Raw genomic sequence first — 72,089 nt, forward strand, 5'->3', positions numbered from 1 at the left:
GGGTTCAGTGAAAACAGCTCCTGACAGAGACAGGAAACAAAGAAAGATAGTCATGGTCTGGAAAGAAATTGAAAAAGTGATGTCAAGAAATGTAATCTGCAAAGCTTCCAGTTTACAAAGTCTAAAATGGTTTGTCCACAATCTGGAAAAAGAGGGGCTTTCTGATTCCCTAGCTTAACTGGTAACTTAAATGATCTGCATAAACACTATACAAACACAGTATATAAACACTATTCTTAAAAACAGAAAACTCTTGAAATTTAATATGGAAACATTGTTTGTCTGGAAACGGGAAACAAGAAGACTTTTATTGAAAAATGTTTTTGATTACCTATCCATGCACCCTGACCTCCTTGCTGTTTGGACTTGGTAAGTGTTTGTCTCACCTCAGTTCTTTAATCATGTCATATTCACCCTAAAGGGTGCCCCATCAAACTCGTTTTACATCATGTGCTGCTTAAATCCCAATTTCAGCTCAAGCGGGCCAGACCAGTTAAGCTAAAGTCCAATAAACAATTTTTTTTAAAAACGCACCTGAAAATCTGATTTTACAGAAGGTTTACTAGAATTTGTTTACTTGAATTTCCTGCAGTGCACTTTCAAAAATATGTTTCAGTTTTTTCACATTATGAAGACGCGCTGCTGTAGTAATTTAAAGAAACTCATTAGCACGCTCCATTGGGCTTTCACTGTAAGAAATAAAGAAATAAAGAAATTAATCCTCTAATTAAAAAGGTTTTTTATGTCTTTTACTGTTAAATTTAAAAAAAAACTTAATTGTTATTTAATGGAATATCAACACTAAGAAATCAGTTTACTTTCTGGTGTATGACCATGTTTTGTGTCTTAATAAGAAAGATGACAGAAAAACTAAAAAAAAAAAAAAAGTGTATGTGTATGTATATATATATATATATATATATACACACACACACACACACACACACACACACATACACATATATATATATATATATATATATATATATATATATATATATATATATATATATATATATATATATATATATATATATATAAACAGGTCTTTAATGCACACATGATGGCAGAAAACTAAAATGCCACTAGGGGCCAAAAAAAACTTCTCATCCAGAAAAAATGGAGCACATGTGGCTTTCTATCAGCTTGTGGAAAGAAAACGAGAACGAGAGAGAGTGAGGCAGGCAACAGAAAGAGAGGTGGAGAAATGAGAGGGGCAGAAGCACTGCTGCAGAACACCTCATCTCCTCTCTAGCTGGAGGGAGAGAGAGCGAGAGAGAGAGAGCGATAGAGAGAAGAGGAGAAAGATAGAAAAAGAGAGAGAGAGACTCAGTCTATGCCAATTTTCTCTTCAGCCCTTGTGATAGAGAGGGAGCTGGGGAAGTGATATTTCAGGAATCTTAAGAGATCAACAAACGTGCGAGAGGGGGAACGACAGAAAACTCGGCATGTGAAGAATCTGCAGAAACAACGACTGAAAGCGAATGGAGAAGGGAAGAAACGAGAGAGAATGAGAGAGATGTAGTCTGTGCTTCTGCTGCGGTAAGATAAAATATGTTGTATTTTCTGAGCAAACTGGACACTGTAGCACTCACAGAAGCATGTAGTTGCTCTTGCACACATGCAGCTGTGGTGGATGCATGCATATTCACTCTGAATGAAAGCGGGATTGATTCAGTAGTCATGGGAGCAGGTGTGTGTGTGTGTGTGTGTGTGTGTGTGTGTGTGTGTGTGTGTGTGTGTGTGTGTGTGTGTGTGTGTGTGTGTGTGTGTGTGTGTGTGTGTGTGTGTGTGTGTGTGTGTGTGTGTGATGAAAAAGCTTGAGTGTCTCTGCAGGCAGAGAAGGAAAATAAATGATGAGTTTGTGTATATGGGTGTCTTAGTGCTGGAAAAGATTCAGCTGCAGAGCAATGCGTGTGTGTGTGTGTGTGTGTGTGTGTGTGTGTGTGTGTGTGTGTGTGTGTGTGTGTGTGTGTTTTTTTTAAAGTATCTGCATCCAGTACCTCTATCTCTGTCATACCACCCCTCTTTCCTGCTCTCTAAATCCTCTGTCTCTATTCAGCTCTGTTGCAGTGTCCCTGTGTCATATCTGCACTTACCAAGCAAGACGTATATGCAAAGACTATTTGACATGAGCATGTGTCTTTTCTTCATACAAATCACTCTTTGTCTTGCAGCTTCATTCAGTCTCTGCCTGGCTTCTCTCAAACTGGAGAGTCCAAAGGAGCCCAAAGGAGAGACGTGTTTGACTTTAACTCCCGGAGAAGCTTGAATGCGACTGATCTGATATACCCTGTCCTTTTAATCTATGTTCTTCTCCGTGAAAACTTTCAAAACACTGATTATTTGACAGTACCCTTAAAAAGAAAGGCAGCCCCTTGTAATTCAGTACCCCACATGCAAAAATTAGTTTTGTAATATGCTAAATTTTAATCTAGCATACCTCACTTTCTTTCATTGAGTTTGTGCGAACAAGTATGTGTCTACGCACATCTGCTTTTACATGTTCTTTTGCTAATTCTGCATTAGATTTAATACAAGTCTTGTTATTCAGGTAGACAAGTAAGAACTTAATTGCATGCAGATACTCGGGTGCAGAGTTTATTGCCTGTGCATCAAGCAAAACAAATACATGTGCTAACACAGTTTTCTTTAAAACTGCCGATACAAAACATTTTGTTTGCTTTTTGTGTGTCTGTGCGGGTTTTGTGAGTGCAACCATTTGCAGGAAGAATGGTAATGTGTACCATTAATTTGTTTTGGTGGGACATGGACAGATGTAATGCCAAGCTCCAAGCACATAAGCTTTATCTAACAATCCTGAAAAATACGCATCATTTTCTATTCTTTGAAGACTGGCGTGATTTGAAAGAGATTTTGAAAACTGTTGCAATAAAACTCATAAATACATAAATGGAAAAATCCATAAGAGCTTCTACTGAGCCTGAGTCAATGCTTTTATTTCTATTAGGAGCAAATTTTGTAGAAAGCACCGATACCAAATAATAACTGCACTTGCATTTAAGTAATGATACAGCCAGAACAGACGACACATCAGACAATGAACTCCAGCCCTTTTTTTTGTTTTTGGCAATGTGTACTCATGACAAATGGTTATTAAAAGTAATCAGTGGGTTTTATTGTTTTGATTTTGCATCCCATGATCCTGAGTCAAGGACATAGTGTGCTCGTAGTCCCAAAAGGCAACCAGTAGCATAAGATATTCTTTGCAGGCGTGGTTAAACGGAAACTCCTCTGATTTTACAAATCGAAGTGTGTTTACAGGCCTTCAGGTGTTACACACCAGTAGTTTCACACATAAAGTCCAAATAAGCTGTACACAACCTTTTGTGCATTCAAGAAAAGCCAATCGCCTGTAGCTGGAAGAAAAAGCCTGATCATTATCTTGAAACTAGCAGCTCGAAGCTACAATAAATAGCTTTTGCACTTAAATGTTGAAGAAGAAGAAAGTATGGATTAAAAGTGGTATCTCTTCACCTGTGGTATTGATTGTGAGCATCTTTTTCACTGTCCAATTAAACTGGAGGAGCACTAATATTCTTTATGAATTAGTAGTGAGACAGCTTATGGTAAGGTGGTGCATGTACACATGTACACGGATTTTAATTCAAGTGTCAGTGCAGCTGTTTTTTGCGTTTTGTTTTTATTGCCCTTGTATAGTCGGGATACAGTTATATGTGGGGCTTAAATGTGAATCATAGGAGTGTACAGATCAATGATGAGCACTAAGAGATAAAGAGTGATAAAGAAAAGCCCACAGATTAGCGATGAACTACAGATGAAAAGCTTTTAGCACATATTGGTCCCTTTTGTTTGTTACGATACATGTATTGTGCAAGTCCCCGATAAATAAACAACAAATAGTGATTAAAAATTATTTATCCACAGTCAAAATTACAAGTCCTCACATCACGAGCCCTTTGTATACACCTATCAGCACGTTGTTCTGCTCTCCTGAAACTGCCAAAATTGCTATGAGCTTTTGAGAGCAAATGATAAAAAATGGAGGACATCAAAATTAAATGACAAATCCATTATTGAGCAGGTTGCTTGTAAAAAAAGATGAAAGCGAATGGCTGATAGAAGCGTAAGAAGAGCCCCGGGAGGTGGGAACTGCTCCCGTGTCGTTAGCGTCTCAGCTCAGACACTGACTTACACTTTGCACCCACAACAATTGTTTCACAAATTTTGCATACATTTCAATAATATGGTGTTTGGATGCTTATAGCTTTCACTGTCGTCGTAACTGCTCTAAACAGAGGCAGACAATTAATTTTATTGCTTGATAGTAATTTGGCCGACAGACATCAGCTGTACATGATCTTCTGTTAAGTCAAGAGACTGAAGCCTGCAGCGGTTTGGATAGGAAAACTCTGCAACCGTGATGAAGGGGTATAAATTCATCTAAATATAAACAGTTTTATTATCACGCAGAACAGAAGTTCTTGTGTAGAACACCTTTAAGGCAGACGTAGCAGGGCTTTCATCTTTTTTAAAGTTTACTTTATGTGGCAAAGTTATAATGGCATCGTCTGGGTTTAGACCAGTAATCTGTGAGAATTGCTTTCACGTCAGTTTGGCAGTGGATGTGAAGTCTTCTGGGACAATGAAGGCATGATTGTACGACCAAAACAGGAGACGAATAGTGCTTTTGTTTTCCCCGGCAGCTATTTGTAATTTTCCCTAGGTAGCTGAAATGGTGGAAGGTGGATAAAATTGTGGAAACTCTGCTCATCAGAAGACAAAGAGCTGGGAGAAATAAGAGAAGGGGAAGAGGGCAAGTGACGGAAATGGAACGCAAAGCCTTGGACAGGCAATCACTTGATGGATTCACTCTGGAATTTAAGAGGGTTCAACAGCAGTAGTCCAACCTGTTGAATATGTTGTGCTCAATAGGACTTGGAACTAGTGATTGAGCCCACAAACCTGTCAGGAAAGTGTTGATCGAGGTCAAGTGAGCTCAGGACCATTTTACTAGAGATTTCGACACAAAATTCAGGATTCATCCTGCTGGCCAATAGAAAGATTGCAGGTTCAGGGTACTTTTGCACTGAATGTGTGGTTATCCGTTTCATAAAATACTTGGTGGCCTTTTCTGGAGTACAGTAATTTAGAAGACATGATTTGACATTCAGCTGATGTTACTTTCACTGGATCACTAAAAGTAACATCAGTGGCCGACTTAGAGGTCAGTTTTGGCGATGTTGGAGAAAAGGTTATCCAGTGGCATCTCAATTCAAAAAACTTCCATCAAATCAATTTCTGCTGTGACCACCTCTGCTTCTTCAAAGCGCTCCATCACTCCATGGCGCTGAGATCTGCCACAGGCCTCAGTCAGAACTCTCTGACTCTATGTTTGAGGTTTCTGCCATGATGTAGATTAAAGCAATGAAAAAAAATCAGACATCTCCCTGATGGTGTTGCAAGCTGAACTAAAACTGCACATTGCCTCATTCCAGTAATTGTTGTCAATATACAGTGTATCCAAAGGAGTCATCATAACATGGGAGATTTGCAAAAATAAATCAACTATGTGGCTAGCCTTAGCTATTATAACTTAAAGGTAACTCCAGAATACTTTGTTCTGGTGAAAATAAAGATGTGAAATACCAGCCAGAGGGCGAAGTACACTGTGACGAGATATGCTTAGATCGGTATATAATATATAACATGCATATATGAATATGTAGTAATGTATTGATTAAAATGTTTGTGCGTCACGTTCATGTATGTTTGGAGCTTCCTACAACAAATCAGTGTAGTTGTTGTCTCTGCTAGAATAAATATAATGACTTTTGCTGGCTATTTTTATGCACACTGAAAGTAATTTTTCTGCGTTTTTTTTAATCTATTTGTTGTGGGGGGGGGGTTGTTGTTTTTGCATGTCTGCAGTTTTTTATGATTGTTAATATTGTTTGCATGGCGTACGACTGGCTACTTATTTTTACTGGTTCATTTATCACAGTGGGCAGTCACACTGTGTCAGTCAGGCAAAGCTAGTGATTAATGAAGCAATTTAAAGCTTAAGTTTGGGAGCTGATGTAGTCGTCCTCCATCAGTTGTAACAATGTTACAGACAGCAGGAAAATATTTTAGCTATACCTTGTCACCAAGGTTGTAATAAATAGTTAACTAAGGAGATATGAAAAAACATTTTACCTGAAATAAAATGTAAAAACACAAAGGAAATTTCCTCGCTCTCAGCTGCTGTCACATTTAACAACACAACCTGCCTGAAGAGGTTTTGTTTATTTACACTCAGGTTGTGTTTGTTTTGCAACATCTGTACCAAACTCCTCAGCCTTTGCCTTTGGCACATATCCTCCACATTATAGTAATTCAAGAGATTAAGCCTCTAAAACTAATGAAAGCTAAAAACACACATATAAACACACATCCACTCTGGAAAGTAATTACATCTAAAGTGAATTAAAAAAACAAAAAGTGAAAAGAAATAATAATTCTAATAATTATTATTTGAGCTTATCTCTTAGGCCTACAGCTTAGGTCATACTTTGCCTAGTTTAAAAAAAAATGTCTTTGGTGATTAAAACCAGATTTCTAGAAGCTGATATTTCTAAGGACAGCACATAATTTTTCCCACTGTAGGGTGCCTGCAGTTTTGGTCAGCTAATTACCGGCATGATGCTCTAAATGTTTGATGTGTTAGTGTGACGGTTTTGCACCATGAATACCGAGCAATAAGTCTCTTTGGTGTGTGTGTGTGTGTGTGTGTGTGTGTGTGTGTGTGTGTGTGTGTGTGTGTGCATTACATTCACTGAGTCACTGAACATAAAAGAACCTTGGGGTCTTTTTAACTGTTACATAATGAATAACATTTGTGGGACGCTATGCTCTGACGGGCTCTGAATGTGAAGTACCAGCGTGAAATATTTATGTACATGCTACGTGATTTCATCATTCCTGCATATTTGCCCATTCTCCTGCCAGCTGAGATACTATTACAACAGAGCACAATCTTCTCCCTGCTTCGTCTCTTAGTTTTTAATCATCATTCTGTCCGTGTCTAACGGTAGAGTCGAGGCTAAATCTCACACTGAATAACAGACATTCTCATCTCGGACTTTTTACCCGTTCTCGTCCATCTTCTTTTCTTTATCTCCTCTCTATTCTGCTTTTAAAGCTCTGCCTGATTCTACCATGACCTTGCTATCGCACATGAGCAAAACTGTGCTATATTTAAAGTCTCACATGCAGCATTAACAGACTGTACAAAACAGTTTTTATGCTCCCTTTTCTCTGAATCCCTTTCTCTCTCTTTTGTTCTGTTTCTGACAAACAGAGATCCGCCGCACCCCGAGCTATGAGTCCTCCGCTTGTGGTCAGGATGTGAGACTGATGATGTGAAAGCAAAGGCCGTCATCAAGCTACAGCCGCTGTGCAGTCCCACTTCTACCACTGCAATCAAAGACGCACAATAACACTCTGGTTACAGTAGGGCCTCTGCAAGCTCAGCAAATGGGAAGAAACACATTTCAGCTTTTTAATTCTGTGTGAAACCACCGTTGATGTCTGTCAACATTATAGTCCCTCTTTAATTGGGTGCCACTTTGTGAATGATGACACTAAACCATCTGTCTGATATATACATATATACACATAGCTTGCGTGCCTGTTCACACTACAGATTTTCAAAAATTGCTGTCCAAATGATTGAACGCACATCTCCATAACAAACTCCTCTCCAGCTCGTCTAAATCACCTGTAAGGATTATGAGGCCGGCTTTAGTGCTTCTACAGTCACATTGTCTCTTGTGTGTGTTCGGTGGTATGTGTGTGCCCATTGTTATGGGCTCCCAACCTCCCGCACTACCATGGCATGTCTCGTGTCCCGCGAGGTGTGTGTGTCAGATCAAGCCATGGTTCTCCCTCGATTCCGTTTACCACGAAGCCCCCACTGTGGACTGCAATGATCTGCTGCTGACTAAGCTCCCATCACCAATACCCCTGGACACGCACACCTTGCACCTGCAGAGCAATCTCCTGTCAGTTCTGGACACTGCAGTGCTCCATGGACTCCCCAACCTCACCGACCTCGACCTCTCTCAGAACCGCTTCAGTCATGTCAGGACTATAACCGACCGTTTCTCCCTTCCCTCCCTTCTGTCTCTACACCTGGAGGAAAACCATCTCACTCACCTTCCTGAGGCTTCTTTTGCATCACTGCCAGCTTTGCAGGAGCTTTTTCTCAGTCACAACTACTTACATTCAATAGCACCTGGGGCCTTCATTGGTCTGGACTCGCTATTCCGTCTTCATATCAACAACAACAGACTCACCACTGTTAACCCTCAATGGTTCAAGGCTTTGCCTCGCTTGGAGGTTCTCATGCTTGGGGGTAATCCCGTCGAGTCGCTTCCTGAGCGTGGCTTTATTGCCCTGAAATCCCTCCGGAGTCTTGTCCTTGGCGGTATGGGTCTAAAAGGTTTGGCTGAAAAAGCACTAGAAGGCCTGGACAGCCTAGAGAGCCTCTCCTTCTATGATAATCTTCTGAGTAAAGTTCCAACTCAGGCCCTCAGGAGAGTACGAGGATTGAAGTTTCTTGACCTCAACAAGAACCGCATCAAACTGATTGGGACAGGAGACTTCCAAGACATGGTTCACCTGAAGGAGCTCGGTTTAAACAACATGGAGGAGCTGGTTTCCATTGATAGGGCCGCCCTGCAGAACCTTCCAGAGCTCACCAAGCTTGAGATCACAAACAACCCACGTCTGTCCTACATTCATCCACAGGCTTTCCTCAAGCTGAGCAGGCTTGAGAGTCTAATGCTCAACTCCAACTCACTGAGTGCTCTGCACCAGCACATCATGCTCTCCCTGCCAAATCTTCAAGAGGTCAGCTTACACTCCAACCCTCTGCGATGTGACTGCCTGTTTCACTGGGCAGCCAAGGAGGTTTCTCATCCCCAGAAAGACGCCGAAGCAGATGCGAAAACTCCCCGAGTAGTGCGTTTCATTCAACCCCAGGCGACCTTATGCTCAGAACCTCCAGAACTCAGAGCTCGCAGGGTGAGAGATGTGTCCTCAGGAGAGATGTCAGCCTTGTGTCTTCCCATGATTCCTGCCAGCTCTCTGCCTTCCTTCGTAGGGGTCCGTGAAGGCGGCAAACTGGTTTTGCACTGTCGAGCTCTTGCAGATCCACAGCCTGAATTATACTGGGTGACCCCCTCTGGTCTGAAACTTCATCCGGAACCGATGCATGCATCCAAAGCTTCTTCAGCTCCTCTCCCCTGCAAGAGCCGGAGGACTTCTGAAGAATTCAACCTCACATCTGAAGCCAATACCCCTCGCCAGCAGAATGAAGACAATATTCCCTGTCAGCTCCTCAAACACTACCGGGTACTGCCTGAAGGAACTCTGGAGATCAGCAAGATCAGCACCAGAGAGGCGGGATTGTATACATGTGTGGCTGAGAATGCATTAGGAGCAGATACACGCAGCGTTAATGTAGGTGTCCATAACAGAGAAAAGAGAAGAAACCGGGGGGCAGCTGCTAACCTGAAGAAGTTTCAATTACTGAGAGCAGATGCCAGGTTCGAGGTGAGAGAGATCAGAGAACATTATGCTATCCTGTCTTGGCAGAGTGGACACAACCTCCCCTCAACCCGCCTGTCCTGGCAAGCCATGTTCTCCAAGGCCCACTCGCCCACATACACCACACGCATCCTTGCTGGTACACAGAGCTTCAACCTGACTCACCTGCAGGCTGGGACATATTACAGAGTCTGTATGCATTTAGGAATCAGTGAGGGCACAAAGCATGCCAGCAGGAGATTAAGAGAGAGCAGAAAGCCTCAGTGCGTTTCATTCAGGACAAAGGATGCCCCTGAACCCCAGCCCAGCCTGCAGCTGAACCCACAGCTGACCTCCACAGCAGTCACACTACTGCTCCTCGCGATCATACTGCTGCTCGCAGGCCAGGGCTGGGACAGTGAGCCTGGTGAGGGAACAGGAAAGAACCATAATACCTCCCATCATGACATAAGGGGTTACAAAGCTCTGATCTTCAATCAAAAGGCAAAAGGAAGTGACGACCCTCAGCCAAAGCAGAGCGACAAACTGCTACTACATCAGAACTGCTGAGATAATTGTACACACTTAAATGCAGTAACACTGACACACACACACACACACACACACACACACAAAATGTCAGACACACACTTTGTTATTAAGAAGAGGGGAATCATAGATGAAAGCCGTAAAGCGAGAGAGAGATTTGTATTTATTTTATATACCGTATAAAGTATATATTGACATTGTTTCTGTGTTAAGATGTGTTGTAAATGTCTAACCCCTAACCAGGGAAATAAAACTGGACAATCAAACTCCTGCTGTACAGTGAGTGAGCACAGGAGAAACAAATGAGCCAGAGCTGCCGATGACCACTGGACCGAAAATAAACAGAGACTGATTCAAGCCAGAGACTTATATTTACCGACGGGAGCAGCTCAGACCTCCAGGGTTTTGTCATGTTTGCCGTCTATGTGTTCCACAGACTGAACTATGAGTTTCTCAAAGCAGATGAAAGTCTGCCTTAAGACTGACACTGAACAAAATCCCTGGTTTTTTTGGACTCTGTAAGTCAAAGTGATTGATGTAACAACCCTTCTGCTTAGCTTTCCAAATCTTGGACTGGGTTGTCCATCTTGCAGTACGCTACATGTACAGCATACTCATCTGGATTCCTCGCCTAACATCCTACATTCTGCTTCAAAATAAAAGTGATCTGAAAGTGATTGTGTTAAATTCTATTTTGAGCTACACACAATAAAATCTCTTTTCCATTTACTCGTTTTTACTCTTTCTTTTCATTTTCCAGACCTCAAAACAATTTCAAAAATACTGAAAATACACTATTTGATTAGGGTTCGAGGAAATACAGAAAAGTTCCTGCATCAATATCTTCTTACTGATTCATCTACAGCTACAGCCCCTTCCTCATCTGCATGCAATTATCATTTCTCCACGGTAGAAATAGGTATAATAGCTCAGGATAGCTGGAACCTACCAAATTAACACAAGATGCAGTGTGTCCCCTGCTGGATAACAAGTGGAACTGAGCTAGGGTTTGCAGTGTCAGTCCCAAAAAGGCTGTCTCATTGTAAAAGTCGCAATCCTACATTTACATGTCTGTCCCTAGACTCAGGTTCTCTTTGAGTATTTTAAGTACCGCCTGCTCCAGTGACTCCAGTGTAAGAGCCTGGGCTCAGTTGTCAGCAGTGTGAATCAGATCAAGTATTTATCTTGCAAATTTATAGTTACTTCAGTGTGATAAAGTATGAGAAGTCTGTCTATGTTCATTGCAAGATCCAATCAAAATCAGCAGAGTATGTGGTCACAAATTTTTTTTACAGCGGAGTCCCTGCAGGAATATCTTTGAAGCCAAAGCATCCAATAACTCCATCAATACAATTTTACTGCTCGTAATCGCATAACCTCACCAAGAGACAAACATCGCCAATGAGTTGATGCAAGGCGAGGTGGAAGAGAGAGACTGAGCAGTCCACCTGGGGCAACTTTTACAACTTCTAATGACAATGACACCTTTAACTTGCCTCCCCCCGAGGATGCTGTGTCAAACAATTTGCAGCGACATGTCCTGTTTTATGGTAGTAATAACATTGCTTCTCTGACTTGGCGGAGCACCTTTAGGTTTATATAGCTTGGAGTATCTACTGGTCATAACTGCTTGTTGTTTCTTAGCTTACTTTGACTGGATGTTGCAGTGAACAAAGAGTTCAAACAAGAAAATCTTTAAAGCTAAAAAAAAAAACCCCAATAAATCAACCAATATCATTTACCATGAATGTTACAGCCAGTCTTGCATTTTGAGAGATATTAATATGTGAATCTTAGACTACTTTTTATTATATGCTCTAATAAACTGCCCAATATTTTAATTTAGTCATATTTTATAAACACAAACCCCAGTTTCCCACCTAAAATAAAAAAAAAACCACTTTCATCAGTAGTTAGTTTGCATTTATTCACACAAAACATAATACATTTCTTCAATAAGGCAACACAATACTGTATATACATACAATGACTCATATGTATACCATGTTTTAAATTTATGTTACTTTGTCATTCTTTACTGTCACTACCAAGTGTAAATAAATAGTTTAGCAAGTCATGTAAAAGAGAGCCAGATGCAAAAACCTCAAAGTCAAACTGTACATCCAACGCAATGCTCCTTTACTTCCTGTAATATGTTGTCGTTGCCAACCTGTTTGAGCTGATTTCTGAACACAGCTTAATGGTCCATTTACTTTCTGAAATAAAAAAAAGTGTACGGAAGCCCAGAGAGCTCAAAATACTGCAACTTACTTTGGAGCAACTTTAGAAAATATTCATCAAATATTCAAATCTGACAGATTTAGCAAAAATAATAAAAATGATAGCAATTACTCATGCATTAGGATACACAGAGGCCGCTGCAAATACAATGAAAATCTTTTTAGGGATCATTAAATATTGATGAGCATACCGTAGCTTGTTGCTTTTGAAGGTGAAAGATGATGTTAGTGTCATTTAAGTTGTGTCACAGTTTCATATTCTGTTTATATCCAGGTTTCTGCATTTATTCTGACGGCATTTCAGCAGGTGGTTGTTTTCTCACATTGATAAATGCTGAAAAATCTTTTAGTAGTTTGCCTGCGTTCTTGCGTTTTCATTAGTTGCCTCGAATTGAACTCTTTGGCTCACCGTAACACTAACCAGCGAAATCAACCCGTTAATCCTTCAGCATCGGTCAAAAAACAACAAACAAAAAACAACAAGAAAAAATCTCAAATGTAAACCTCTTCACAAGCTGACATCATAAGAAGTTGCTGGAGTTGGTGTCCTAAATTATGTGATGTGTTTTCAGTGTGACGTGAGCATGCTGAATGTACCCCACCCACTGACGTGAAGTGAAAATGCCACTGTTAGTTCCCATTCTCTTCAAGACTGACAAAATCGTACGATCAGTTACAAAAATATAATTCTACTCTGCATTAACAAATGACACAAGTAATTAGTTCTGGTTCAGAAGACAAAGTTTTGAACCAGAAACTATGTGGAAATTAGAAAATGACATCAAGCAACAATACTGTAATTATTACCACTGTGTACAAAGCACACACAATGCCGCACACTTCACTATGATATATGAGCAGTACTAGATGCCGCTCTGTTTTAGTCTCCTTCTGTGCACTTGATTGTGTTTTATGTCCTCTTGTTTTTCCTGCTTGCCTTTGCACTGCTTGATAAAAAGTTGGAAATCAAAGCTCCAAATGCTGATTAATTCATGACTTATATGTTCACACTTTTTTAACACTCTGTAGGATGAACTTTCCAAATAAAGTTCTTAATAACTGTATGTATTTACTGCATTAACAGTAAATCAATAAGCTATTTATAATAAATTATAATGGAGCTGTAGCTGATTTAAGTCAGTATGCAAGTGTTGACTAAAGTCTTTGTCACCAACTAGGAAACTGAAAACATTTTAGCAACACAGTATAACATAAGTGTTAGCCTAGATAATCCGATAGTTTCAACATAATACACACTAAATGTAAACAGTAATTGGAGGATTTATAATCCACTTTGTACAATACTGTTTGAAAGTCTTAGAGCACTTGTTTTTTTATATTGCAATATGGGAAAGAAGTGATTTAAAACCTGTGCAAACATACATGGAAATTCATCATGTAAGGCAAAAACAGGGTTTGTACAATTCTAACAAGCTTTAAAGTCAATATTTGGTATGATCACCTTTATTCTTTTACACTGTATGAAATCTCTTAGAAATTCTTACTGGTAATTTCTTTAAGTACGCTTCAGTAATAGTTCTCCAGGCTTCATGAAGGTAATTCAAAGTTCTGGTTGGATGTTGGCTGGTTTTTGTTTCATTATCTTTCACAATGATCCCACAGGGCTTTAATAATGCTGAGGTCCAGACTCTGGGTAGGCCAATCCATGACTGATAGTGTTTCACAGGGTTTTTTCCATTAAAGTTTTTTCCATCAAAGCTTTTACTGCATTGGCAGTGTGTTTGGGATCAATGTAATAATGAAAAATGAGTCAAATCAGGTACTTTCCAGATGGTACTGCATGGTGGATCAAAATCTGACGGTACTTTTCTCCACTCATGCTTCAGAATTTTTGGATAAGATCCCCAACACTTCACCCATACTCACTGTTGTGTCTTTGTTCTGACCTCAACCATATATAGTGACAAATATTTGAACCACCACTGATTTTCAGTCCAGTTCTTTGATAATTTGGCATGCCTCAACCTTTTCTCAGCTGCCGTTAAGTTGCTATTGAGGCTTCAGTGAACAGTAGATGGATCAATAGATGTGTGCGGTCTTTGCAGGACTAATTTTTTTAATCTTTATTTCTTACGGGCATGAGTTTCACACATTGTTGATCTGCTGTAGACAGTTTTGGGGTTTTTTTAGGCCTGCCCCTGCTGTTATCCAGTGTCCTTTTAAGAACGCACACTGTACCATGCTGAAATATGCCAATTTTGGGGGCGAATAGCTTTTTGAGGATAAACATGTTTTTGATTTTTTTTGTTAAGCTGTCTGTTATATGTAGACACAATACTGGTTTATCCCTTGAGTTAGGACTTAGTTAATGTTTATGAGTAAATTATTCAAAAGTTGGTGTTAAGTGGCTTCACAAACAACAAGAAAACATTAATTTGAAAATGCTCACATGCAAGAACTGGACTGAAAATTAACAAAAAGACAAAGATAGAAAGGATGGAGAACTATTGCTCAAGACCACTTTAAAAATGACTAGCAAGTCTGGGTCCATATAAAGAAGTGAGGGATGGCTCAAGACTTTTGCACAGTATTGTAACTATTAACATATGTGGACATGAAATAGTATTAGAAGTGTGTTATATTGTGTCTATAAATAATTATTTGCTTATACAACACTTATGAACTCTTCATATGAGCAGATATATAAGCATATCTTAGTGTGTTGTAGTGTTTCATTATCAACATATGAGCGTATGATAAGGCAATGCAGTGACTATGATTGAAAAAAAGTTCACATGATTTATGTCTTTTAATTGTGTTTGATGTCAGGGCTTTGACCCCGACTTTAACAAGCAGCGTGACCTTAAATATAGAGATTTTGCCCTCAGTCTCTCAACATACAAAAACACACACAGACTTAAAAAATCTGCACACACAGACACACACTTACAGACACCTACATTTGGCAAGAAACACTTAAACAATTTCATTAATCCTTTATATGGTAGAGTACGTTCACACTGCGTAACAGGCCTATGAAAAGAGTGTAGTGGTGTGAAGAAAGAAGCAGCATCAATGCTACTCAGTTAACTGAAGCCACAACAGATATACGACTGTGTCATCATGTGTGGACCTGAAATGGCTGGTTGAATAATTAATCACCCAACACCCTTAAGAAAAAGAAAATGCTTAAATGCAAATATTCCAACTTCCCAAATGTAACCACACGTCAGTTTTCTGGTCTTTTATAATAACATTTTTTAAATTTAGTTACACCTCACCATCTCTTTTCTATATTATCATTTGGACTCTGGAAAGCTATAATTCCTACTGATAAACGTTTTGTCCCATGTATGACAAACAAAACAAAGTGAATAAGGGAACATCGTTACACATTACCTGCTTCTGCTCTATACATCTTACATCTCAAGCTTTCTCACATGTCTAATCCTTTTTAAATTAATCCATTGCATATGAGATATATTAATATTAATAAGACCACGATGAGGAGCACGGTGTGGAAGTGATTACACTGTACTGTACATCTGTACACATGGAGTAGCAGGCAGTATCGGAGTGAACACAGTATTTAAAACTGGCTACTTCGTTCTTAGTTGCCGTGGAAACGGCAAGTGTCTCATGCTTCAAGTTGGACTAAAATGTAAACATTCATTTGTAGATTTTGATCTTTTCATCTGTGTTCATGTCCACCTTTATATGGCAAACAACAAGAAGAGAAAATCTGCAGTCTGCTTGAAACGCTCCGACAGATGAGATTCTCTCATTTCATCTCTTTCAGCTCTTCCGGGAGAACATTTCTCTACCAAACCCTGACTTCTGACCTCTCTATCAGGCAATAAAACATATCTTTCCTATCCAGCGTCACAAACAAGTAAAAGCCTCCAAGGTTCTGAAATGTTTAAAAAAAAAAAAAAAAAAAAATCAGCCTTTTCCACATATTCGCTAAATTCATCAAAAAATTGAGCATATTCGTCCTTGACAAACACATGCATGCATTGCAAACACGCACACACGCACGCACACACACATCTCAGCTGTAGTTGTAGGTGAAGTTATATGAGCTAGGCTCCTTTGGCACAGGAGGCGGCGCTTCCGGGATCGTGATGTTCTCAAGGTCGAGGAGGCGGAGCTTCATCTCCATGCTGATGAGAGTATCTAGGTCACTGCGTGTCAGGTCACTGCCCATCTCTCTGCCCAGCAGCGCACACAGCCCATCAGTCCAGATACAATACTGCACATATGGACACACAGAAACATGAAGGTGAAACACAGCCAAGTCTATATGAGGGAAAACATCCAAGGAGAGTTTTTTGGTTTTTTATATTAGCTGATTTCTGACAGCAGCTTTTAGACTTTTAGCTGAAAGTTATACAACGAACACCCGGACCAGCCTCTTACGCTACTTTTGAAATATTTTTTTTGTTTTACAATAATAAAAAAAACCTGCATTAACACCCATTTTATCACATTTTAAAGTCAATATAGACAATGTATTAGCAAACAGCTGACAGTTTACATAAGTGGCAAACACCGAACAACTTGGACTTCATTTGGAAGTGTTTCCATCCACCTGGCAAAAGTAAGTGCAATATTAACTCACATTCTGCTTTACACCAATTGCCAAGGGAAATATCTGGCTCTTTAGCTGCTGTGTTCACCAGCTGGTTGCTAACTTTATCTGTCTGCCGTTTAGTGCTGGGAAGGTAACATACAGCAAATCTGTCAGAGCTTATTCAGCTGCCTGCTGTCGCTGGAAATGAGGATGATGAGAGCTGTGAGACTAAGGCAAATCAGTAGATTTGCTGACTGTAAAACAAAGTAAAGAAGTTAATGATGCTAAAGTGTTCCACAAGGATGTGCAATTCAGGGGGAATTAAAGCTAATTCTTTCCAAGCCCGCCACACAAACAACCAGGTTTTAATAATAGAAATACTAATCAGTGCGGATTTAAGTTTTCACATGTGCCAAACAAAAGGAAGAACAGCTGTCGTGTTATCGTGCACATATGAGCTTACCTCGTATTTGTTGGGTGCAACAAAATTAAGTGTTTCATCGGGATCATAGAGGACAGAGAAGGCCAACTCCAGCACCTCCTGAGGGAATCAGCAGGTCAAACAGAGTTTCTACACCGAGCGGCAGCACAGAATTAAAGGGCAGCTATGAGACTAGAATGGCAATTAAAAAGAAAGAAAATGACACTACCTTGTTCTGTTTTAGAGCACTTTTCTCCTTCATATGAGGGCAGTCCTTCCCTGTCACCACAGACTTAATATCAGAGACGGGGACTGGGGAAAAACAGAAGAAACAAACACATAATCATATTCACCTATTAAGGTCAGCCTTGTGACGGACGCGGCGTGCTCCGCTGGTGACAGTGTCATTGTCTGTGTTATGACAGACTTATTATCAGGCAGATGGAACCACTATAGTGTCTTACTCTTGTCACTGAGTAGCTCAAAAGGCACTTCACCCTGAGGTGACTCATCCAAGTCCCCGTAGTGCAGCACTTTGTGATTCAGAGAGAGTCTGCAGAACCAAAACTTTTCTAGATAAAAGAAGGGGACAAGGTGCATAGTTTACAATCAGCGCTCATTCATAAGAGCAAAGCGATTGCTCTGATGCTGTACTGTACCTTGCCTTCGACGGTTGCCCAGTTTACGGAAGCAGCTTCCCTCGCACAGCCGGTTGAGTCGCTGTTGCTTGATGAGCTCTAAGATCTCGGGCTGAATTCTCTCCCGCAACTCACTGCAGCACAAAAACGCAAAGAACACAGTTCGGATATGATTTAAAACTCCTCAAATTCTAGCGACCACAGCCGAGTACACAAGCATCGTGGGAAAGTCCATGTTTTCGTGGGCCCAGTGGCACCTACTGTGACAAACATGGGTTTTAGGACAGAGAATGACTTAAGATTGGACAGTCAGAGCAGTGCAGCTATATGGGTCATGGGTCACTCTAAAACAGTGATCCATGCCTTTATCACAGCTCTGTCTTTGTACATTGGTGAGTGCTCCCTGTCTCGTTTCAAGCTGGTGCAACTGCTGAATTTTAACTGGAACACGGAAGAGTCAGCACATTACTCCTCTTTTATCTTCACTGCTCTGAGTTCATTTTAAAATGAAGCCTGTGCCTCCTTATTGAAGTTCAATAAGGAAGATCTGTAATCACTCATCTGCCTGCTTTCCTGGGTGTTCAGCTGCTAGTCTGTTCTTCATATCACTACCATTTTCCCACGCTATCAATCTCAATACAGACACCATTACTGCAGTCCAATCCTCTTCTTGCCGGGTCTTTCAGCCAATCAGCTTCCACTCTGTGCGTGGAGGTGTAGAGGGAACAAGCCTTTTGCAGGTGCAGCTTTCAAATTGTGGAGTTCGTTGCCACTACACATCGGACCGGCCTCTTCACTGGCCATTTTCAAATTTGCTCCTAAGACGCACCTCCTCTGCTCGGCTTCGAGCCAATTTTTTTCTCCATTTATTAAATATTTTATTATAATGTATTTTTATTCTTATGTTTAGCACTTCAGACAGTGGTTGCTGTTTTTAAAGTGCTTTATAAACAGAGTTGGCTTGTCCACCAGATAAAGACGAAAGAGATGCCTCTTCTGGGAAACACTATGCGAGTGAGGTTTACCTCCAGCACCCGCCTATTCTTGACCTTCATTTTGTCATCAGCAGCAACAATGTAAAGCTTCATGGTCATATCTTTAATGCTATCATGTTGACATGTGTCCTAAAATGTCCAAACATGTACACACAACCCAAAGAACTCAAAACTGCCTTCGCCCTGACTTTGCAGTAACGCCAAGTGCAGCAGGTGTTTCTAGGATCAGACACCACAACAGTCTGACAGACTTGCGAAGCAAAGGGGGAAAAAAAATTACAGCCACATTCTCAAGGCAGGTAATGAGAAAGAAAAGTAGTGTGGACACAAACTGACATGATGGGTGGAGACTGGAAATCATCCTGGCTCATTCGTTCTGACTGCCGCAGACGCAGAATCTCTGAATAGTTGAGGCCTCGCAGCTTAGTCTTCAGCTGGTCTATGGACGACGGTTTCATGGCCAGAGCTCTGGTGATCTGCTCACGGACCACTTGCATCACCTGGTGAGGGTTTAACCAAACATACACACAAAAGACGAGTAAGAAAAGATGACATACTCTCCCGAATGCTAACATGGGTACAGTACACAGTAGAGTAGTAACACTGGCTTTTAATGAACCCTCATTCCCCAGGGAAGAAGCTAAAACTGCTGACTCAAATATGTTTAAAAGGTATTAATATTTAAAGCACTCTATACACAAAACAGCTTTGTGTATCCCTGTTCATTTCATTAAATGTCTTTCGAGGTAGTAACTGTCATGCATTATTTAATAAACCGAAAACCTTTCAACTGTTTGCTCCAGTGAGCTGCTCGGTCACACATTACAGAACACAGCAGCTACAGTTTTGTGTGTCAGTGTTACGCCTGATGTTCCTCACAGTGATACCTGTCAAACACAGTCCGCTCTGGATGGATGGTGTATTTGGTAATGATGAGCACCTACTGTACTCAACATCACTGCACTTGGTATGACATTTGAGTGCTCGTGTTTACAATCGTACCGTCTCGTTAAATCATCATTTTAGTTAGGTTATGTCAGCGTGGTGACTTTTCCATAATTAGCACTTAATTATTTCAGATTACCACTTGAAAATTAGCTAATGAAGGAAAGTACAGCCATGGCTCATAGACAGGTCTATGTTTTACAAACATTTTTTGCCGACATATTGTACAAAGTAAAATTCTTGACCTAATGATGGAGAGAGAAAAAACTGAGTTAAGGAACTGCCAAAATGATTCGCCAACAGAGAGGAATTCATGTGTTCTTCTGAAAAAAGAGAAAGTCGTGGGGATCACCAAAGTCATGAATATTCACTGTTTGGGTGAATCTGATTACAAAAATCAAAGCACACATTCCTGAACAATTTCTGTTTTTGAGGCAAACCAAGTAGTTAGCATCCACACCAACCACATGGATGAGAGCAGCATCAGCAGCCGAGTCCTGTGATCGACTGGTGGCGTGTACGAAAATGACCTGCTCCGACACTTTCCCATCTACCTCTACTGCTACTATCAAATAAAGACAAAACACAAACAGACTGCTTCTTCTTTATTTCCCTCCATTGCTGAGTATTTCTAGCTTGAATGCAGTGCACCAGCACTTTGAAGTGACATTGTTCAAAACACAAACTCACTCAGTAGGGTTGACAACCAACACAATATTAATTATATTATATAACAAGACTGTGGTCAAGCTACTACGTTTTTATTATTGTAGAGAGCGATACAAAAAACACATTAATATTCTTATCTACCAACTTAATGTATTTGAATACGTATGACTGAATTAATCCAGTATTGTAACTTGAAGCTGTGTCGTGTAGAGCAGTGTCGGGTAACAGTGCAGAGTCCAAGGTGCATGATTACAGGTGAGGATGAGAGAGTGTGGAGTTACTCTACTTCAAAGAAAGTTTTACCATGAAAATAATCAGTCTAAAGGGACTGGAAATAGATCAGATTTCTCCCATATTAGTTTGCCTTCATTTTCACATGATCAGATCAAATGATCGGCACGGTGATATCTTAAAGACTTTACAATAACATATTAGCCAAAAGAAAGCACTCTAGTCTCAGAGCTCAGATTTACTTGTGTTTCTTTGAGTTTCTAGCAGTAGAATAGGAAATACAAATAGAAGGGGAGGCAGAGCCTCAGGAGTCACACACTCTCTCTACTCCACAACACAGATAAATAAAGTTAAATTTACGTAAATATAATTAAACATGTATTTTAAACTAAACCCAGAGAATTCCATTTCAATTATTCCCAGGAACTTCAAACAATCTGACTATATTATCTGTGTTTAGTTTAATTACACACAATTAACTATACTAATAGTTCACAGAGTTTGAAAAGGTAGTATTTGGGGTTTGTAATGGCTGTCATATAAGTGGCTCTACAAAAAGGCTTGCACCATTGCACCATCCATCTATAAACCAATCAATCAATCACATGGTCTAACATGTGGCAGTATGGTTTATACTATTTCAAATGATATAAAAGGTTGTCTAGGGTGGAAATGTTGACATGTAAATGTGTTGTGTATGTTAATATCTGACCTTGTTGAAGTCCTCAGCTGTGGCTCTCATCTCCTTCCAAGTTTTATTAAGCAGCTGGATGCAGACACAGAAAAACTCCTCCCATGCCCGGTCATGGGTGAAGAACATGGGATGATAATCGTTGCAGCCCTCATTAGCTACACAGAAGAAAAGATTTCTAAATGAAAAACATGAAGCATGAGGGAGACACACTTCTTCCATATCACACCATTTTGCAATCGAGGAGCAAGTTCAATATCAAATTTAACAAAAATGTAAAAAAAAACATTAAGGGATAGAGTGACACTGAAATACAACAGCAACATATGCAAAGCTGCTTACGCAGTTCTCCAACTTGGAGTATCTCACACAGCATTCGAGTAAGTTCGATGGCACAGCGACCAAAAGGACACTCGTGTTTATCTTCTCGGCTGCTGTTCTCCAGAACAATCTGTCATGAGTAGGGAAACGTGTTAACGTGTTGTGGAAGACTTTGGTGGCTCTGTAAACTCGGCAAAGTCATGCATGAGACCAGCACTGACCCTGATGTACGTGTCCTGGTGAACTTTGGCTAGATACAGCATGTTGTCCAGAGCCAGCATCCCTGGTGGCGTCTGGGTAAAGTCCATAGCTGGGTTCACGTGGTTCTGCATTTTAAATAGAGATAATGTGAGTGAAGAGACAGAAAGAATTGCACCAAACTGGGTCGATTTCAACCTCCAGATCATTCCAGAAGAAACTGAAATCTCTAGCGGAGACTCACAGTGAAGCCCAGCATCTTGTAATCCTTGGTGTACATGGCCTTTCTTTTCTCTGTGCCAGTGGGGTCGTTTTCTCCATCGAAGGCAATTCTGCGTAGCTCAAAAATGATGTCTCTCTGAGCCTGTGAGAGAAAAAATAACATGTTTGGAGCATATTAGCATAAACAGGAACACACAGCTGCAAAGGAATGAAATGAAAAAGGCAAAAAGGCTAAGTCAATCGGCAGAGAGTGAATGGCTGTAAACAAGCAGTGGAAAAAAATACAGGAAAACTTTAATTTTCTGGTCCACTTGTTACACTTAAAGCAGCTCTGACAGTGCACACGTCACTGGTAGAAGGGTGTCTCTAATTACACTTGTTCAGGATCCTGCTGTTTCCATTCAGCTGAACATGTTGCTTCTTTAAACATGCTCCAGACGATCAGATTACTTTACATTCAAATCACACAAACCACTGCATAGCAACATGGAAATGAGCACAAAATTCATTATTCCACTTTTTTACCTGGTCATTGGGATCCATTTTTGTCATCATCCGTTCTTCCAAAAGGTTAAAAGTCAACACCTGCAGCACATATAACTGATGTGCCATTTCTGCTTTGATTGGTCGATTTCCTCTGATGACGTGCTGGAAAGGAGGAGCAGAGGGATTTTAGCTGAGCCTTTATGATGGCTGCAAATTTGTAAACAAGCAGCATATCATATGAAGCAGAACAAACCAAAGCTACTGATGGAATATAACAAAAATGAATTGTATTATTTTTCTAATTAGAAGCAAGATAAGCACCATGATTACAATTTGTCTGAAATAACAATAAAAAATAAAATAGCACAGACATTTATCTAGTGGATAACCAGGTCACACTAACAGTGCATGAAAGAGCACAATGGTGGAGCTGCTCTAGGACATTTCCTTATTCCAGGAGGCTTGAGTGCAGCACTTCCTAACTTGCAGCCATTTGCAGCCAGTTCAACCAGGCGCTTTCAGACAAATGCCAAAAGGAATCATTTTCAGAGGAGATTTTGTTCCACTTCATAGACTTGGCCCCATATCACATTTGCTGGTTCTGTGTCACAGCCCTGCAAGTGAGTAAAGCTTTCCAGTTTCCAAATTGTGACCAGCTCTTTGTTCAAGGGTCGAAACAATCACCAAACGCCAACACTGTAAAGTCTCAAAGGAGGATGAAAGCAAGTATTGTGTATCACCAAGGTTTTCGGGAGTTTTATTGGAAATAGTTCCTGACACTTTCAATGGGAATTGTTTAAAGTACTTGGAAAGCTTAACAGCCATCAAATGAAAGCTCTGCTACGTTTTAGTGTCTGAGTTTCAGACTTGATACTCACATTGAGGATGATGGAGCGCAGGTGTTTCTGAGCCAAAGAGCTTGCCATTTCCTGAGGGTAAAGACAGACATTACTCCACAAAAATCAATTTAGGAAAGATGATTTACTACAAACTAGAATCGCACCCAATGATAATTTTACTGACATCGACCTATGGATAAATGAGAAATAATCTAAAGCTAGATTTTGATCTATGCTTTAAACCATTTGCCTTCGCACCTTCTGTAAAATATCTCACAGTCGGTGACAAGTCTGTCTGCTGGTGCAGCAAGCTATGGTTCTGGCTTAATTTGAGGGTTTATGCAGCGGCTTTCCATGACACAGAAAGGATCAGACAGTGAAAGAGAGGTGGAAAAGATGATATGAGCTAAAGAGGGATGTGTACTCACGGTGAGGTGCTGCTCCAGCGGGTTAGTATACTCCTCCTACAGGTTCAGAGTGGGAGGAGTAGTGTGGGTGTAACAGTAATGGAAATAAAACGTGCACGCACATGGACCATGAGATACATCACCGTCACAGCATGCAACGAAATAAGAACATGAAACAGCATCAAATAAAAATCAGCAGTCACACATCACCTAATGCACCAGACGTAAAGTACGTTTATAAACCATCACCCACGGCAGGATTTATCAACCCACAGAGTAGCAGGATGATGCTTAGAACTACCGTTAAACATGCAAATCACTGAGGCTTACTGGCTGCTCTCATGTGTGTACTGTAAACATGTTAGTCTCTTCTGATTCCTCCCTGCCTCTCTTCTTTTATAAGAAAAAAGAAAAACATCGAAAACTGATGCGGAGAGATCTATATATCTAAAAGCTGAGGTGCTACTTTATGCGTATTTGCTAAATGAGGTGAAAACTGGCATTTAGACGGTAATTACTGTAATGCCACAGCGCGAGCTAAACACAGGATGCATTTCTGCTGTTTCTCTAAGTATAATCACTTCGCCCTCCAGTGGTCAACAACAGCAACTGGAGATAAATGAACATTAAAAGCCCTTTGCATACCGTTTCCTGTTACGGCAAAAACAAAACTGGTGCACTTCACAGTAAATTAAGGAAAATACTTTATCTTGAGATTAAATATAATTGAGTGTACACTTGAATTTTTTAGAACTTTAAAGCTGAATGAGGACTGAGGATTTTAGCACCTTTGCATTTGGGAAACTTTAAGTATAAACCAGGTGTTGCAAATCTGCAGCTGCACAGCCTTAGTAACAATTAAAATCACTAAATCTAAAAATAACTAAAAATGTAATATTAAAAAATGTAAGGTGTCATGTTTTGCTGTTGAAAAATCCTTTAAAAAATGTAAACAGATATAGTCGATTTGTGTAAATGGAGGGTTTGTACTAACAGAGGACAGCAACAAGTAATATTTTTTTTAGTTTTATCTAAATTCTTTGGCTTAGTTAAAACATTTTAATTGAGAGTTGTAACTCAGGAAGTAAAGCAAGTTGTTTAACTAATTGGAAGGCCTGAGGTGTGATCCCCAGCTCCTCTAGTATGCATCTCAAAGTACCCCAAATTGCCCAATTGAGTGTGTGACTGTTAGGTTAAGATCATGAATGCGTTTGTGAGACTGCCTGTAGTTAGAAAGTGTTTTGCTCAAACCGAGTAGAAAACGTCTACATACTGTAAGTACTACTACATTTATTATAGGACATTATTTCAAGAAATGTTGTGTTTTCTATGTTACAATACAATTTCTGGCATAAACTGCAAATCAAAGTTTACATGGAGAACAATAATTTAGAAAAGCACACAACTGCATGTAAGGTGTATTAAACAAGGTTAAACTCTGAAGCATGCTGGAGTTAGGAGAGAGAGGACGGATGGCGGTGACAGGTGGGACAGAAACACTTCCATCTTCGGTATTTGTACATTTATCTGAACAACAAAAATACTCGAGATTCAATTTGTTTTTGTTCGAATCTCCTTGAATCAACTTAAAAACTGAAAATAGAAATAGAAATGCAATGTAATGTGATGTGATATATTACACATGAATAACATTGGGAACAGTCCTTAAATGGAAAGAAGCTGCTTTCTTAAAACTCATTGTTTTCTGTTTTCTGCCTTCTTTTTCTAAAAGACGCAAACAACCATCAGTCGCTTGCAGATGGGTGGCCAGTTAACCTCACTGAGCTGCTCTGGAAAAACTACAGCAAAACAAATGTACAAACTTCAAAGGAAAGTATCTGGAGTGAGACTGTCATTGCAGCGATGGCTGAATCCACAGCGTGACAGCTGGCAGACAGACGTCTGTTCGTGAAATTAGCTTTAATTGGCCTACTGGTGCGCACATTAGAAACCACGGTGAGCCACTGTCATGAGGTCTCTGACACCACAAATGTTATGAATCAATGTCTATTATGTAGACATATGTTTCTTTAGGATGAAATATGAAGATTTAATATTAGTATATCAGTTAGGTCTGTTAGGTCGGTCCTTGTCTCTGTGCTGTTAGTGCAGTGCACCGACCTGCCGTCTGTCCTCTGGTGCCTTCAGGAAGAGAGCATTGATGAGAGCGATGGCGTACGTCTGGATCTCCTGGTTTGACCTGAAGGAATATCCAGCAGCGCAACAACCAGTTAGAAGTAGCATGCTCTGCAAATCTCCACACAGGAACAAAACTACAGGCTAACTGCATAAAAAAATAGTCTAATTACCATTAAAACAAACACCTGGGATGGGTGCAGGATTTTTAGAAGCGTCTTCTTTGCACCAGTCTTTAGTTTTGCTATGTGACATTTTTCTAAACTTTGGCTTTACTCCAATAAAAAGACCAAAACCAACTTTGAGTTTATCGTAACAGAAAATGTTTTTTTATCTTATACCTAATATTATTAGTGAGGCATATATGATGTGGATATGTACATAGGAGGGATAATGGATATACTGGACAAAGTATGATGACTATGGAGCTGCCAGGCAGGAGGAAAAGAGAAAGAGCACAGAGAAGATTCATGAAAGAAGTGAAGGAGGACATGCAGAGGGTTGGTGTGAGAGAGGAGGATGAGACAGGGGTGACATGGAGGCAGATGATGCGCCCCCTAAAGGCAGTATCCAAAAGAAGAAGATTCATTTTCATTATTTCATAGGGCTCCACTGTTGTTCATAACACAAAATGTATCATCATTATAACTAGCACAGAGATTTGATTTGATTTTGCGAGTGACTCATATGTAGTCGTGCTGCTGTGAAAACTCACCAGAGCAGGCATGTCAAACTCATTTTACATAGTGGGCCACATACAGCCCACTTTGATCCTAAATGGGCCAGAACAGTGAAATTCCCCATCCTGTCAGTGAAAATACGTTTATCTACACATTTAATCCCTGAGATATATGTAAGAAACAGAATTAAGCCCAAGTGTTTGGGGTTAAATTGTGAGAACAGTAATAATGGCCATGGAGCAGGTTTTTATCAGTAGGAAAAGCTGTAAAACATATGAAAATCTATGCTCTCTTTGCCTTCTTCTTAAGTGAAAGGTCTGCATCGGGACAATTCTGGGCCCCGGGCCTTATGTTTGACACTTGTACACTTGAGCAAACAGAGCAAATTAACTACTTAATGTCACCACTAACATTCACACCAGGCATTCCTTCATCTGATTATAACGAAACTGGCAGCCTGATACATGCAGTAAAAGTAGTTTCCATCACCACTATGCGTCAGGTTCTTGGTTAGGAGTTCTTTGAGTTTTGGTTAGTTTGGTTGGTTCATGGTGTTTTCAGCATTACTTACTGCGTGATTCTTCAGCTGTTTTCCTTCCTCTGTGTTCCCTGACCCCCTCCCCCAATTAGTCACCCTGCCCACCCTGTGTATTCAGGTTGTATGCTTTCTCCATGTCCTGTGTTCGACCCCCTTTTGGGGGGTTTTGTGTCCTCCTAACTTGTTGGTTTTGATCTTTTCATGGGAGTTCTCAGCAACAACAAAAATCTTATAACAGCAATGCTGTTTGATTGGAATCGCCTGTGCACCCATACCCATCCACATAAACAGAAACAAAACTCACAGCAACTTTTTCTATCCAGTCACCCCACACTCCTATACCCTCCACTTTCCCCCATTTCAGAGCGCAGGAAGCCCCTGTGCGTGTGTGTGTGCTCACACTTGCAAGTGCCCGATGAGCTGTCCCACGGTGATCTCCTGTGCCACCCGATGGTAGAGGCTATGGCTGTTCAGAACCATGCTCTCGAGGATGGCCAAGGAGCGCTGCAGGATGGACACGTCCACCATCGGCTGGTTGACGTAGCCCGCAATCTAAGTGAGCACAGAGAAAACCCGTTAACACAGAGAAACAAATTTTGTTTCTTTGTTTCATTTCTTGGTTTATTTGGTGCATTTGGATAAAAATTTAGTAGAATATTTTTATCCAGTACAAAGACAACAAAATCAAGAGTTCTGCAAAATTCTCCCAAGTGGCTGCCAAGGCTTGGATGAAGTTTTCCAGAGAAAACTATTTACATAAACACAGAATGAGCTCCAAATTATGTGAGTAGTTGCTCAGCAACAGTACCCACACATTTCCGGCATTTGTGTAGAAAAAGAGGTCAAAGAAAGAAGAACTTGAAGTTTAGTTTTGTTTTCTTAAAGTGGAAAGTTGTACAGTGGTGTTTCACTGAAATGAAAAATATGTCCTATGAATTGTTCTTTTGTTGGAAGAAGTACCTGCTTGATGAAGGACAATGAGATAAGGTCCCAGGACACAATGCCATGATCCATTAGTTCGAGGAAGGCAGTGAGAGTGAAGGCCAACATTTCACCAAAGCTGAAGGGAATGAAGTACAGTCAGGGCAGGCCTTTCAGATCACACGTTAACATTTAGATTAACTTTACAGAAATCCTGATACGAGGGCAGACTTTAAAAAGCCAAAACTTATCTTTTTGACTAAGTGGCTTTATTTGACCTCCACAAGTAATCCAACTGTAGTATATAAATAAAATCACTAAATGAATGTGAACTGAGCTTAAAAGTGCAAGTAGTGGATTTAGAGGGAAGCAGCAAAAGTAAAGGAAACTGATGTTCTTTAAAAATTGCTAATAGCCTTAGCAGTTTACAGCACTGCCATTAAGCAATGCCAAGCTTTGCAAATTCAACAAAGATGATACAACACACAGTCAGATGCACCTATGGTATCAATTTCAAAATCTTACATCACCTCCTTCACAAGTATCAAGTAGTATAAGCTTTTCAGAAAACCTGACCTCTGACCTTAAGAACAAGGTCACCAATGGTATCAGTTTGAATGGCTGAGGGGTAAAGAAACTCACTGAGTGCCGCTCTCCACAAGACGAGCCAGCGTCCCAATGCCTTCCATGTTGATGAACTCTGCAGCAAAGGTTGGATCTGCAGAGAGCTTGGCGAGCTCCTTCAGAGCCTCGAGGCGAGCATCGATGCCATGGGACTGGATCCTCTCCAGGAGCTGGCGAGCAGCACGAGCCTGTCAGAGACAAACACGATCAATCAGTGTCATGATACCTTCATCACCTTGTCCAGGTCACTGAATTTACTGTAAACATATATGGAGAAACTTATAGCCCATGTGGAATAATACATTTTAATAATTTTCTATTAGCTACAATAGCAAATGTTAATGTGATCTTTTATGAGACCAGTGTCTTATAAACTGCAAGATATATACACTAACCTTTTTTTTTTAGGTACACCTTGCTTTTATTATATAACTAAAGATCAGCGGTTTCTGAAATACTCAAAACAGGCCTGTCGAGCACCAACAACCACGCCTCATCCAAAGTCACTTAAATCATTTTTCTTCCCCATGCTGATGCTTCATTTGAACTTCAGCAGGTCATCTTCACCATGTCTACATGTGTGAATACACAGAGTTGCTGCCACGTGATTGGCTGATTTAATGTTTGTAGTAATGGCTATTATTGTTAACAGTGAGTGCACCTTATAAGACATGCAAAACATAAGCATTTAATATATTTTTGTATTTATTTTGTCACACAAGAGAGCGCTTCTCCAGCAAATGTATAGCTATGGCACTTTCAATGCCACATTTTTCACTTACAGGAGAAATTGCTAATCGAAGAATGGTCCCATTCTTGATGTCGCCACGACTCTGAAAGGATTACAACAGAGTTCAGTATCAATTCATAAAGTCCTCATCTCAAGGTTAGGAAGAAAACAATGAAGCTCACCTGCTCAGTGATATAAAGCTGAGGACCATCAGCATAACGCAGGGCAAACTGCTCTGAGCCAGACAAAGACCAGCTGGAGACAAAAGCAGAGAGAAAATGTTTGCTAAAGAATTAATATCCAATATCAGTTTTGAATACTAGGAAAATAAAGAAGAAAATTAGTAGAACACACTGTAGAAATGTAATGCAATGCAGCATACTCTGGTATGCATGAACAAAAGGTTGCTCGAAGTCAGATTGTTGCCTTCAGCAGTTGTATTTACACGAGCAGCAAACACGAGAGGCTGTGGAGGAGAATCACTCAGTGGGTGTTTACAGTAAAGTGCAAAGAATTTTCTGTTTCAGATGGTAAAAGGAGGCAGTGGGTAGATGGAGCCAGGCTAAGAGCTGGATGGGTGGGATAGAATCTGTAATAGCCATCACTTAGGTGCAAAAAAGTCCAAACACAACAATGGGGGTTAGAAAGAGGTGAGTCGGGTTATGTGTGGTGTTACAGCACTAAGTGTGGTCATCATAAGCATTTTCTCATGTTTAGCTTTTCCACATAGACTTTCATGACGCAGATCTAAGAGAATGACATGTCTCATCTTTTTTCTGGGCTTTCACTGCTTCTTACAGTTTAGTTAGTTAACTAATGTGCTCCTTAGATCTTCCATTTGATTGAGCTATCTGTAATAAAGCTTTCAGTATTATAATTACATTCTACTAATCACCAAAGTCTAGTTCATTATAGCTACCACTTTAGAAACTAAATAAATCTCAAATATTTTAAGTAATGCTGCAGAACATACCTTTGGAAACAATTAAAACATACAGGAGTAATACTTACCCATCACATACTTCCCGAATTATTGAGGACAAAGGTCTTTTCTGCAAAGAGGGGAAAGAAACTTACAGACTTGAAAAATTCAACATTAAAGGACTTAAAGGAATCATGAATCATCACTCCTCACATGGCACTATCTATCAAATCTGCCAGTTGGGGTACTTTCGTATTTTGCATACATGAAATTTTCACATTAAAGCCGCACATAATTTCCTCCCCTTTGTTATTCCCCTTCCTGTTATGCGCTTCGTTTATTCTTCACTCAACTCTTTACAGCCCACGCATGTTTATACACCTCTCTGCATTTAATCATTAGTTATTATAAATCTCTGGCTCTCTTCCAGTGTGTCTTTTGGCCCGTCTTCCTCCCCTCACCTCCCAACCACTCATGACACATGGCCACCCCTCCACGAGCCCAGTTCTGCTGGAAGTTTCTTCCTGTTAAAAATGAGTTTTTCCTTCCCACTATTGCCAAGTGCTTTCTCATAGGGAGTCATCTGATTGTTGGGATTCTCTCTCTGTTCCTGTAGGGTTTTTACATTATAACATAAAGAGCCTTGAGGCGACCCGTTGTTGTGGCACTACATAAATAAAACTGAACTGAATTGAATGATTCACTGTAATAGCTAGAGGAAGATAAGTTCTTAGAGGCATTGTGAGGATTTATGTCATTTGTCGTACTCATGCATACCTGGTCCATCTCTATTAGCTGAGCATTGGCACCAGGCCATTCAATAGCCACCTTCACGATGTCAGATGGGGGAGGCATGGCCGTGTTTTTGTTAGCACCCTGTAGAAAAAAAAGGAAAATAAATAACACCACTCATTCAGAGACTTTCTGAACCACTACATTTAAATGTTACTCTTCAAATAAATGATGATTAAAAATACAAAGAACTGCCTTACTGAGCTATGTGGCTCAAGAGTCAGACAATGAGAATATTAGTATGAATCTAGGGTTGTACATCACCTAACTGATAACTGTTGAAAGCGTCAGTCGCTGTCACAGCTCTGCTGCATAAACCTCTGTGTCAGCTCCCCTGTGAACATAGAAAAACACAGCCTGGTCATGCAGACCCAAAAGCTCAATTCGCTCAGTTGCTGCATTTTCTCTTCAGTGAACTGAATCTGTCAGAGAACAGATCAATAAGCATGACTGTTTCACAAAACCACCCACACAAACACACACACACAGTCACATAAATATCTCGGCTGGGTCAAGCTTTCTGCCAGCTGAGTCTGGTCTGCTGAATTATGTTGCCCTTGACATATCTGCATATTATTTGCAAAGCATAACCTAATTACCTTCATTTCCAGCTCGCTCTGCACCCTCTATGCAAAAACATTATTACACCGGTAAATTATTACAGTTTAGTTATTACTGAAAACGTCTCTTTTATTTCCTTTTCACATTTTGTATTTTGGCAATGAAGAAGTAAAGATAAATAGAGCTTGTACGAATCCAAAAACTGTGTGGAAAATGGTTATTAATTGGAACAATATGGGCTGTTACCTTCTGGCCATCTGCTCCGTTTGAACTCAAATTCCTTTATAACGCTCACTCTCGTGTAGCCTAATTCAGTTTTTATAACTGTTCTGACTTTTATTTGCACTCTTGTTTAGTCAGGCCTCACCTTTAACACCTAATTTCAGCAGAACACCGACGCTTATTAAACATATTTTTCACGATCTGCAACAGAAAAAGCTTGACGATACAAAAGCAGGAAGAGCACAGCAGGGACCGGTCTTTGGCAACACACCGATATCCCCCTCTGCTCAGACACGAGGCGAGCAGGAAAAGCCGTCTGATTGGGAGACAGCTGTAAAGAAAAGAAACACTGCTGTTTCCCAAATGGCTCTTTGCATTCAGGGTGCTTTCAGGATACAAAGCGCTTTGTAAAGCTCAGCTACTCATTTGCGAAGTAAAGCACTGCCCTACTGTTACACGGGAGACAAACCTTTGTGAAACGAACTGAACCAACAACTGTATTCCCTAGAGATTTACCAGCATAGTGATATTTCCAGCACAGTCTTTCTGAAGAGTTTGAATGTTTGTTCTATAAATACATTTGCCTGCCATTTTATATGATCAGTGGATGTGATGTCTGACACCGTGCTCCTTTGATCAGTCACGAAATAAAGCAGTTTGTTCTTGAGTTTAAATTCATTCTTTAGAGAATGCAGCCTGAGCTGTCAGTATATCATTGCACCGCAGATGCCAGTTTCTCCTGATCAAAGTTGGGATAAAGATTTAAGCTCTTGTACTTTAAATAATTAGCATGCACAAATCCTTTCATCTTTGGACCAGGGGATCACTCAACTGTGATAGTGTCAGAACACAGCTTAACAGACTGATGCACAGCATTAACATTTACATCAAGTAAACAAGTTATCAGTGGAGTCTGAAAATACCACTGAGTGAATTATGCCTAAAATAAATATTGATTATGATGAAGAAAGAGGAAAAATTAATAATACATGACAGAATACTGGTTTTGCAGACTGTCCATTATATAATCTCTGATCTCTAATATCTGCTAAAAGGCCTGTTCTCTTACAAAGAAAATATAGTAAAAACATTTTCCACATGTTCTTGTACTGATGTACAGCACTAGAGTTGGACCAGTAATCTGGCATACCGGGCATTTTCCTGGTGGGCCGACGCACTTTTGGGATGCGCCGACAACAATCCATTTGTTCATTTTTATTACTGACACTGGATCTCCCAGTCAAATCTCTTAACACGACCAGCTCTTCCCCTACTGTCGCTGTGTGCTCACGCAGCTTGTAGAAAAAGTTTTGTGTGGAAGAAGTGGCGATGGTGGAGCTGAGAGAAGACAATAAAAAGAAACTAATAATAGATACAGCAAATTAACTGCTGCTAGCACCAGCTGTGGAGAAGTGAGGAAGAGACAAGGAAAATTCAATTAACGTGGTAAGAAAATACATAGAGGGACATATTTAGAAAGGGAGAGACTCAAGGATTCGGGTAAAATGACCATGAGCCACTACTAATAGCTAAAGCGTAGCTTTTAATTATTGTCACATGCTGCAATACGACTGCTTCAATATCCATAATCAAACTTATGCCATCGGCCAGGGATGATTTTTTGTCCCAGTCCAGCCTCCAGCCCTATTCAGCAATGACATGTGGCTAAATATCTGCACAAACAAAAAGTATCTGTTACTATAAACCAGGGGTCTCAAACTTTTGGCCCGCATATTGAGGACACACTCTGGACCTGGTCATCACCCATGGGCTGTCCACCAGCGTGTCCTCTGTTGTTGACTTGGCTGTCTCTGACCACTACTGTGTGTTTTTTAACATCACCGGTTTTATTCAGCGGAAGACCTCAGTGCGAACTGTGAGGAGGCGCTATCTAACCTCTGAAGTGGCTGCAAATTTTACCAGGGTTTTAGTCAAATGCCCCCCTGTGATTTTACCTGCACCCTGCGATTTGATTTTTAGTTATTTTAACAGCAAACTGAAGAAAAGCCTTGACTCCGTTGCTCCACTCACCACCAAAAAGATTAACGTAAAACATGCATCACCCTGGAGAAACGAAGAAGTCAAAAAACTCAAAAGAAATTGCAGGGCAGCAGAAAGGAGATGGAGGAAAAATAAAAATAATATCAACCATCAAATATTTTCCGAGCAACTTAAAATGTACAATAATACATTAAGGAAGTCAAGAAATTCATACTTCGCCAAAATAATCAGTATTAACAAAAACAATCCCAAGGTCCTCTTTTCCACCATAGATCATTTATTTAACCCTGATTTTAAAAGCTCCAAAAGAACCCCCACAGACTCGCTCTGTGAGCAGTTTGCAGACCACTTCAGGGGAAAGATCAGCGCCATCAGATCTGATATTTTATCTAATTGCGATATGATTGTAAACACATCTGAGGGCTCGATTGTACCTGAGGAGACACTGGACAGCTTTGTCCTGGTTAATGCTGAGAACTTTCAGAAGGTTTTCTCCACAGTGAGACCCACCACATGTCTTTTAGATCCAATCCCCTCTTCACTCTTTAAAACACTTTATGGATTTTTTGAGGCTGAGCTTTTATACATGATGAATTGCTCTCTTCAGTTGGGTGTCTTCCCTGCTGCCTTTAAAACGGCGGTGGTGAGGCCCCTTCTGAAGAAGAGCAATTTGGATTGTAATGATTTTAATAACTACAGACCTGTATCCAACTTACCATTTTTAAGTAAAGTCTTAGAAAAACTTGTTTTTACTCAGATTACTGATTTTCTCAATGATAGACAGATCCTGGAGATATTCCAGTCTGGATTTAGGGTGAACCACAGCACAGAGACTGCTCTCCTAAAGGTTTTAAATGATCTTAGATGTAACTGGGATGCCCAAAAGCTCTCAGTCCTGGTGCTACTGGATCTAAGCGCAGCCTTTGATACAGTAGACCACGCTATTCTTTTAAACAGACTAAAACACATGGTGGGCCTCTCTGGTGCTGTACACAACTGGTTCACTTCCTATCTCTCTGACAGATCTTTTATGGTGAGTATGGATACATGCTCCTCTAAGATCCATGAAATGACATGTGGTGTGCCTCAAGGGTCGGTTCTAGGCCCTGTACTTTTTAATTTGTATATGTTGCCTCTCGGCAGTGTCATCAGGAGGCATGGAGTGAACTTCCACAGTTACGCTGATGACACGCAGCTGTACATCTCCGTGTCTCCTGATGACACCAGACCAATGGATGCCCTTTTTAACTGTATCTTGGATATAAGATCTTGGATGGCAGAAAACTTTTTACAGCTTAACCAGGACAAAACTGAAGTTTTAATTGTCGGTCCTGAGGCTCAGAGAGAGAAACTCTTGTCTAAATTAGAGGCATTTTCACTATGTCCTTCGCTACAAGTGAAAAACCTGGGTGTTATTTTTGACTCTGAGCTTGGTTTTATCCCACATGTTAAACATGTAACCAAAATTGGATTTTATCATCTAAAAAATATAGCCAGAGTCCGCCCTATTCTCTCTCGGGCCAACACGGAGATGCTGATGCATGCTTTTATTACCAGTCGCATTGATTACTGTAATGCCCTGCTCTCTGGTCTTCCTAAGAAGAATATTTCAACTTTACAACTCTTGCAAAACTCGGCAGCTCGTGTGCTGACGAAGACCAGAGGGCGGGCCCATATTACACCGGTTTTAGAATCGCTGCACTGGCTCCCCGTGTGTTTCAGGATCGATTTTAAAGTTCTTTTATTGGTTTTTAAATGTCTTAATGGTCTTGTGCCTTCTTATCTCTCAGATCTGCTTTTACCATACGAACCCTCGCGGACCCTGAGGTCCTCTGGTACTGGCCTTTTGATTGTCCCTAAAGTCAGGACACATACTCACGGAGAGGCAGCTTTTCAGTGGTATGGTCCTCGTCTGTGGAACAGCCTGCCGGAGGAGCTCAGGGCCGCAGAGAACGTACATGTTTTTAAGAACAGGCTCAAGACCCACCTTTTTAATTTAGCTTTTACTTAGCGTTTATTTATTTTTTATGCTTATTTATTCTATCCTGTTATTCTATTATTAATTTAGGATTTACCTAATATTTCTTGATTTTATTCTTATTCATTTTTTAATCTTCTTACTCTATTTATATTTATATTTATATTGTATCCTGTTCTTATTTATTTTATCATTTTACCCTGTATATATCGTATTGCGTCATATCTCCAGTGTTTCCTCGGAGGGCGCTCTCTGCACCAGGGCTGTTATTGACCGTGGCTGCTGGTCTCTGGGGTCCTCTCAGCCTGGTTGGGGGGCTCCTTGGCCTCCCTCCTGCTGTGTGCCCAGCCCGGAGGCTGCGGTCTGTGACCGGCTCCCGGTGCAGACGGCTCTCTGTTATAATGTTTCCTCACTTGGCTCATGCGAGCCCAGCCCAATTTTTACTCTTTAAGTGTGCGCGTGTGTGTATGTGTGTGTGGGTGGGGGTGGGGGGATATATGTGTATTGAGAGTGTGGGGAGTGAGTTGGAGGGTGGGGTGGGCTGCTTTTAACTATGTAAAGCACTTTGTGCTACATTTTTTCTGTATGAAAAGTGCTTTATAAATAAAGATTGATTGATTGATTGATATTGACGTTATCTATGACCACATCTCAAAAGTGCTCTATTGGACTGAGACTGTGGAGGCCATTTGAGTAAAGTGGGCTCATTCTCATGTTCAAGAAACCGGTTTCTTGAACTGCTTCTAGTTTATCCTGCTTGAAGCAGTCATCAGTATGTGGATACACTGTGGTGATAAAGTGATGGACATGGTCACCAACAATTCTCAAGTAGGCAAAAAATATCTCCCATTCTATCACACCAGCTTGAACTGTTGATACACAGCAGGATGGATCCCGGCTTTCATGTTGTTTATGCCATTTCTGACCCTACGACCTGAATGTTGCAACAGAAATTATCAGACCAGGCAATGTTTTCCCATCTTCAATTGTTCAATTTTCGTGTGAATTGTAGCGTTAGTTTTCTGTCCTTAGCTGACTGAAGGGGCACTCAGTGTGGTCTTCTGCTGCCAGAACCCATCTGCTTGAAAGTTTGACATGTTGTGTTGCCGTTCAAAGACATTATTCTGCATCTTTACTGTACTTTTAACGAGTTGTAAGTAAGTTACTATTACCTTCCTATCAGCTCAAAACAGTCTGGCCATTCTCCTCTCACATCTAAACTTAATAAAGCATTTTTACCCAGAGAGCTGCCATTCTCTGTAAGCTGCCAGAGATTTTTGTGTAGGACAATTCCAGTATATCAGCAGTTTCTGAGCATTGTTGGTGTCATATGGGCTGTCTGACACCAACAATGCTCAAAGTTGTTCACATTTCTTCCCCATTCTCATCCTTGGTTTGAACTTCAGCAGCTCATCTTGACCATGTATACATGTCTAACTGCATGGAGATGCTGCAATGTGATTGGCCAATTAGATATTTATGTTAATAAACAGCTAGGTCAAAAACTGAAACCACAGCCAGTGATGAAACACAACAGAAACATGAGCAATAATGGTTAGTAAAAGAGTCATTTATCATTTTGTAAAAGTAAAATGAGTAATATTTGTTCTTATTTGCTTGTTCCCTGAAAGACAAAGATTACTGTAACTAACCAACTGATATCAGGCATATTTCAGGATACATTTCTGTAAATGTAAGAAGTTACAATGCATTTTTTCAGCCAGAATTTAAAATCAGGTATCCCTTGTGCTTTTCTTACTAAACATATCCAATTATATTCTGTAGACAAGGTTTGTGTTTTTAGTAAATAATCTCCATTGGTGGACAATTGTTATTAATAAGCTCTCTATGGATAGTCTATAGATCTGCGTAACTTAGTCATTCAAGCGAACCAGAGGTGCACTAGAGGTAGGCAGCTTGGTCCAAAAAGTATCAATACCAACACTGGTATTGGTATTGAATTAATAATAGCACAATAGCATCAATACTTTGTTTTTAACCTCTATGTTCAGTATTTTGCCCGCTGAACTGTGTTAAATACATTATTTTGGGGATATTATAAAATATGTCACGGTTTTTGTGTCGAATGTCACATCTATTTTATTTATAGCCCATAGGACATTTAGACATCAGAAGTTGAACCAAAGTCCTTTAGAAACAGACACGTTTACATCACAGGTCCTCATAAAAAATGAAGTGTGTTTTATTTTTTTAACTAATTATTGCAGAAAGTAAAAATCACAGTGGTGATTAAAATGTGCTCAGAATTTGCAAACTGATGGTGATTCACCTCATAAGTGATGACACGTTGCTCTTCCCTACATAAGCTGCATTTCTAAGTTAAAAGTATCGGTATCGGCAGTACTGTATTTACTTGTGATCGATACCCTTTACTTTATCCCACAGGACTATGCAGTGACTACACCTGTGTTTCTCCTTCCTCGACATTTCAAAATACCTTCTGGTTTTGTCCATTTCTGGTGACTGTGCACAGAGCAGACATACTGATGAAAAGCGATGGGAACTATTTTCTTTCCTCTTTCTGCGGGCCTGTCATCTGGCTGGTGTGACTGGATTCGCGGCTGCCGCGCGCACTGGGAGCTTTTTATTTGGCTGCACGCGCTGTGGTGGTAGCTTAGCAACTACTGCTAAGAAGCTCAAGCCTGAAAAGAAACCCAACAGTGTGGTCGGAGCCTAAATTCAAAAGACTCCCAACTTTTTGTATCCCCCCGGCGCCACCAGCTACTTCTCACCGCGACCCGGATGTTTCTGACGCCATTTTACTGTGGTTTTAAATGTGGTTCGGGGCTCCCATCCAGGCCGGTGGGCATTAAAAAACGGGTTCACACATGAAAAACTGAGAAGCGCCTAACTTTGATGACAGCTAGTTGCCTACTTGATCGTGCGCAGTGGCGCCCCTTCTGGTTATACGATAGCTGCTGTCTCAGGAAAAAAAACAGCCTTGGTAATTTTTCTTAAAAAAACAAAAACAAAAAACAATTAAGGCAAATTTATCTTCTGGTAGCCCAGAGTGCGATAACAGTCATCCTCTGGCAATTGAGAAGGCTGATGTCTTCTTAGCAGCTCATTCTCAGCCATCATTAATATAACCATCCACGCTTGTTTAATCAGAAACTTAAACTTAAAATGTTTAAAGCGTAATTGTTGGTGATCGATTAGTCAGGATCAGAGCTGTGGTTAACTGAAGCCCACCGACTGGTGCATTGAAAGGCTGCATTTGCAACCTTGTGATGTTTAGCGTAATCAATCACAACTCATGATCGTGTCGTTTCTTTAATTAAACAGCAGCTAACGTCTCTTGCTGTTCTCTGCCTCAGATTAATAGCAAACTTACTCGCTATTACAGTGAGCACCACCGTTATTCCTCAGAAGGCGGCTAGTGTTATTCAATCATCCAGCCCAGCCTGTCCCCGTCTCCTCCTCCATTGCAGTCAGGATACAGCCCGTCACCCGAGCAGAAGATGCTCACCGGCTTCGCCGGAGGGTTTTAACGAGGGGTACTTATCTGCTAATGTCATACTTGGTGCTACTCACCCCGTGTCCTGGCCATCGATGGTGCTCTCGGTATCTCCCTCTGTCCCCAGTGAAATCCTCGTGAAAAGGAGACGCGGTTCCACGCCTTGTAGGCGGGACACCATGTCACCGTCTGCAAATGAGGCAGGCTCCTCATCATTTGTGCACTCTCTATCTGGCGTCTCACTTTAACCCTTACATACTGTTCATATTTCACTGTGTGGTCCGGATAGCTACCGAATGGTTAATTACAGATCAATTTAGAAAAGGATAAATGGTCTGGCTTTAATAAATACATTATAAATCTTTAATAGTAGTTTCAGAGAGCGGGGAGAATGTTTTAAAACCTAAAAGATCCAATTATTCTTGGAGAAGACCATCTGTTTTTACACAACGTCATGCCCTGTTTTACCCAAGACACGGAAAAAAACAGCCATAATGATTTAAATGGATTTCATTAAAAGTGAAAATAGGAGGAACTTTCTGGAATTGTTGGGATATTTACTTTAAACAAGTACTACAATCTTTAAATGCCATCCTCACTGCTATATCATCAAATCATTTTTTTAATTCAACATTAACCAACACAAAACATAAAAAAAGATGCTTATTGCAAACTCAGTAGCAGTGGTAAGAAAGTGGCAGGATTTGCACATTTCATCACTCACTGAAGGCACCTCAGATGCTTTAACAATCTTATGACCTCACCAACTCCTTTTTCCATCTGTTTTGATCTTAGCAGTCAGCTCAGAGTAAATGTGTCCTAATTTCTTTAAACTATCAGTTTATTTTTACATTGATTTCAGTTATATTGCACGTGCAAATGTAATGTTTGCTTTCATATAGCACTTCTAATCTTACCAGAAAACTTTATACATTCACACATTTACTTCAAGGATTTATACACCTCACCTTCAGCTAATTTAGAATCACCAATTAACCTTAAAATCTATGTCTCTGGAGGAATGAAGGAAGCTGGAAAACCTCAAATAACCCACCTAGGCACAAGTGAGAACATGCAAACACCACACAGACAAGGAGTTGAACTCTCTTGCTGTAGGTCTTTCTACGAGTGTAGAGGAATCCTAGATCTCTGTTCCTCTTGTGCACCATGTATGTTCACGCTTCTGCTGTTTCACGGTTTTGAATGTCTCCCATGACCGCTCAAAGCACATCTGTGTCTGCAGCAACCTGGACAAATGTGATGGTAACATAGTTGTCATGACAGTGCAAAGATCCTCCTTGAACTCTGTCACCTCCACTACCGTCCATCCATCTATCCACACAATCAACAGAAGACTGCACCACAAAAGCATTCACAACACATTTTTTTCTTTAATTTTACACAGAAACATGTGTACAGGAGAAATATCCAGAGCCTTGGGGGAGGGGGTACGGTAACACTGGCTCACCTCAGGATGTCTGCTGGTGAAACTTGAAGGGTCAAGCAGACGACTGCACTTAAATTCACTTAGGAAACAACTGAATGTTTTTAGCATCACATAACATCTCATGCATGACATCAATTTCTGACATAATTATTAGTTTAGTCAACAAACACAGACATACCCATTCTCAAGTTATCCACAGGCACAGAAAATGAGCAGAACTGCTGCTCTGGAAAGTTCAGAATTTGACTCACTTCATGTGGCAAAAAATACAATCAGTTCTTTTAAAAAAAGAGAAAAAAATATTTTAAGTCATTTAAATGCATTTTGATAACAAACAAATTCTGCAAATCATCCAAAAATCAATTACTAGTAACCCCAGCAAGAGATTCACTAAAAGAAAAACTATGGTATATCAGGACTAAACAGTTTAGATACAGTGAGAGCAGATCAAAAAGAATTTATCCATTTACTGGCAGTCAGTTTTATGCCATAATAAAGTTAAAAATAATAATAAAACAGTTGACATACTTCAGTAATACAGGGAAAAGTTGAGGGTAACAGTGAATCATTTGACGTTATCTGACATATACACAAGTAAAGTGGCACCAGTATCAACAGAAAGCAAACACAGCTGTTTAAGGCTTTGATCACATGACCAGACATGAACACGACTGCAGAGGTTTAGCAACACAAATCTTCCAGGAGTGATTATTAAATTTTTTTTTTCTTTACAGCACCGCATTATCACTGAAAACAGACTGACACTGTAGACTCATATTTGCTGCTTTACTGTTACACTACCAGTGGTGATAAGGTCTACAATAAAACAGTGCTAAAGAATGAAGAAAAATAAAATAAAACATGTTCACTAAATTAACCCAGGCAGTAAAGCAAAGACTTCTTAGAGGTAGGAAAATGGTAATGGAGCATTTATTCTTCAATAATCAATCAGCTAAGTGTTCGTGTCCAATGAGGACTGTCTGCAGAAGTAAACTATTGGCCAATAAAAGCACCAGGAAATGCAAATCAATCATGTTACTTTTGATATTAGCAAAACCTGAAGTTGTAATTGGTTTAGTGACATTAAACTAGTGTTGTATGAGGAGATTTTTTGCATGAAAAGCAACAAATTTACAGGGTTACAGGAAATGAAAGGCCACATAAGAAATTAGCTGATGCAAAATTGCCCTATACTTCAACCCAGACACCTTACTAGAGCCCAATTTTACACTGATTACACTTCCGCTTGTTGTAACCATGAACTTTTCAAAAATGCATTTGCATCTCTGATGAACAACGTGAGCACAGCTGCCATTTAATCTGACCGAGGGATGCACTAGGTTGATTAAATTAATTCATAACAAGCATTTGAGAGCTATGACCATCAAAGCATCCAGCATATAATGAGCCTCATTAGCATTACCCCGCAATTCAGATGTTAATACAGTGTAGAGATATCGGTGACACAGAATCTTCGTAATATAAACAACGACCACAGTGCAACAACACTCGACACAGAGATGCTTCGTATGAGATAAAATCTACAATGACCTGTCACCAGCTATGGTCACGAGCTGATAATAAAACAGTCTAAAAATCCAAACTTGTGTCCAATTAATGACACACAACCATCACCCTTGCATACAGTACACAGAGTATAACCAGCAAAGAGGACCTCTCGTGTGAAATTATCTACAATAAACTGTATATCATCTTTAGACATGACTTATTAAAAATTTCACAATATGTCTCTTGAAAACAAAACTAGAAATCTTTAAATACATTTTCTTTTGTTTAATAATATGAGTGATTACTCTTATTTATTCATTCATTAATAAGAGAACTTGATCAAAACACCTGGTCCAACCTGAGCCCAGTCTAAACCACATTGCAAGTGAATGCAGCCAGATCTGATTGCATGAACTCTAATGGGAAAGTTCATTCTGTTTCAAGTCACTTCAAACAGCTCTGAGGTCAGAATGAGAGGAAAACACACAATATTGCAATACCACCCCCATTCTATTCTAGCATTGGCAGGTATTCCGGGCATATTTATTTAGCAGTTTAATTTAAGCAGTGAAGCAAATAAAAAAAACAATGTTGCAACATAAAGCAACACTACTTGAAAGGATGTGTAACAAAAAATAAAATAAAATATGATGTTGGATGTGCTTAAAAGAACATTTTAGTGTGAATTGGGCCTACAGACAGGTTGTGCTGACTGAAAGTTAACTCATCCAACCAATCAAAGGGCTTAAAAAGCTCACAAATGCAAAACGGGGGTCAAATTCAATGAAAATTTGATTTCAAGTTGGATTTACCCTAAAGCAGCCGTTTTAGCAGAATGGCAGTTACTAACTTTTAGACATGCCAAACTTCAAAGCGTTCTGTTGCCTTCGCCTATCTGCACTTTTGCTGGTGCAGATAACATGACAGTGTTGTATCTGCAGGTCTCTACTGGGAAGATGGAAAGAAAGGGAAAAAAAAGCTACTTGCTCATTAAAATGAAATTAATTAATACCATGAGGGAGATTTATTCTCAACTCATTATACATCAGATCATTTTATTTAAACTGTACGTGACCAAAGAGATTTTGATTAATGGTAAACACGAGGTGGGATGAACTTTATTATGTGAAAAAGTATTTTTGATCCATTTTACAAAACAGAGATGAAAATGTTTAAGGGGCCAAACCTGATTAAACACAGAACATAAAGTTGTTAGTGTTTAGATGGTGATACTGTATTTACAAGGGTTCAAATTTACAACATCAGATTTTCTCTTTCATGCTTTGTTTTTTTAATACGGAAATTAAACCTGCGATCCAGTATGAACACTGGCTTCTTAACCTTTAAGAGTATTAGGTCCAGGCAGTACATTATGGTCTGATTTAGCTCAATTCCCTTTAATAAGGACGATTTACAATAATATACAGGACTGATATTCAGTAAAGTTATGAATAGTCATCTCATGATGAGCTCAACTCATCCCTGGGCTTCATTCTTTTGCTTCTAGGATAATAAATATATTTTAAATGCATTAACAGGATCAAAGCTAATGGAGCTTTCCCTGTAAGTGCCGTTGAGATGAACAGAGAGAGTCAGAGGGAAAAATGCCAGAGTAGGAAAAAAGGTAAGAAGATGTAGATTTGTGAGGTCACTACCAGTCTGCGTTCTCCCAGGTTTCCTCAGCAGGTTTCGTGGGACTCTTCTTTGTCTTACCATCTGCATTCTCCCAGTTGTTGTCCCAAGCCTCCCAGCTCTCTTCTGTGCTGTGTTTGTTGTTGGATGCTGCTTCAGAGCCCCAATTGTCCCAACTGTCAGAGCTCTTCTTGGCAGAATTATCTGCAATGGTCCAGCTGTCACTGCTGGGAGATTTCTTAGCCTTTAAGGAGCTGTTGCTGCCAAAGGTCTCCCAGAAGTCCCTTGCAACAGGCTGGCTAGAACTACCCTGATATCCCTCAGTGGCATCCATGTTTTGGTAGCTCTCACCAGCAGACCTGAACATAAAGAAATGCTTTTACAGGCCATAGCTTACAGCATTGCATCACAAAGTGCTTAGGATTCTGAATATGAAACATTTCATTTATTGTGTATTAAGCTTTTTTTTTTTATTACCCATCTTCTTGTTTTCCAGAGAACAGATTAGTCAGCTTTGACCCAGCTCCCTGAACCTAAGGAGGAAATAAACTATTTATGTAAGTGTACCTGTACATGTAAAATACCTTATTTTTCATTCATTCAAAGGTCAAAGAATAACGTAATAAAAAATAATAAGTCCTAACAAGTCCATTACGACAAATCAGTTTTTACTACACAATCAAACAAATTAGTTTTAGCAAGGCAGTAATATTAAAATGACACAAAAACACATTTTCTAACTCTTTTACATCATGTACTCACCACCACAACAAAATGGCAGCAAGAAAAACAAGAAATTAAATGTAATTAGTATAGTTCAAACTTAACGGCACTGCAAAACCAGTCTCCTTGGAGGACTAGAGCGTATAGTGTATCGGGGGGCTCCGGCAGTTTTGGATACTGTTTGCAATAGCAGTGCCAGGGCTACTGCTCCTCACTTGGGAGACTGGTTTTGCATCAGCACAGTGTGGCAGATGTCTGCCATTCCTACCTTGTTTGCCAGCCCAGTGATGCTGACTGCCATTTCATCTAGCAATTTGCCATCTTTCACCTGGACGAGCCAAATTATTGTTAAAAACTAATAAAAACAACAGTCTAATGAAATGCGTGGTGAAGAGCTCATTTTTGATTGTGGAAAAAAAACAATACAGTTTTTTTGTTTATTTTTTTAAACAGCACAGATGTTTTAAAAGAAGAGGAAGAAGAAGAAAGACAGTAAAGAGTGTTTAAAAAAAAAAGCACAGACTACAGATACATTAAATTAATATTGCCAACACTACATTAAAAGACAAAAGCATTTTGTTTCTGTCGGTCCACTCAAAGAGAATAAATCACTACAAAGCATGGTAAAAAGAGGCACCCTTCTATGTGTAACAGTTAAGATTGAAAAGTCAATTACCCTGCTGATGCTGGAATTGAATTTAAAAAAAAAAAAAATTTAAAAAAAAGGAAAAATACTTTTGTTTTCTTTTTTTTCTTTTTCTTTTTTTTTTTAAAAAGATGACATCCAGGAGCTGCTCACTTGGCAGTTAAATCTGCTAAGCAGAAGCATTGTGTCAAAAACACTTACTATTACTGCAAAAATGGTAACATGTGTTCTAATATTACATGATGTCAAAAGAAAGAGAAAAAAAACAACAACAACAAAGCTCAGACACACCAAATCCCCAAAGGTAACGAGCTGTGGCTTTCAAATGAAGAGCTCCAGGATGCATCACGTCTTGTTTACTGTGAGCAGACAGCCGGTGGTTTTGAGATTGCATTTTGACCTGAATGCAACCAAAACCAGCTCAAGCATAACAGCTTTGAGCCTTAACAGCACTCAGAAAACAAGCCACGAATTTTCAGGAAGCTTATGGTACAAAATAAATAAATAAATAGTCTGTTGCCTACAGAATCTATGCATGCTGCTGTCTGTTTATAGGGAATTCACTGCGGCTGTCACTGATTCAAGAACATAAAAATGGCTCCAGTAAAGCAACACCAAAACCTAGTAGAATAGTCGTGATGTCATTTTGTGCACTGAAAGCTGGAGACTTTGAACTCAGACATGACGTGAACAAAGAGTTTGGCTGTTAAAAATGTTTGTGCTATAGGCTTGATCCAGTGACAGTTCACACTGACTCACACACGTTCCCAAATAAACAGCTCACAGTCGTACGCTTCTGCAAATCCCACAGCTGAGTCACTGACAGAGAGAGAGACAAAGCTTTGTGTTTACCCCCCCCCTTCCATCTTTGAAACTACAGGTCTGTCGTTTAATGTTAGTTGGCATACAGCAGATAAACTGGCACAGACAGGCAGCGGAGAAAATAGCACATTCACATCTGAAGCTGTTTCGTGTCTAAAAGCACTGCATCCCACCACCAAATCAACAACTTCAAACATCAATGTTACCTTTTCTTGAGTAGGTTTGATAACATTCTCATTTAATGTCTGTCCTAACTCAGTGGCCTAGTTGGAAGTCAGAGAAGAGAGTTCACTTGAATGAAACAGTTTAACATTCACAGTACTGCAAGACACTGAGCTGCTTGTTCTGCAGTAGCATGCAGCCTGAGCATTCCCATCCACCATGACACTGAACAAGCACTAGAGGGTGTAATGGTTCAAGACACTGGCAGCATGGCACATCTATAACCCCAAATATTACGATATTTTTGCTTCTTACTCTGTGTGTTCAATTCTACAGAATAGCATCAAGGACTCCCCACGTTTTTTCACAGAAACCAATCAGGTGTTTGCATACCATTGTCCCTCTTCAGCGCTGTTAGCAGTAAACACAAACACTGGCATGCATAAAAAGGATAACCCATAATCAGTGGATGTGAGTGAACAGTGCTTCTGTTCACTCCTATTCCATTTGTCCTAAAGGTTATCCATATATTCCAAATTCAAATATGAGAAGAGACAAAATGCCTTGTGTTTAACCAAACAGAAGCACATGGAGACGACAATTCTGACAACATTTTTTGTTAAAGGTTTCTTTAAAAGTGTTAAAAAAAATAACTAAAAAGCAGACAATAATTCTGAAAAAACAAAAATGGTAGATACATATTAAAAAAAAAAAAAAAAAAGATATAAAAGAAGCACCATGCATTTACAAACTGCTTTACCGGTTCTGGGGGCGCTTTATAGCCCCTTAACTAGATCCACAGAAGGCAAAGAGATAGTAAAGTAGTAATACAGTTATTGCTTGTAGGTTTATATTATTAAAATATTTACAAGCAAATGGCATACGCATGCTTATACCATCAAAAGAAAGAGGAGACTACTTAATACAGTCTGTAGAAGAGTCAAAAACCTTTATTAACAGGAGCAATAACTGGCTACTCGAGATGCGATAGACTTACCTTTAAGGTTGCTTGGTTTGCAAGTTTAGTTGTCTGCATGAGAGGGACAAAAATAATCACCATTTAAAGTTTTGTTTTTTTAAATACACAAGTTAAATGCCCAACATAAATTCTATGAAAATAAAACATCTTTGTGTGGATCAGATTTATAGTTTTTCTATTTTCAGTTTTTAATTTTTTGGCATTATTAGTTTCCGGTAATGTCCAGAGTGTACTGGCTTGTTTTGGTTTAGCTTTTAAAATGTTCTGTTAGTTGGAAAAATGTTCATTTTTACTCTTGCTAAATTATTATGCTATGGACTCTATTTCTCAGGGCCAGATTTAAGATGTTCAGTACAGAGGCCTGTACTGCAAAGCAGGTTTTTGTTTTATCCAGGCAAGTTCAGGGTTAACCCTGGGGAAGGAGGGTTAACTTCTTTCTAGGGTATATCACCATAGTAACTTAGGCTGCAGACCTAACCTGCCTCAGAGCAGGTTGGGTTTCAGATTAGAGGTCAACAGGTATGAAATCCTACTGGCCAATCACTTCTCCAGGAAATAGCATCACTAATCCTGGCAGGTCTTTTGGACTTCAATAGGCAGACAGTAGGAGGCTCTAAAGTTATACTTTTGTTTTGTTTTTTTGGTTCGTTTGTTTTTCTCTGACAATTACACACCAATGGGTTTACACAGCTGAAAATGATTAAAACTAAAACTGTCACATGCACATTTAACCATTAATTTAATAGAATAATCTATCAGATTACAATGGGCAGTGTCTTAATGATAAAGTTGTGATACTGATAAGTGTGTTAACTTCTTAGACAGTCAGCGCTGTTGATGGCTTTCCTTCAATGCCTTCAAATAGTTTAACCTTCATAGTAATTTTTTCCAGTCTAACTGATCAAAACATTTAAATAAACACTTTCACACAGTGCATTTCCTCTTACTTTCACTCAAACCACTGCTTTTTCTGCAGGAGCTGTGTTAATTTCTGCCTCTTCATGTTTTTCCAGAATTATAGTTTGCCATCCAGCCATGTGTGACCACTTAGCCTGACATCAGCAATCAGGTTAAGACAACCCAGGGTAGAGCCCAGCTATTACAATACAAACAACTCACTTAAAATAGTGTAGACATCTTGCTCTCAATAAGCTTATGCAAAAATGCCTGCTTTTGTTGATTTTGGTATCACATTGAGAAAAACAAAATGAATACATTTCCTATTCAGTTTATTATTAAATTGAATGAGTTAACCTTTGTTTGAAGTCACTTACATTATCTTTGGCAATAGAGGCAAACTTGCTAGCTCCAACAGTAAAACTGCTCCAACCCTGTTAATAAAATGTTTAAAAGTTAAGTTATATTAAGAAAGAAAAAAAATTAAAATACAGTTCAGCCCACCCCCCCAAAAAAGTGTGTCTTGACTTACTGAATAAATAGAGGACATGGCATTGTTCAGGAAGTCCTCTTCTTTCTTCTCTGGGGTCACTGTGTTGCCAAATCCAACGTACCGGTTCTCTTGATTCCCACTGTAACCACCTCCACTGAAAAAGCAGGAAAGATTTTTTTTATTTTGAATGTACACAAGCCAATAGAACAAAGATTCATAAAGGAAACTTAAATGTACAATTAGCAAAATTTCAGATATTAGACAAGGGCAACAACATTTCAAACGTCACTCATTACTTTGGATTTTATCCATTTCCAGAAAGGTTGTGTACATGAGAGACAATAAATCAAGATACAGTCATAAATATGAAGTCAAGCTGGCATTTTTAAATAATTATGAATTATCTCTCAAAGTCTCCACACTGTAGTTTGCGATATAGCTTTAACGTTCATGTTTTTCCTTGTATGCGCAAATGAAGTTACACCAATAATTACAGGAATGACACCTTATTCTCTGCCAAAGATGTCACTGATATACACTATGTATCTCTGCATAGCAAATAGTCATTTGCTGCCATATTAATGTTTATAGAAAACTTTAGAAACCTACCTCTGATAAGAGTTAACATCATCACTCAGCCAGTCTTCAAAAGCTTTATCACTGGATTTCGCCGAGTTCTGTCCAGATCCTCCAGAACTAAATTTTACATTACAGAAATATCAATTTGCTGTTTTGATGCCTGCTGTTCTCTATCTAGTATCAGACCCAGCATTAGTAAGTTTAAAATCTCCTTCATTCATACCGATGAGAGGATGAAAGAGTGCTTTTGGGTTGAGGGGACGTCCAGTTTCTTGCAGGGGAGGTCTCAATGGACCACTCCTTTCCCTCTGCTAATGTTGCGACCTGTCAATGCAGTGATGAACAAGGGTGAAGATGTTAGCGCGAACTGGAAAGCATTATATCTAAACATATCAAGCTAAATATAGCTCATTACTGAGGATATACATTTATAATTTAAACCACAATTTCGTTGTACATGTACAATGACAATAAAGGGCTATTCTATTCCATTATGTTTTATCCGGTCCTCTGTGAGTGGGTTACTGGAAGAAAAAAAGCATCAGGAATAATTAAGAACTGAGTGTGAAGCTTACCTTGTCCCTGAAGAGTGCAGCAGCTCTGCTGTTGTATTTCTCCTGCAGAGTCCAGTTTGGATCATAATCATCTTGCAATTCAAGAAACAAGCGGAATTTTCCATTTCCACCTGCTTTCATTTTCTCCAGTTCAATATCTTTCCACTTGTCCATGGTGACCGAGCGCACAAAACTGCAGACGGGGAAGGAAAGATAAAACTGCATATTATCAGGCTGTAACAATTTCTTTGTGATCATTTGAAGGAATACACAGACTACTCTGGACTGTTGCTTGTAAACAATGTTCTTCCAATAATGTAACATATTCACAAAACCAATCCATATATACACTAGAGCATTTGATTAAAATGTATTTTTTTGACTAATAACTGTATGTTATTTTACTATAGTAAACTTATCTCAAAGTTTAACATGTCTTTGTAGTTTGCCAAATGTCACAAAAATGTGACTAAAGTTAAGAGACACCATGACTCATCACATTGTTACCTGAGATGTACTCCCAGGCCCCTGTGCTTGCCAGAGCACTCGAGACAAATCCAGATGCCATATGTCACACTAACCCACTGAGGGTTAAAAGCTCCACACTCAAAACACAGCTGAAAAAAAACCAAAAAAAAAAAACAGATGAATATAAGCAGGTAAAAAAACAACAACAACACCACACTTCATATTCAATGATATACCCTGGAGTTCTTCATTTGATTTTCTCCAGCAAAAAGCCAACTAATGTTCTTACAAACAAACTCTATGATACAGTTTTTCCTAATGTGTGATCTGAATATTAGAAATAACCTTCTCTAATTAAACTAGAATGTGTGCCCTCTTGTGATTCATTTATTTGGGGCCATTTAGAGGACGATAGTGCAAAAGTGCAACCTCTCAAGGAGCTGCTATCTTCTCTGTAAAGTAGAATAAAAACGTTCCGGTGGGCTGAGATTATTTTGGTTAAGAACTGAAGTTAAGCCACATGGATCAGAAGCTTTAAGGACTTACATTATTCTCATCCTGAGTTCTCACTTCCTTCAGAACTCTTCTGGTCCTTGGACTCGCCATGATGACTCACACTGAAACAAAATTGCAGAGGATCATCTTAAAGACAACTACTGGAACAAAAATACTAATACAAACCCCTGAGAATTAATACTCATCAACCCAACTTCATGTTGCTAAGCAACTAATTAAATGCCACCAATACCCATCATCTGTTTCCCACACTGAAATCACACAGTCTCACTGGAGTATCACTTTATTTTTGTATTCTATTATAGAGGGCAGGTTTAATTTGTGAAACTGAACCAACATATCCAAAGGCTGGACAGCAATCAGAGGAAATGTTTAGATGATGAACTTTAAAGGACCTGAACCTGCTCCACAGGCTGCAGCCATGAAACACACACAGAAAAAAGCTGCAGTAAGAGGTCAAAATTCAACCAAATATTCATCAAACCACGAGTTACTGCTGACAAACTGTAAAAGTTTATATGAAAAATGTTATAAATGTAACTTTTTAAATGCTTTTTGTTCACAGGAAGAATGAATCTAACATTTTATTGTGAATTCAAATTAAAGCATTAATGAATTATCAAATATTCACCTGATTTTCTGCTGCATCTGGCAGTAAGTATGCACAATGTGGGAGGCTACTGCAGGTAATTTAGCCACACCATTTTACAATCATGAAACCCCTACAGCTTCTTTGTTTTCACGTTTTTATCTTTGACCACGGCACAGAGACAGCATCAAACTAGACCCCTGCCCAACATGCACCAAGCAGCAATCACAATGATTCTTATAGCTTCTCTCCACAACCTCAAACAAACTTAATAGATTTATGTAGTAATTACCATCAGTGAACACAAAATGTATTGTTTAAACTGCAGTGCTCTGCCATATCAGGTCATCATTTAACCATTTATAATGTCATTCATTGCACTTTTGGTACCCATTTTTAAAGATTAACACTTTCATAAATATTAATGGAAATAGGACAAAGTAAGTGGAATTGTTTTTTGTTTTTCCAACTGATTAGTTTACTAATAAAAGAAAAGTATGAGTATTATGATATTTGAGAAGCTGAAACCAGTGAATCAGTGAATGCCATTTAGGGTATTCACTGATCCGCCCTCCCCAGACGTTTTAGCCAGAACCAACGGAAATTCCCAACCACTGAGTAAACCACTTCAAAACAAGCATATCATCTGTTTTCTTTATCAGAAAAAATGCATCATTTTCTGTCAGATACAGTAGCAAATAAACACCAAATGCCTTTACTGTATGCAGACCAGACATGCCTATGTATTTAAATACAACCCTGCCTTTGTTTCCTTGTTACACATTAATAAAGGTCATGAAGATTAATGAGCTGTAAAAAATAAAAAATGCTGACAATAAGTCTGCTTGACTGGCTAATCCACTGCCTATCTAATCTGTTCAATAATAAAAGATGCTGATATTACATAACAGGGTAAACCAGACATCTGAGTTTTACCTGAAGCAACATCTACCAAGTCTTGCACATGTTTAGCAAAAAAAAAAAAAAGATATCCTACAAAGCCTGAGTATTTTCAAATAACAACTGGCAATGCTTTTGGCTATTCACTGGCTGGCAGACGGCTTGCAAATATAATCTGGTTTCATTAAACAGGATTACGCTGACAACTCATCATATACACTTTGTTCCCATGCTCACTCACTCTATGTACCCCTCTCAGCAATTGATTGCCTTATCAGTATATTCTCATACTCGAGTACTCCTCAAAATTATTATATTCTCTCATAACAAAATACTGTTATACCCAAGTCTTCTGAAAATCCTAAATCCTTTTAAAAACTGAAATAGGTGTAACATTTCATTTTTAAACATTTCCCTTCGTTATAACTATTTTTTCCCCTTTAACTTTCACCCCTTACTTTAGTGCAGGAAGGTCAAACTCATTTTACATCGTGGGCTGCACACAGCCCACTTCCATCAGTGAAACTTTTCTTTTTGTCAGTGTAAAGAAGTTTAACTACACTTTTAATCTCTGAGATATGTTAATAATTCGACAGCATCCATAAACCTTTCTGCGTGATAAGGAAATGCTGCTGTAGTAAATGAAAAATCTGTCAGCAGGACTTTTTGGGCTTAAACTGTGAGAAATACATTTGTATAATTACAGAAAAAAAATGGTAGCTCCTGCAATTATAGATGTTTTATCAAGTCATAGAAAACATGTTATTGATTTGTACTGTAGTCCCATTGTAAGAAGGAAAAACAAAACAAAACACTGAACCATCTATAGAAGACAGTAATAAAATGTAAAAAACAAACAAACAACAACAAAAAAAAAAAACAGGCACATTTCTGTCACTTAAGAGCTTAGGTACACAATGAATAAACATATGGGAGGACCTTATCAGGAAGAAAAGCTATAAAACTTGGTTCAAGAGTTACGCCCTCCTTTACTTGTTCAGATGGTCCAGAGATCCAAATTGGGAGTCTGCTGGGTCACTTCTGGCCTCCTGGACCTCATGTTTGCCACCAATGCACTTATTTTACCATGACCTTTACCAAGTCTGAAGTTTGGTTCTTGTGGTGATTTCTGCCACATCTCTAGATTCTAATTTCCTCGCCTTCAGCCCTGGTTAGCTGTGCTTTGGGGGCAGATTGTGGGGCAGTGGTCTCGGTGTAAATAAATGTAGTGTTCCTCGAGTGTGTAGTTCCACTCGGTGACTTAAATGCCACATTGTTACCGTGCTTGCTTACTGAAAATGGTGCTCCTACTTCAGCAGGACCCGATCTTCCACCGTCACTCCAGAACATTTTGCCCTTTCTTTTTCTTTCAGCATTAGTCTCTTTCTGTCAGCATTATGTCTGTGACATTAACATATTCCCCCTCACGCTTGTTTAACTGATCAATACGCGACTGCGATCTGAATGAAAAAAAGGCAGACATCTACGATAACTGGCAAACAAGCTGCTTAATTATAAACCATAAACATACGTCATTATACGCTGTTACATTGCTCTCCCTATAAAGCATAAAAGCAAGCAGCAGTCTAGTTAACAGTCAAATTACGAGTTACATGACAATTAAGTTTTAGCTGAGGTGCAGACGTGTCAAAGCTCTGGGAGACACAAAAACTACCGCCCCCATGCAGGGGCTTAATGTGTGTGTTTCACAGCACAGGTATAAAAGTATACTGGTGTGTTTTCCACGTCTTGCTTTGACTAATGATTCACAGTCCGTCTCCAAAAGGAGATGACAGCGATGATAACATTTAAATGAACTGACGAGATTAGCAGCACTGGTAGCGTTAGCTTCACCGGGAGCTAGCTAACTGACCCGTTACCTGTCTGTGACCGACGAAGAAGCGAGGAGCTGTTTCCAAAGTCTACTGATAAACTCCGACCTTTCTCCTGTCGCGGAGGATCAGCAAAAGCTGGTGTATCACAGACTATGTCGGTCAGGGAGAAGATAATTTTTCAAGAATGCTGATGTTAAACACCGGTAGCCATGTTCCTGTTTGCATACGTTGGCAATGCAATGCATTATGGGAGTGATTCTTCTTCTTCTTTTGCATTTTAATGGCGCCTTTAACCTGCTCATTGCTGCTTGTTACTGGACTGGAGTGTGTGGGGGTTTGAGGTTTTTTTTCTTTTGAGTCACAGTCCACAACCACGACGACGACAATACAGTTTGTAAATAAATAAATAAATAAGGTCACATTTCAGCACTCTGCTATCATTGTCTGATTTATCAAGCAGCAAACTTAGAAACTCATATTAAAAAACACTTAAAAACTGCACACCAAATTCTTGAAATACTTGAAATAATATCCCAAAATTCAATGTGAGTCTTTCTGATTAACTGAACTTCAATTTCAGTGATAAATGCGAGTTTGTGCTCCACATGGAATTAGGTTTATAATAACAAAATATGTGAATGGCTTCTTTCTCATTGCTTTCTACTGAATCCACAATAAATATCAGAAACAGACTTTCTGCTACAGTGAACAGCTGCATGTAAAACAGGAGTAATTAATTGATATTATGATGTTATATATCTCCTGTCATACTCCAGAATAGCTTACATTGAGAAATACTGCTTTGTCTTACTATGATCTAACTGATTGTTTTCTAATGTTGATCAGAGAATTCCTCTTTTTGCTTCAGACACAACACATATTCCTAATGCTGAACAGGTTCAGTGTGATAACAGTTTGTCATTCCTGTTATTCCAGCTGTTAATTAGGTGTTTAGTAGTATCACATCCCAAGACTGAAAAATTGTGAATTTTCATATTTGAAATAAAATCTGGAATTTTTAAACTAAGGATGACATCATATACATATACAATAATAGTAACCATAATGACATATAGAAAATTAAATATAGATTATTATAATATTATTATAATATAATATTTAATATTATAATATAATATAATATTATAATATTTAAATATTAAATACCACCACTTTCTTTTCTTACATTCTTATTTTTATTGCACTTAATTTTCCCCCAAAAAAACGATTTACACAGTTAACAATGCCCACAGTGACTGCTTTAAATGGCTGTGCTGTATTTAAGTGATAAAAGTGTGACAGTTCATGATTGTGTCACCTTCCCACTCTGTCATGTAAAACTATTTGAATTGTATCTATATTTAAAAAGTGCCAGCCACACTGTGCCTCCTAACTCTAATTAATGATGCCCATTATTATCCATTGCTGAAATTAAAACACTCATCTAAAATTCATCAATAGCAGCAATAGCAGAAAGATGTTTTTTCCACCATAGATCAACAGCACAGGCCCTTAATTCATTACAAGCTGTGCATTGGCTTCTATGCATTTAGCTACACTGGATTGCCTGTAAAGATTATTTGCATTATTAACTATTCGATATCCTGAAACTTTAAATTCATCACTTTTGCCATCGGGTCATGTACATTTGTCATTTTAATCTATAAACCACAATGTTCCTGCCATCAGAATTAATAACAAAAAAATGACATTGTGATACTTAACTTGATTTTAATATCTGTTTCTTTTTTCCGCATGATTAGTTTAAAATAAAGACATTTAATACCAATCAGAACTTGTTACGGAAAACCACAGGGGGAGAGATAAGCTCAGTTGTGAGCAGTGAGGGATTAAAGTACATTGTTCTCTCGAGTTGTTAAATAACAATCCACTATTAAATAACTGCATTGCATGTGTTCACTCTCTTTAACCAATGCCTTTATCTGCTCTTATCTGATCTTTAAAAGTACAAAAGGGGTGTTGCTGTAGCAAGAGGAGTCGCAGTCTGGATACTGAGCATCAACATGAAGGACTCAGTGAGTTTGAAAGTGAGCCTGCCAGTGTTTGTGTTAGTGTTTGAGGTGATCATCATAGCTCTTTATGCTGTCTTTGTCACTTATGATGACGATACCAACGCAAAGCTGCAAAACAATGAGACCAGCCCCATGGAGAACTCCCTCTATCGCGACTACCCCTACTTTGCTGATGTGCAAGTGATGATCTTCATAGGCTTCGGTTGCCTGCTGGCTTTTTTCAGATTCTACGGCTTTGGCGGGATGGTCTTCAACTTTCTCACAGCTACATTTGCAATCCAGTGGGCAATCCTGATGCAAGGGTTCTTCCAGTTTTACTATGATGGGAAAATTCACCTGGGGGTGATCAACCTGGTGAATGCAGAGTTTGCCTGTGCTGTGGTGCTCATCTCCTTCGGGGCTGTGCTTGGGAAGACCAGTCCCGTTCAGCTACTGGTCATGGCTTCTCTTGAGATTCCTATATTTGCTGTGACAGAGTGGGCTGTACTCCAATACATTAGGATCAATGATGCAGGCGGCACTATTCTTATCCACATATTTGCCTGCTATTTTGGTCTAGGAGTGACATTTATGCTCTATCGGCCAAGTTTGAATGATGGACATGCTAAAGAGATCACTAGTTATCATTCAGATATCCTGTCTGTAATGGGAACCCTGTTCCTCTGGGTATTCTGGCCTTCATTCAACTCTGCGCTTACATTTAAAGGCGATGATCAGCACAGAGCAATACTCCACACCTTCATAGGTCTCTCCTCATCCACTATCACTGCCTTTGCACTCTCTGCACTATTCAATAAGAGAGGCAAGCTCACGATGGCTGATATCCAAAATGTGACTCTAGCAGGCGGTGTGACAGTTGGAGCTTCTGTGGACATGATGATTTCACCTGTAGCTGCATATGCACTGGGCGTCATGGGCTGTACTGCCTGTTTCTTTGGTTACAAGTACCTGACCCCCTTTATGGCTTATCGCATGAGGATCCAAGACCAGTGTGGTATTCACAACCTGCACGGACTGACTGGCATCATATCGGCCACAGCAGGGATCTGCGCCATCCTTCTCGCCACTGAGGAAACCTACGGGCCCAGCATGTACCAGATCTTTTCCCACCGTGCTCCACCCGAAGGAGATCCACAGCTGCTAGAACTGCAGAAGGTGATTCCTGGACTGAAGCCAGGCTTGGGACGCACTGCACGGGAGCAAGCGCTGTACCAGGTTGCGGCTGTCTTTACCACCATCGGAGCCTCTACAGTTGGTGGTCTGCTCACTGGGCTGGTCATGAAGTTTCCCTCCTTGGCATCTCCATCTGATAAGAACTGCTTCAATGATGAGCTTTTCTTTGAGCTGCCATCTGACTTTTCCAGTGTAGAAGCCCCCTTAACCTATGAGGGAAAAGGGCAAATGAACCCCATGGACACCAAAGTCTGAGCTCTTGTACCTTATATTTTTTAACTTGTACTGAACTGTTTCCATAAATCTCACTTAGCATTTGCATACAAAAAAGCAATGGAAAAGTAACAGGCTGAAATATGAACTTTTTTGCAATATAATGTATTTAAAATAAACAGTTTAATAAAACATGATTCATTTTATCATTATTGTCATTTAAAAATGTGTGGAATCCAATTTCTTGCAAAAGGTATATGCTTAAATAAATCATTTGTCAAAATGAAATTAATTTAAACATTTGATTTTTTTTAAAATTTAGAATTAATGTGTGAAGACATATCAACAATAAGCCAGGGCATATTTGACACACATCGTCCCTTTAGAAATAGATATAAAATAATTTGTTAACTCACTGAAGTGTTACAAATACGACAGGAATAAAATAGAAGCCTAAACATGACATTTTCATAACACGACCATGATAGTGGAATCTGTACTAAAATCTGACATAGTTTTACGGTGTCAGATTTAACTCTAGATTGCCTCAAGGATACAAAAGTCCTGTCTATATAACAATCTCACTGTGCTTTACAATCACCAGACCAAAGTATGGCCCATGGTTCAGTCAATGACAACAAGCAACAACGCAGTTTGTGTTGTCATGTCTGCATTACATGCTGTTTCCAGAATTCACCGAACAAATTAGCTTATATGAAAACATAATCTCCTTTAATGGAAATTCATCATCATCATTATCATCAAGGTAACATATGTCATTCAGCATTTTTAACATCACCATCTAGTGCTACTTCATCGTTTTACAAATATTTTCAAATTTCATGTATTTCACATGTTTTGTGATATTTAAAAAATCATCTCTACTTTGAAAAACTATTGTCTGGACAAGTGAAATAGCCTCTATAAAAGCATAAAGAATATATGAGTTTATGTTATCAGCTGGACTTTTGACATCTGGGACTTCTTAATATACATGCATGGTTTATAAGCAAGTTTTGTCACGCTGTTCCGCAACTTTTTATCTGGGCATCATGGGCCTAAGTTGGAAGTGACCAATGTGAAATAATATATCTGCTGCATATAAGGTATCATCTCATTCAAGATAAGACAAGATAACTGAGGATGTAAACAAGCACTTTAAACTTGGCTCTACGAGAAGAGAAGATCATAATATAAAGGTAAAGTGAGTTTCCATGTCCTGCTTTGATTACATGTATGAATGGGTATGCCACTGTTACAAAGGTTAAATACGTCACCAATCTTTTATGAACTGATAGGTTTGACACAATTCTTTATCTAATCATCAACTGTTCTCAAAAGTTGCTATGTGCTCTGATTTTTATCAAGCACACAATGCTGGTGCATGCTTTTATGTTGAGTGGATCACCTTCTTTATGGAAAAAGGGCAGTGTCTCTTGCGGAGGATGGCAACGCTGTTCCGGAGGCCGGCGACGCTGGTCTGGCAGTCGGCCACCTGGCCCCCCCGGCGTCCGTTGTTCCAGGACAGCTCGCATATAGCTCTCGGCCCCAGGTCATGCAGGTGCCACTGACAAGGGGACCAGAGATGACTTTTTAAGTAATGGTTTAAGTATTGCCAGCTTGAAGGCCTGTGGTACATAGCAGATTATTAGAGATAGGTTGATCATATTTCAGAATGAAGCAGTAATTAATGGTAGGGCATCTTTGGGCAATCCTCTGCATGTTTGCTATATCATCCTTTGCTATATCTATTAATCTCTTTTCAGTCTTGCCTCTGCATCTTTGCCTCCAAGACGCTCAACCTTAGTTGTCCCTTTGATATACTCGCTGGCCATTCTGGTCAATCCCAACTGAAATCTTAACACCTTTACCTCCAGCTCTGCTTCATGTCTTTTTGTCAGTGCTCCTGTGTCCAAAAAGTACATTATAGCAGGTCTCACTAGCATCTTGTAAACATTCCTTTTCACACTTGCTGCTATCCTCAAATCGTCCCCTTATCACGAATCATCCCTGATACTTGTCCCCGCCTAGATTTGTTGATATTCTTGGGATCAACTGTCCATGATCTCACCTTTGACTCAAGAATACCTTGGTATACAGAAGAGTTCATAGTCGACTGGCTGAAAAAACAAGTCAAAATCATCACCACTATCACCAATGTGGTGACAGTTATGTCACGTTCCTGGGTCTTTTGACCGAGCATTTTAAGTTTTAGTTTATTTTGAAGTTGACTAGGTCAGCTAAGTTCATTTGTTTATTAGATTCCCCTTGTGTTTACTACCCATGTATTTAAGTTTCCCTCACCCTTTGTTTCATGTTTGCATGTTTTATGTTAGCAAGTTTGTGTTGTCATGTCTGCATTCCATGCTGTTTCCTGTTTTATTGTGAAAGTCCTTGTCCTATGTGCAGTGTGTCTAATGTGTGTGTGAATGGGTGGATGACTGGATATGTAAAGCGCTTTGGGGTCCTTAGGGACTAGTAAAGCGCTATATAAATACAGGCCATTTACCATTTTTGTTTTTGTACCTTTTTATCAGCCTAATTAAACGGCTCACTTTTTGTTCCTATTAAGTTGGTTTCCACACGTTGGTTTGTCTGCACCTGGGTCCACTACTTGCACTCCACACAGTTTGACTTTGCACACTGTGAGAAGTTAATGTGAGGATTTGGTGTTGACATGCTGTGTTTGGGTTTCTCCAAATGTGGCGCTATGCATTAAATATCTAACATTGTTCCACAAGTCTTGTGGTTTGTTCAGATGCAGCTTTGCAAAGCTAAGCAACTTGGCTGCTGCATTGTTTTTATAAACAGGAAGCTTTTACCTGTAGAGTGACATGCAGGTTCTCTGAAGCTTGCACAGTCTGACCGCGTTGTGAGTTTGATGGGATGTCCACTCCTGGGAAGATTATGTTATCACAAACCTGAATGTTCTAGACCAGCACATTTTCATAGCATTTGTTTTTATAGAGGTAGCCCCACTAGCTGATGGTCAGTGAAAACACTACATTTGATGAGCAGCACCTACTTAAAATAAATGGAAGCCGTGAGGCTCACTCTTATGGATGATAATTTTTCAACTGTACTGCAATTACCATTAGCTCTTAGAAACTCTTATCTCAAGCATTGATTGTTCAAAGGGTAAATGCTACCACTGCCTTAAATAAGGCTCTCCGATAAATGCAAAGTACAGACCTAAGTGACCTTTAATCCAAGAAGCCTAATGTCGCAACCAAAGGACTTTAAAGAAATTAAGTGATGGTAACTGATATTAATTCTTGGTTTACACAAAGTAAAATTTCTTTTGCATTTTATTTCTGTGTTGTTGTTGTTTTTATGCTGCTTTAGGTCTTTTCAGTGACCCATTCATTTCACAGGGTTAAACATTGACACAGCAGAAGAAAGTTGTTTTAAAAGAATTCTTACCAAGTTAAAAGCAAAGAGAAGAAAAGGGATTTATTACACAATATTAAATGTGCTATGACTTGAAAAGCAAGTGTCAAAAAACTACTTACTCACTTATTATAAGTGGAATATATTGTTAAGCATACAAAAGCTTGTCTGGAGCACTCTTAGATAATCATTTATTTTATTAGAGCAAATATTACAAAATTAATTACTGTGTCATTTTGTAAAAACAAAAAAACAAAAATAGAGATGTTGTACTTAATTAGCTTTCAAATGCACCATCAAAAAACAGGTCCACCAAAAAATGTCATTGAAATGTTACATAAAATACACATTTTATGTTAAAACTTTCACATTCAGGAGAGCAGTGATTCTCAAACTGTCGGGGAGTTAAAAGAACATGAATTTTCTTTTCTTTTTAATTTAACAAACCCAAAAAGAGTTTGTGAATGCTATTACTCTGAGCTTTATTTAAGTAAAAATCCACTCGGATCCTGTTTATTATTAATAATTGTTTGAAATTGTGGGTCCCGTCCTCTTGTTAGCTAGTTAACTAGTTTGAGAGCCAATGAATCAGAGAAGTGCAGCACTTCTCTACTTCACAACTGCACAGACGCGTTTCCATTTTTCATATAATAATAAACACTGACATCCTGTGGTGACAGATTGGGCCTGAAAAAAAAAACAGCCATTTGAGTCATCTCAGCATCAGCAGCTGTGCACGTCTCAGAGATGGTTGGCATAGCCTTCCTCATTGTCTGCAGAGTCAATGGTTTTTGTTCGCTGAGTTTGCACGGAAGCATACAGATCAGACACGGTGGAGAGGGCGTCCGTGTTACCGTCATCCTCCTTCTCTGACTCCGGTGGCTCCCCTAACTGCATTACATCTGAGTACTGTATCTGCGGACAGCTGTGACCAGCCTGCAGCCTGGGGCCCTTTAAGGTCAGGTTGGCATAGCAGTCGTGGTTTTTGGACTGGAAGAAGAAACAAAAAACAATGTAAACATGATCACACTTCAATGCAATGAACTAGTAAAACTCTCCTTTCTGTCTGTGAAAAGACTTTTAACTAACTAAATTTAATGCTTGCGATGTTTTAATATAAGAAAAAGAAGTGTAATTTCAACAGTACATCTCAATTTTCTTATGTGATAAAGAAATGCTGCTTTAGTAGATGAAAGAAATCTGTGAGTGCAACTCTATGCTTTTAAATTGTAAGAAATACATATGTGCTTTTCCTCATCTTTTTAAAAAAAATTTTGCTGTGGACCCACTGTAAAAAAAAACAACAACAGAAATTTCCTTAGTAGATATTTTAAAATAATAATATTTTTTTCATCGTTTAATCATTTAGCTATTATTTAATTACTTTGGTTTAATTGGTTTATTATCACTGGCACTGGAGAAGCCTTTATTGGCATGAAAAGGTATAAAACTGAGAGTTAAAAATTAAATAACAATTAAAAATAATAAAGCTATGCCCTTCTTCACATTGGGCCAGGCGGCCAGTTTTGAGTCTTTTCTGGGCCAATTCTGAATCCCAGGCCTTATGTTTGACACCCATGGGTTAGTAGGTCTAGACTGACCTATGCTAGAGGACCACTTTTCATGTTCCTACTATTACCTAATCTAATATCATACAGCTGTATTTTACTTTTTCTGGAGAGATATTGTCATGAAGGTTTAATAACCTGTATGAACAGACAGAGAGCCCAAAGTGAAGCCAGAATAAACGATCTCAAACCAAAGAGTTTCAAAGAATCTACCTGTAAGTCTGATCTGACTCTCCGCTGATACTTCCCATTTGAAGAGCTGAGTGATGAGTGAGGGGGATTGTCTTCTGTTAACAAAGTTACGCCTGTGGAGAAATATCATCACGCTATAATCTGATACAAGTGTACTAAAGCATGTGCACAGCCAGACGCACGACCGCTTGCACCTACTTGTTTGCAGGTAGCTTACGTTTCCATAAATAGGATTTTCTTCCATCTGCCTCAAGCTCTGACTAAAATTGGGAACACAGAAAGGAAAACGGAGTTCTTCACATGCAGATCTGTTTTACTGTAATTTGTTAACAATAAAAACCACGCTACACACCTTTGCCGTCTTCTCAGTGGACATCTCCATTTTCCTAATACAAGATAAAGATGAATATATTCACAACTGGATTGTTTTCAGGGGGTTTTGTGTTAATTCCCATAAAATGCTGACTTTAACTTGCATTTGGATTTCTGATGTATTTTTGTTACAGGTAAAATGTAAAAATGTTACATTTAATTAAATCTGGTCAAATCAAATGTATTTGATTGATATGCATTCAGTTTATACAAGCACTTTTTTTTAAATAATTGAGTATTAGAATAAACAACTCTTTGATAATATATTTCAGTTGCATTTTACTCAAACTATAGTGTCATGTTTACTGTGGGTGAAGAATCTTTTTTTTTTTTTTTGAGTGAGGATAGAGTAAATAATGTCATTACCTGAGCCAAATTTTGATACACAACAAAAAATATTCCATGCCAGTGAGATGATCAGCGCTGCACTGAGAACTCCTAAGGTCGCTTGTAATTCCTTAGATAAACAACCCAACTGTGAAGCTAGAAAAAAGAAAAACAAATATGAGTCACTTTAAATTAATAAACTATGTTTGAGCAACACTCACTGACCTCATAGTTAATCTCATGCATGAAGACAGAAAACTGCTATGTATGTTTTTAAAAAATCAAAAGACAGTTTTTTTTACATAGCTGTGTCTTTAACTTTCTGTCCATCCATCCACTGCCTACCATTTACACATGTGCTCATTGTAGAGCTCACAATCAACTTAATGCAATGTGTATGAATTGTGAATTGAATGTGGGAAGAAATGGAAGCACTGTGAGAAAATGACTTAGCTTCACACAGAAATACCCTACTCACAAGGTGAGTGCTGTGCTTCATCACTGCACCACGCAACACAGAAAGCTAATTTTAGCAATTTGGGACGCCTTTTTTTTCCCTCTTTAGTTCACATTTTAAACAGATATTAAATAAGTGACTACTACTGATAATAACAATATTAATGAAGAATAACCATCCATGCATCATGTAAAGTTTTTAAAATATGAATAAACAAAATAAAAATTGTTTTTTTTATATATCTCTTTAAAAAATGCAGAACTAGAGGTACATGCTTGAAAGTGGATTGTTCAAACAATGCTGAAGGAAATTGGGCAATAAAGCAAAATGTGAAAACATGCACAGCATCAGAGTCCTTGAGCAATACATCTACACCAGCACTGAGCAGCAGAAAATGTGGTTTTGCTGAGAAACCTGCATGCATGGATGTGTGATGTGTGCAATGTTTGCTGCAGGAATACAGACCGAGCAAAAGCATCTTGGGCGCATTTCCTACCCCAGAAACCATTTGCAGTGCTTTTTGATATACTATGTTTAACATGTTCCTGAAGCCTCATCGATCTCTAGTGAGTTAAAACATTCAGTCGACACACTGTTGGTTTTTGGTTTGCCACTGAATCACATAAAAAGCCTGACTGTAACTGTAACTCTTAACTGTGTAGCTGTGGTGTGCAATATCTCGTATAACTTTCAGCTGAATTTTGCTCATCTTCACCGTGAACGAAGGAGCACTTTAACGTGTTTGGACTCTGCAGTGGTGGAAATGGGTCCACATTCTGCCCGAGTAATATCTGGTGCATAGGATCTCTGTTACAAATCTAAATAAATAATTTAGCTTTGGTAATGCATCACCTCATTAAAATGAGACACATTCTACGATCTTACACAGTATTGCTTTTTGCCTTTGGGCAAACTGCACCGTCCTAATTAAACTGCTGATGCCTCTGAGCGGCTGATGCCTTGTGTACAGACTCACAGCATTCTGTTTAATCAGAATGCTGTGAGTCTGTACACAACAGACACTTCACTTGTCAGCTGTGAAGGCGTGGGAGAAGCTGTGTATAAAAGAAACCTACCTTTTAGTAAGCTCAGTTTTGGGGGATTTTCTTTGTTTGTTTTTGGTTGCTGTGATCAGTTATTTAAAGCACTATTCACTGATTTAAAAACAAAGTTGGAAACATTTTTATCATCCAGCTCCTGCCCCCTTGGCTGAAGTCCTACTGACTCTAATTTTGGATATGTTTCTCTCTCCGGCAGCATCTCAGGCAGGGGTGGGCGGTTAGTTTTCCCAAGGTGCCACATGAGAAACTGCAACTGCTAGGGAACCAACAAGCTGAACAGTTCTGCGCTATATTAATTACATCTCTTTATAAGCTTATTGGTGTGCCCAGTGTAGTTTAATTCCTGGAATGATCTTTGTCACATTGTGCCAGACAGCATACAGTTTATTTTTCAGCACTTTATTTTTTCAAAACTTTAAAATTACATCTGGAAAGTACTGAGATTCTGTTAAACGTCTGTTAGAGCAATAACAGAAAAGATGGGGAAGTCCCACAAAAGCTGCTAATCAAAATGCAATCTGATATGAAAATCAACCTTTTTTACTCCCTCTAAAGTCAAACCAGTAAAGCTTAATTCAATATAAAAGCAACATAAGAAGCATCACAAGCACTAACACTAACCATCTTTATTTATAAAAACCTGATCTAACTCTAAGGAAAACTCTTGGCTTACATTACTGTGAAATCTAACGATGTTTGTATCTTCATTCAAGACTTACCTTGCTGAGCGGAGCTGCAATTTTCTGCCATGGCAGTGAAGTTTAACCAAGGACAATCCAAACTATACTCTGAAAACAAACGTCTACTAAATCTTTTACACCTGTACTCTGTCTTTGACAAGCAGTTCTACAGAACTCGCTGCATGTTTGTGCTCACGCAGTATGATGTGACACCAGCGTGTTTGCTTTTTTTTCTTAAAGGACTGTTACAGGATGTGTGCTTTTGCAGAAAACCACAAACTTTTTTTAGACTACAAGACAGATCAGGTACCAAGGCTGAAGACCTGCCCTTTCAGTGTTAAGGAATACGACATGAACACGTTTGATTTAAGGGGATATATCCTTTTTACTTTAAATATCCTGAAAAAGACATTTAATTATCTTTGAGGCACTAAATATAATCCTTTAATTATTTCACACAACATCTGGATACTATGTGACAACATATTAAGAATGAGAGCAAATTCTCTCCGTGGAGATAAAAACATTTCTAGTGGGGACAAATATTTGTAACTACTACAGCACAAACTCCAGTGGTTATGATTTTTACACATGTATGCATACAGATAAAAGAATCCATGAAAAGCAGTGATTTGTATATGAAAAATAAATAATAATAAAATGAGATTAAAAAAATAAAAATGCTAACTACGACCTTTAAGAAAGAAAAGTGTTTAATAAGTGCAAACGACTAGGAAATTTAGACATATGAGGTAACAGATGTCAGTGATGGAACTTGGAAGCATCCTGTCAAAGTAATGGATCAAGTCATAAACCAAAATAAATGGTATCTTTGTTGTAATCCTGCAGATGTCTTTATATATCTTTAAAGTCAGTCGTGAGCTGCTGGGTCAAAAATATGCCAGTGGCCATGACAGAAAGTGAGGTTAACCAATTATTCTGGTAACAGTCTGACACATTCAGCACATGGTGGTGTTCACTGATTTAAATTTTTCATGCTGACCTCTTTACTTGGCAACACACACCTTAAATTAGTGGTTCATATTTCATAGCTGCAACATCAGACAACAGGAATTAGAGCAGCAAGAAGGTGTTAATGGATGTGTTTACAAACCAGAGGCCCAGTTTTTTAAGTCACATCCTAGTTTTGGTCACTTTGGGGGTAAAATATGAGTTTTTAGCTCTCTTAGCATCTTATTCTCATATCATCCAGATAAATCTGTTGGTATTTGGCTTTCGGTTTGTTCAAATCACTGTCAGACGTAAGACGAATATTTGCATACATTCTGGGAATTAATTTCACCCGGTTCAGCAATCATTCTTCAGGATTCATTTATAGTGCTGAACTGCAGCTCCTAAATCTTCTGCATACAAACGTGCAGGAGCTGGCAGCCTGCTGATCAGCCCCATGTCAGCAGGCTGAACACTAGTTCAGGATGAGAGGAGCAAATGATAAGACTCTCACGGTCCATTTACTGAAGGAAGCGTGGGTTGAACACGCAGACAGCAGTGCAGTCATTTATTTGCCTTCTTCTGTGTATAAAGTGTCACATTTTGAATATTAAATTAAACCAGATGTGGGAAGGATTGTTCCAATCATCCTTTTGGGCATCTGAGTTATTTTCGGTTTAAACATTGATTCAAAAGTTACTGGTGCTGACATCTGACATGGATGAAAATTCAGTAAAGAGTGGCTCAAGACATTTAGGCTGTCTTAGCTATCCCACCCAACACTGGGTGAGTTATTCTTCTGCAAGGAGTGTGGGCTATAGGTTAAAGCATGTCCACCTTTATACCACTGCACTCAAGCAGATATTTAAAGTCATGGATCTGCTCAACCAGGCAAATCCAAAATGTGAGATCTTTTCATAATTTGTTAAAAGGAATGGCGCAGAAAGAGCTGTTACACTGTTAATTAAATGGACTAACTGAAGCGCTGCTCATCACACTGTATGTATAATATCCTAGCTGTGTTACTCCATCCCGCTGCTTATATTCTCCACCTATAGGATCATTCTAATGCTACAGTGTATTTATTAATAGGAACAAATAAGACGAAGGAAACTAAAACTGACAGTTGTGGGAATGCTTGTGTTATAGTTAGGTACACCGGTCAAAAACACATAAAGCCACATTAACCACAGTGCGTCAGAAACTTTCCGTTGTAAACAACTGCAGAGGTTTTCACTTGTATTAAGAGAGTTTTTGAGATACCACCATGCTATCTGCTATGCAGACATTAATTTATTTATTTTTTTTATCTTCTGGTTTGTCTACCTTTGGCTACCCTCTTGTCACTCAGTGTGGTTTATCAAAGTCAGTCCCAGTGTTAGAAATTGATGTAGAAATCTATGTACATGTCTTGTGCAACACCGCTTCCAAAAAAGTTAGGACCCTGCGAAAAATGTACCGTAAGTAACAACAGAATGCCAACATCTGCAGATCTCATGAACCTATATTACGACAAAACAGAAAACATCAAATGTTTAAACTGATACAATTTCATGAAAAATATTTTCATTTTGAATTTGATGGCAGCAACACATCCCACAAAAGTTAGGACAGGAGCAAGAAAAGGGCGGAAACGTAAATGTTGGGACTAAAGATGGGCAGAGGTTCAACAGTTTGCAGAGAACTGTGTCTACAAAATGTGGAACAGTTTCAAAATAAAGTGCATAAAATGTTCATCATAAAATGAGAAGACTGAATACCTCCTAATCTACAGTCCACAACATCATCAAAAGATTCACATAATCTGGAGACCTCGCAAAGAACAAGGCTGAAAATCAGTAATGCATATTTCAACAAGACAATTTACATTTACATTTATTTACATTTTACACAGGGTCACAACTGTTGTGCAGCCTCATGTGCAACACAGACATGTCACGGTGTAGCCTGTCATATACTGTCATATACATTAAGCTTTTGGATTATATTTAGCCTTAATGCGAATCAAGGGATTTTAATGCCTCACCCACCTCCATTCGTGTGCCCCTGGCCCTTCATAAAAACATGGTGATTCAACTTAATGTTCCTGTTATTAACGTTTTAGATGCTGGTGCAAAATAAAAAGCCCTGAAAACAAACAGCTGTTATACACAGTCTACTTCACATCCACATCCAGCCCAACGACGGTGTTAAAGATGAACGACGTGGCTCCACTTCATCCACGCTACAAAGTTTGTTTGTTTGTTTTTCCTCTAGGTGGCGGTAATGCACCACTAAGCTCTACGCATGCGCCATGAAACATGGAGAAGAAGAAGAACTCCTCTTACCCCGCCCCCTCCTCAGCTCCCGTCCTCTACTCCTCAAACTGCTGATGTGGTACTAACTTCAGCCTCCACCTCTGCAAACATGTTCAACTTCACATCAAAACTTTTGCTGCTTTTTCTCCTGGCCTTCCCCTGCGGTCTGATATCAGTTGGTAAGCATTTATTTATGTATTTATTTCACTTGAAAGCAGGCAGATACATTTGTAGCCTCACTCCGCTGCTGGTCAGAAGTTTTTCGCCTAACATATTGACGTGGCACAGTCACGGGGCGATCCGACAGCTTTCTCCACAGCTGGGTCAGCTGCTAACGTGAATATAAGGCAGGTTTTATTCTTAAACATCTAGAGATATACAATAGTCTGTCGCTTTTGTTGTGAATTAAAGAAAAAGCGGTCTTTTTCTTCGTAAGAAGAAATATATACACGTCACGCAAAGTTTAGTTTCCCTTTGGAGCCACAGAGCAGCTTTTTAATACGAATGTATGAAGTGGCCGAGGATGTAAGAGCAGCTGGAGGCTCCCTCTCTTTTCTGGGACACGTCACCATAGATAAGATGTTCGTACTGTTTGGCTCTGCTGGTTTCTGCCCTGCTGACACACATTCAAGTGTCTTTGCTCCTGTTTCATTGAAATTGGAGGCAAGGTTGCCAGATTTATTACAACCGCTTTTTATTTGATTTTTCCTTGCTTAAGTGTATATTAGATTTTCGCCCACATTTCCATTGCTTTTCTTCTTTAAATAACCATCTATCACTTCATCACGTGACTTGATACAGACATAATCTGACATAAATTGCTATGAAATAAATAAATACTGTCTGTGTGACGATGATGGCCAAATGCAGCACTTTCTTGTCTGTTTTACACACTGAATTAACAAAGATTACAAGCTCAGATTGTCATATGAAAACTGCTAAAACATTTTTCATGTGTGTTAACCAGCATCATTCCCGTAATCCATTCATGTCTTCACTGTGGCTTCTGACTCGCAGGCCACGTTTATGCCGACTCAGACTCGGCCGAGGACATTGTCGAGGACTCAGATGCTGCAGTAGATGAAGAGGAAGATGATGAAGATGTCCTTGTTGAAGAGGATCAGATGCAAACCTCGGTATGTACAGTGATGGCGCAGCACGATTAGGCATACTAGTGGTGGTTTTACAATGTAAAGTTGTGTGTGTCATCAGGAAGGACACGAAGATGACTCCGACGAAGCGGCGGACAAACTGTTAGCTTCTCACCCTGATGCCGACACGACGATCATCTTCACCACGGGAGAAGGTTGGTCTCACTGGTTTTGTTAATAATTGCTAGAAAACTAAAGCAAAAAGCTTAATTAGTTGTTTCATGGTGTAGAAGCCAGTTTTGTGGCCGTGTTAAACACATGGTATCTTCACATTTGTGTTTTTTCTTTTATTCATTATTTACTTCTGGTCATGACACTTTTAGAGTTTCCTGCCAATGAAATTGTGCGGTTCCTGGTGGGTTTCTCCAACAAGGGTAGTCAGGAGTTCACCGTTCAGTCATTGGAGGCCTCCTTTCGTTATCCCCAGGACTTCCAGTTCTTCATCCAAAATGTAAGTGACACAATGTGCCGCATATCCTGCTGTAAAATGTTAATGTAAAAAGTTCATAACTAAAGAGATTTAGCTATGAAATTAAATGTTATTGGCTGCCTTTAAGGCCGCTCATGGTGTACATCTTCCACCTCTAACTACCACATGCACCAGTATATAAAATGTAAGAGGTGAGATGGGGCTGTTTGATATAACGATATATATCGGATGACGATATAAAAACGTCTATCGTTTCATTTTACGCTATCGTTTGTTTCATGGTGTCGCAAAATAAACTGTTTACGGCAATATTTTTTAATCGTTTTGATGGTCACTGTAGTGGGTATATTAATTTCTTAAAGTTCTCTCTTTCTCTTATATTTAATATAACCACACTACTGACAGACAATCGCCTGTTTTTATGCGTTGTCGTTAGCAACAGCAACGGTAAAACCATCGCATGTCCGCTTGTTTATGTTCCACATAAACCTTTCATAATAAAGCTCAACATCCTGTTGAGACTTTTCAAAATAAACTGAATCACGTATTAACGGATGAGGAGCAAAAAGAGCCGCCAGGTGCTAAAAAATAAACCTTAGACTCAAACGTTAGAACAGGCTTTTCCCCGCAGCACGCCGTGTAATAAATGCTCACAAAGAAAACAGCGGCCGTTACAACTTATGTCTAAAAATGTATAGTTTCAATTAAAACACTCAACTCCAGGTACATGACACGCAGCTGGAAACATTTCACACAAGTCGAGCTGCCTGAGATTCACAGAATTTACAGAAAATGTTAAATTTTTGTGATTTATATCGTTATCAGACGATAGATGTCTTATATCGGGATATGAGATTTTGGTCATATCGCACAGCCCTAAGGTGAGAGCATTTGCACTGAGCGCCTCATAACTCTGGAACAACCTGGTTGACATGGTTGGTCACTTTTTTTTAAGTCATGCCTTTAAACCTTTAAACATACTTTTATGGCAAGACTTTCCCTGAGTTTATATCAGGGTTTAGGTTTCTTTGAATTCTCTTTTTATTTCCTATGTTCATTACTTCTGTTTTATTCTCTTGAATGTTGAGAAATGCTGAAAAAATACATATAAACACTCTCTATTCCTTTCATGTCTTAATGAAAAATAAAGTAAAAAAAATGTTAAGGGTGGGATTGTACATCCATCCTTTCTTCCATTTATCCAGTTCAGGATCGTGGCAGGGGCAGGAGTCTATCCCAGCTACCACAGGGCGACAGACTGGTGACCTCTTGGGCCGGTCGCCAGTCTGTTGCAGGGCTAAAACACGCAGACAGCCATTCACACTCACATTCACACCTATGGGCAATTTATAATCCCCAGTTAACCGAACCCCACTAACTCCCACATGTCTTTGGACTGTGGGTGGAGGCCAGAGTACTCTGAGAAAACCCACACAGACTCAGGGAAGAACATGAACTCCACACTGAATTGTGTAACAGAACAACTTAAATATCTGAATGATGCAGAAACATTAAAGTA

General features: G+C 39.2%; 4 protein-coding genes and 1 pseudogene across 8 annotated transcripts in view; 3 read left to right on the forward strand and 2 right to left on the reverse strand.

Moving 5' to 3' along the window:
* Positions 1-7,755: 7,755 nt before the first annotated feature.
* LOC146632046 (leucine-rich repeat neuronal protein 2-like) lies at positions 7,756-10,125 on the forward strand. Its single transcript, XM_085354004.1, has one exon. It carries the CDS (start codon positions 7,756-7,758, stop codon positions 10,123-10,125), a length of 2,370 nt encoding a protein of 789 aa, XP_085210130.1.
* Positions 10,126-16,356: 6,231 nt separating this feature from the next.
* Positions 16,357-31,347, reverse strand: LOC146632047 (engulfment and cell motility protein 2). Of its 4 annotated transcripts, XM_085354006.1 has the most exons (22): positions 31,270-31,347; positions 30,582-30,622; positions 29,753-29,825; positions 29,623-29,673; positions 29,112-29,118; positions 28,859-29,030; positions 28,256-28,355; positions 27,696-27,847; positions 26,063-26,141; positions 23,963-23,998; positions 23,574-23,624; positions 22,735-22,857; positions 22,232-22,351; positions 22,011-22,115; positions 21,811-21,919; positions 21,490-21,626; positions 19,269-19,432; positions 17,959-18,071; positions 17,764-17,871; positions 17,529-17,611; positions 17,342-17,419; positions 16,357-16,557 (listed from the first exon to the last, which is right to left on the reverse strand). In XM_085354006.1, exons 1-22 carry the CDS (start codon positions 31,345-31,347, stop codon positions 16,357-16,359), a joined length of 2,181 nt encoding a protein of 726 aa, XP_085210132.1. The 4 variants fall into 4 exon arrangements, with proteins under 4 accessions (XP_085210132.1, XP_085210131.1, XP_085210134.1 ...); XM_085354005.1 differs by lacking the exon at positions 29,112-29,118 and having other exon boundaries at positions 28,859-29,028; XM_085354008.1 differs by lacking the exons at positions 23,963-23,998; positions 29,112-29,118 and having other exon boundaries at positions 27,702-27,847; positions 28,859-29,028.
* A 10,071-nt stretch (positions 31,348-41,418) lies between these two features.
* Positions 41,419-54,503, reverse strand: arfgap1 (ADP-ribosylation factor GTPase activating protein 1). 2 transcript variants are annotated; one of them, XM_085353194.1, is made up of 13 exons: positions 54,321-54,503; positions 50,982-51,052; positions 50,475-50,584; positions 49,989-50,160; positions 49,637-49,737; positions 49,444-49,530; positions 48,874-48,988; positions 48,719-48,775; positions 47,463-47,495; positions 46,510-46,566; positions 45,104-45,163; positions 44,590-44,645; positions 41,419-44,471 (listed from the first exon to the last, which is right to left on the reverse strand). In XM_085353194.1, exons 2-13 carry the CDS (start codon positions 51,039-51,041, stop codon positions 44,132-44,134), a joined length of 1,248 nt encoding a protein of 415 aa, XP_085209320.1. In that variant the 5' UTR covers positions 51,042-51,052; positions 54,321-54,503; the 3' UTR covers positions 41,419-44,131. The 2 variants fall into 2 exon arrangements, with proteins under 2 accessions (XP_085209320.1, XP_085209321.1); XM_085353195.1 differs by lacking the exon at positions 54,321-54,503 and having other exon boundaries at positions 50,982-51,350.
* Positions 54,504-56,299: 1,796 nt separating this feature from the next.
* Positions 56,300-57,736, forward strand: LOC146632049 (ammonium transporter Rh type B pseudogene; annotated as a pseudogene).
* Positions 57,737-69,052: 11,316 nt separating this feature from the next.
* The window catches only part of LOC146632050 (translocon-associated protein subunit alpha-like), a 5,752-nt gene continuing 2,715 nt past the window's right edge, over positions 69,053-72,089 (forward strand). The window contains exons 1-4 of the mRNA XM_085354009.1: positions 69,053-69,168; positions 70,007-70,125; positions 70,202-70,295; positions 70,464-70,591. Coding sequence (XP_085210135.1) covers positions 69,099-69,168; positions 70,007-70,125; positions 70,202-70,295; positions 70,464-70,591 — 411 coding nt within the window. The 5' untranslated portion in view covers positions 69,053-69,098. The remainder of the gene's footprint in view (positions 69,169-70,006; positions 70,126-70,201; positions 70,296-70,463; positions 70,592-72,089) is intronic.

Source organism: Diplotaxodon limnothrissa, linkage group LG5 (assembly GCF_057381915.1).
Source record: "Diplotaxodon limnothrissa isolate DT_005_m linkage group LG5, D_limnothrissa_male_GT1.1, whole genome shotgun sequence".
Lineage (NCBI taxonomy): Eukaryota > Metazoa > Chordata > Actinopteri > Cichliformes > Cichlidae > Diplotaxodon > Diplotaxodon limnothrissa.

What these genes read in the sequence shown, in the direction of transcription:
- arfgap1 (XM_085353194.1), bottom strand. Translation starts at nt 51,041, where the DNA reads ATGGCGAGTCCAAGGACCAGAAGAGTTCTGAAGGAAGTGAGAACTCAG. An exon ending in GATGTTAACTCTTATCAGAG is followed by an intron (nt 48,989 to 49,443) that starts GTAGGTTTCTAA and finishes CTGCTTTTTCAG; the next exon opens with TGGAGGTGGTTACAGTGGGA. An exon ending in CAAACCAAGCAACCTTAAAG is followed by an intron (nt 46,567 to 47,462) that starts GTAAGTCTATCG and finishes ACTTCCAACTAG; the next exon opens with GCCACTGAGTTAGGACAGAC.
- LOC146632047 (XM_085354006.1), bottom strand. Translation starts at nt 31,347, where the DNA reads ATGCCTCCCCCATCTGACATCGTGAAGGTGGCTATTGAATGGCCTGGT. An exon ending in CTCATCGGGCACTTGCAAGT is followed by an intron (nt 26,142 to 27,695) that starts GTGAGCACACAC and finishes ATATTCCTTCAG; the next exon opens with GTCAAACCAGGAGATCCAGA. An exon ending in TTCCAGTCTCCACCCATCAT is followed by an intron (nt 18,072 to 19,268) that starts GTCAGTTTGTGT and finishes TTTGTGCTGCAG; the next exon opens with TGAGTTGCGGGAGAGAATTC.
- LOC146632046 (XM_085354004.1), top strand. Translation starts at nt 7,756, where the DNA reads ATGAGGCCGGCTTTAGTGCTTCTACAGTCACATTGTCTCTTGTGTGTG.